Genomic DNA, 60,948 nt, shown 5'->3' on the forward strand with positions numbered 1-60,948 from the left:
CTCCAGAATTCTTCTACGGTATTTATTTATTTTTCTTTCTTCTTTCTTTGTCTCACATAAACTTTCTAAGGCAGGTGAGGATTTCTTCCAACCTGGGGAAATCTCCAGATGTGCTAACCCACAATTCCATCATCCCTAATGGCCCAAAACATCAGCAGGGTCCCAAATGTTGGGATCCTGGATTAAAGTAGATATGTGGAAACTCAGACTCAAAACCTTGACACAAACTTGTACTTTTACATAAACAATATATTTTGCATTTCTATTTAGAGCAAACAAGTTAGTCAGGCACATCACTGCTACATCCTGAGGTAAATTGTCAGGTAAATCACAGAGCAGCCTAAGGAGCACACAGAAGAAAAAGGCGGGAAAAAAGGGACCACCACCCCCTTTCTTCCCAGCAACCAATCCTCATGCAGGAGCCCGCATTCTCCAACCAATCAACTGTTATTATGTCTTCTGGCCCATTTATACCCTTTACTGTTCCAGCTCTTAAATTAAATATCTTAACCTTTCTGAATTGGATTTCATGAGAGAGATTACAATGTATGTCAACTTCACACAAAGGATGCCCAGATAATTGAAAGGGGTGGAAAATGGAGTACAAAAGTTTCTGGAAGCACATCAGTTTGAGGAGGCTGCTTTTGAAAATTTGGAGGAAGCTAAACTGGTGTGCACAACACCCATATATGCCACTGCATGTATGGATGTTGACATCATGGCGTAGTTGTTGTTATTCCCTCTTGGCAGATGCTCCTGTCCATTGTTACATTAGTTCCCAATGTCTATAGCTGAGGCGAATATTGTGAGCTGGTTGTGACACGTTCCTATGCATTACTATATTTGGAGTTGATGGCAGTTGTAACTACCTTTAGTCTAGGACAGAGTTTCTCAACATGAACAACTTTAAAATTGTAGACTTGTGGACTTGTCCAATTGTGTGGACTTCAACTCCCAGAATTCCACAGCTGGCCTTGCTGGCTGGGGAATTCTGGGAGTTGAAGTCCATAGATCTAAATATTGTTCAGGTTGAAACGGAATCTAGTGGAACTGAACTTCAAGAAAACACGTCTCAGTCAAGCTAGATTATCCATCCCTTGCTAAGGAACATATACATACTTTTATTTTATTTATTAAATTTATTTGCCACCCATCTCACTGATAAGGTGACTCTTTCCTAAAATGAACCAATGTCCTGCATTTACACAACTCTACTAACCAAAGAGGGTGGATCCATGCAACAGGCTAAGCCCACACAAGAAGCAGGCTCAACCTTTTCCCAGCTTAGCATTTTGCAGAGTGGGATTCAGGGATGCCTATAGGATACACTAAAAAAAAAAAAATCAAGATGGCAGCTCCAGGATGGTGGCTGTGTGGTTTCTTACAAACCCAAGCAAGATTGTTTTGTGAACACAACCCTATAGAACTGTGATGACGACCCTATGGCATGTGTGACACAGGTGGCACCTAGAGTCATTTGTGCTGGCACACAAGCCACAAGCAAACTTACCTCACTGGGCATGCGTGTGCCTCACAGCTGATTTTTGGCCAGTTTGAGGCCTTTTTCGGACTCTCAGAAGCTTGAGGAAGGCTTCTGCAGGTTTTGCAGGCCAAAAACTAGCCCCGTTTTGTCACTTCCTGTTTTTCCGAAAATACCGATAGTGACAAAACGGGGCAAGTTTTCGGCCTGCAAAGCCTGCAGAAACCTTTCTCAAGCCTTTGGGAGGCCGAAAAAGCCTCAAACCGGCCAAAAATCAGCTGTGAGACGCAGTGCAGGTGAGGGAGCAGCAGGGGTGGGCGGGGATTACGCACGTATGCGTAGGGCACTGGGGGGAGCGCATTGCCTTCTGGGTGTTGGCATGCAAGTGTGAGCATGCCAGCACGCACAATTTTTGGCACAGGAGCCCAAAAGGTTATCCACCACTGCTACAGAACAAACCTTTTGACTAAATGAACTCGGTGAGATTGTGTCAGACCAAGAATAACTGGAACGAATCAGCCGAAGTTCAGTTCTTTATTTACTTACATGCAGCAGACAGAATCTTGCCAGACTAAACCCTTACTACAAGTAGTCCTTGACTTACAACAGTCCACTGAGTTTACTAAAGTTACAACGGCACTAAAAAAGTGACTTGTGGCTGTTTTTCACACTTATGACCATTGCAGCTTCCCCAGGATCCAAATTCAGATGCTTTGACAACTGATTCATATTTATGATGGTTGCAATGTCCCATGTGATCCTCTCTTGCAACCTTAAGAATAAATTGAGGACTACCTGTACTCTCAGTTATAGCCTGGGAGATTCTAGGAAGCGGCTATCCAATCTCTCTTTTTGTGTCTTCTATTCAGCTGTGGGCTGTGCTGTCTCTTGTGTCACTCCCTTCCTCCAATGTGCTCCACTCAATATTTATACCACTTCAGGGGTGGTCTTCAGTAAGTTCTGACCAGTTCTGGAGAACCAGTAGAGGAAATTTTGAGTAGTTCGGAGAACCGGCAAATCCCACCTCTGACTGGCCCCGTCCCCATCTATTCTCTGCCTCCCAAGTCCCAGCTGATTGGCTGGGTCTCCTTTTGTTGCCCTGCACAGGAGAACAGAGCTGGAAAGCAGGTTAGTGGGGTCGGGAGGGAATGGGATTTTATAGTAACCTTCCCCCACCAAGCCACGCCCACCAAGCCACACCCACAGAACCGATAGTAAAAAAAAATATTTCAACCCCACCACTGGAACACTAGTGTGAAAGATGTAATGACAAACTGAGCTTTGATCATACTGACACAGCTACCACTTTGACTTATTTTATCATACGAACGAAAGTAAATAAATATATCTCCAAGGATAACGTTGCAAGATCCAATCCGAGTCGGTCACTGGGACCAAAGCTTTGTTCTTTTGGCGGGGGGTGGGGGCTCACACTGAAGCCCATCATCATTTTATCACATCATATAATTTTATCGACTCCCTTACCAGCATGTATTCGTGCCACAGGTGAATGCTCTTACATTTCCCCCCTGTGGAAAAATTCAGAAATACCAAGCAGAAGGAAATACGTTTATTGAAATATCCGTTTGGGCACCTGCTTTACAGTAAAGAACAACCTCGAACAACGGGGAAGTAAATATTCTAATAGGGTACTAAGGGCTCCAAAGTGGGAAATCCTAGGTCTCTGATTGGCCGGACAATTTGAGGAAGCTAGGCAGGTCCTTCTCAATGGATCTGGGCTTAGTTCTGTTCTTAGGCAAAAAAAATATATGTCTCTTTTGGGAGGGAAGCAGCGTTGAGAAAGCCCAATGGTAAAGCATGTTGAGACAATGAGGGGCGTGTCCTTCATTGAGGATGGAAGGTTGAGGTTCCTCACCTTGTTACTAGGTGGCAATTCCCTCCTTTAGGGCTACCTTTGAGTTGTATTGTAAGCAGGTAATGGGGCTGTTTCCCACCCCCCTTAGACTGGACTGCACAGGAGGAGGGGGGCTTGACCTGGGGCAGGGAGGGTCAGTTTGGGTCTTGAGAGGATTGGGCAGAGAGATATGAAACTGCCCACATGCCCAATGGAGGATATTTTGTACTTGCAGATCTATTCCCTCCCCCACCCCACCCCCTATAGACACCAAGTATCTTTCCTGGGCTCAGATGCTGAGCAGAGTGGGGCTGCTTATGACTTGGACGGGAGACCACCAAGAGCTCCAGGGGAAATAAGCCACAATTCCAGAAAGTGGCAAAGGCAAAACCATTTCTACATTGCTCCCAAGACAACCCTATGGACGCTGAGACAACTCAAAGGGTGACTTTAGGGTGGGTTCCCTTCGTCGCAGTTTATTTTTATACCTTCTCTTGCAATGATTTCCCGACAACACGGAGAGGGGACCACGAGGTGATCCTTCCCTTCTCCACTCCTTATTTTTTTTTATCATCGCCATAATTTTCTGAAGTAGGCTAGGCTGGGCTGGGCTGGGCTGGGCTGGGCAAGCCCCGAAATAGCTACCGGGTCAAGTGGGAACTCGATTTTGACCCTTCTTGGTCCTATCCCCTCGACTTCTCCGATAAAAGCCCTTGCGAGTGAGTTGGGTTCCTTCTCGAACCGCAAACAGAACCAGAACTTCCTTTGGAACGAGCTTCTCTCCTCCGCCTGCCTTTTACAATTCAAGCAACGCGGATCTGAAGCGGATTCCCGTGCCTCTTCGCGGGTAGATAAAGCAATTTAAATCAATTAAACGTCGGGGGTGCGAGAGGGAGAACCGATCTGCCGAAAGTCGTGTCCGCCTAGCTTGGAAGCGCCGGGGAAAACGCCGCGGCGCCCAAGATGAAATGAAACCGCGCATTTCTCGTTCACAGCAACCAGCGGTTCCTCGGTTGGACGGGCGGAGAGATCCCGTTAGCCCTCGATCTGTCGGATCCCTGGGACCGGAGGCTGCTCTAAGGAGAACCCAGAGGGAATTCGCGCCTGGAAACCAATTCGTAGCCCCAAAGTGGCTGATAATGCTTTAAGAAAGTTGGTCGCAGCGACGGAGATCCAAGTCCCAGTTAAGCCGGACCTGTGCCAAGCGCTCAAGCAGCCTCGTTTTCCCTCGTTTCCTTGGGAGCTGGGAGAAGGAGACCCGGCCTACATCGGCCTGAAGAGACGGCTGGCTGCTCCTTTCGGCTTCACGGGATCCGTTTCCACGGTGCGCAAAAGTGCCTCGGCCGCGGGCAGCCCCAGTGCTTCCCAATTAGCTGAATTTGCACTCCTTACCCGGCGGCATAGGAGAAGGTCCCAGTTTAGGGTCACCGGATCTGGGCTAGGAAAATCCGGGGAGTCACCAATCGGCAAGGAAAAAGTCGCTTCCCCACGACAACCTAATTCAGCGGATCTCTCTTGGTGACAAGGGGTGGAAATCGCCGACTAACCGATGGGCTGGGATTTCCGTAAAATACTATTTTAAAAAGCATTTCAAGTTAGCAGGAACGCAGCTTAGCCCATTGTGAGAATGCAGCCATTAAGCACACGTTACCTTATGCTAATTGGGCCAAGCTTGCTTCTTCTTAATACTGGCTAAATTCACACGACGCACAAACTCGCAATCCAACCAACCCCGCTTTCGCTTAGCTTAGCCTTGGTGTGATTTGGAAAATCAAAATCCTGCCGCCAATGTATGGTTTGGCTCCCCTTGGTAACTCAGAATAGGGGGTTAGCCGAGTAATCCCCGATCCGATTAAATGTCGGAAATTGTACACGTGTCTTGCCAATGGAGCTCCGGGGTTTGGTGGCCGCAACCTCTCTAAGACAAAACAGGTCAACCCATTCTTTCAAAACTCTTTTTAAAAGCGAAGTACACATTCAGAGGTGTTTCTCAACCGGTTCTGTTTCAATCGAAATCCGAAAACCTGTAGCTCTCTTTAAGAATCCGGCATTCATTCCATTTCTTTAACATTATTCCTGATAGAACCAATCCTCTCGAGAAGAAACTACTTATTTTAGTAAGTCGAAACAGACGTGCTGTCGGAGGGACTAATCCCACGGGTTATAAATCTCGTCTGAATCTATGAAGGCGGGGATATTTGTGCCGCAGTCCAGGGGCCACGTCCCGTGAACCTCAAGTTCTGTGGGATGTGACTCACTTGTTCGCGCCCAGCCCTTCCCCACGTTCCCTTGGCGGAAAGGTGTCCCTAAACCCCAGCGAAAGGGAGTGACTTACATGCAGTTCCTCGACTTCAGACCAACTATCCTGATTGTGAGGACCTACCCAGGCCCCAGTACAGCCATTGATGGCATTTTAGCTTCTGCGGTTAATTGTTGGTGGAGAGCATAGATCTCAAGTGTAACCCTCTGGGTTGATTGAATAAACTAGGATCGCCCTTACGCATGTTGCGCGAAAGCCAGTGTCCCCCGGAAGTTAGTCTGTGTAACAACTCCTATATCTGCACTTCGTTGGAAAGAGAGCGAGCACGAACCGGTGGTGTTGACCCAATTAAGTAGGGATGAGATCAAGTTAAAGATCTACCAGATTACAAGGGACCGAGTGAGCAGGAGTGGGTATAAGGTGAGGGGTGGCTATTTTTTTTTCTTCTGAAACGCGAACCTTCTTGGCTTGCCAGTTTGGTTTCGTGCGAACGAGACGGGCGAATTAAGCGGGTCGTGTGAAGGTGGACTTCGGGGAACACGGGACGGCTCGCTTGTCACGGCCCGAGATTAGCTCCGCTTGCTCGGAAAGAAAGCCAGCTGCTTTCTCCTATGTCGGCATTCATTTTCCCCCACGCATCCTTCCCCACGTGGAAAAGGTTCCACGGGAGCACTTTCGGCGCGCCGATCTCCACGGGACTTTCGCGCCGTCCAAAGGCGCTCTTGTTTAAAGCAAGCCGCAGCAGCCTCGCCCAGAGAACTACATCTCCCATGCTCCACTAGCAACGCCAAGGAAACTGAAGACTGTTTCAACCCGGATAAAGAGGAAATAAGGAATTTCTCCAGAAAGACACTTTTTCTTACTGGCAGGCAGCTCGGCCTTCCTCTCGGCCCAATCGGATGAGCAGCTTAAGAAGCAGGATCGATGCTTCTTAAGCAGATCCAAGGGTCTCCTTTGGCCAGGGTGGTGGGTGCAAAAGTCTGGGAGGGCGCGCGGGAAGCTACCGGGCCCTCTTCCTTTGGCGAGGAGGGTTTATTCCTCCGCGGAAAATACCGCCAAGCGTCTGGCTTCCTTATGCTCCGCGGGACTGGCAAGGCTAGATGCCTCTAAAAACCTGCAGTGGCCATTTTCAGGCGTGTATGATGAAGTTGCGCCCGAAGACCTCCTTTTGCATTAATAAAGAGTACATTAATTAAAAGAAGGGGCAATTCAATTGGGAACCAGACCCGCTCAGTCCTTGGCTGTGGTCGGTGAGATCTCGCCAATTAAATATATATATATTTATTATTTATATTTATTATAAATATATAAATATATATATATACATATACATATACATATACATACATACATACACACACACACACACACACATATATGTGTGTGTGTGTGTGTGTATGTGTATATATATATATATATATATATATATATATATATATATATATATATATGTGTGTGTGTGTGTATATATATGTATATATGTATATATATATATATATATTTCAGCGTAGGGTTACTTTCAGTTTAATTCCAGCAGGCTCAAGATAGTTCTCTCGTAGGATGGGGTCGGAAGCCTTGTATAGGCTCAGGCACGCCAGGGAATCACACAATGTGCTAAGCCAGGATAAAACCCAGGTTGGATCATTCGTGATTCAGGGTGTCTTGGGAACGTATGAATGGAGTCGCGTTGCTAGAATATATCCACGTGTTTTGTGAATTTGGCTTTAGGTTTCTTTATGTTAGGTGGAACTACCAGTTTTGGAGGGGTTTTCCTGGAGAATCCGGAAGATTCTGCCCAAGGATTCCAAGGTTTGATCGCCGGGCAAGGATTTAATTTTCCTTGCACACTTTGCCTAGGGAGATTCTCCGCTCGTGGTTGTCCCAAAGATGCTTTTTCCTAAAAGGCAACTGGATTTACTTTGTTTTTCCTTGAAGACGTTTTGCTTCTCATCTGAGAAGCTTCTTCAGTTCTGACTGAATGGTGGAGGAATACATCCTTCCATTCCCCACCATCCAGTCAGAGCTGAAGAAGCTTCTTGGATAAGAAGCAAAACGTCTTCAAGGAAAAACAAAGTAAACCCAGTTGCCTTTTAGGAAAAGCATCTATGGGACATCGTGCACACTTTCTTTCTAATACTTTCCAACTGGTCTGTAAATGTTCTCACCCTCATTTCTTCATCCGTTGTAATTAAGGAGTAGTGACTTTGCCTACTTTATATATCCTGGGCACCCATCAGACTCCGTTACCAGGGCTGGTCCAACAGTACTGGAGGACTCCAATTCACTTGTTGCCCATCGTGTGTTCTTAATTCCAGATTTATTCTTATTTTCGCGGAAGCAGAAATCAAGATCTATCCATAATATTTCAAGTCTTACATTTGGGAATCGGAGTGCCGGGCTCACAACCTTCCAATTTACTTGTGAATCTTGCTCTATGGGTATTTTACTGGAGGCTGCAAGTAAACCGGTCCTTGGCCTATTTCATCCTTAAGTAAACCTTGTTTTGGATTCAATCTCTACGATTTCTCTCTGAAAACAAGCTTTGGGTGCCATTTTCTGCAACTTTCTTTGAAAGGAACTTTTGAGCCACTGGTCTTGAAAGGCTAATAGCTGAGCTTGGGGTGGGGGGGGTGAAGTCGCAGGTTGTATGTGGATGTCAATATTTCTGGGTTTAAAAGAGATTGGGCCCTTTCTGACTGATTCTTTGAAAAAGGGGTCCATATGTCTGAATATTCAGATACAGTTCAAGTGATCAGCTCCGCTTGCTCTGGTTTAAGTCCAAAAACAAAACAAAAAACCAGGAGAAGATGGGCCTGATAGAGCATTTCTCAACCTTGGCAAATTTAAGATAGGTGGACTTCAACTCCCAGAATTCTATGCTGGCTGGGGAATTCTGGGAGTTGAAGTCCATCTCTCTTAAAGTTACCACCATTGAGAAGGACGCTCGAATGTATTTTCGGATGGGAGACCCCCAAGAAATGTCAACAAGGCATCTTTGAAGATGGCTTTACTAGGTCGAGAAAGGATCGGGCTGCAACCTTCCAGGCAACTGAGATGTCAATCATCCTTCCAACCTGGCAGAGCAAAGGGTTAAAGCGGTTAAAGGGTTAAAGGGACTGTAATCCAACAAAATCTGTGATTACTTGCAATCAATAACTAATCGATTGAAATAAGGATAAACGCGGCGGCAGAAGTGAAGTCTTTACACACATTCTAAATACTAAAATCAAATAGACCTTGAGAAAGCCATGGCTTGCTAGCTGTGTGCGTTGTAACTGTATGCATATATCTCTATGTGATAATATGCTAATTATATTCGCCACTAGATTTTTTTTTCCTTTTAATGTACAACCCATTACTATCTTGCAAACTGGGAGGTGGGGGGCGGGACGGGGCGGCGAGGGAACCGGAGAGCGAGAGAGCAAGTCAGTTTATACCTCCGTCCAACACGCATCTCCAAGTCACAGAAAGCTTAAGCGGTTGGTTTCACACGATAAGCCAGGGTAGAGTTTAACCTTGGTGAGTTTTGAGCTGGCTTAGATTGGCCAGGCTTGAGGGTTAGTTCCCCGTCCAACAATGACTGAATAGAAGGAATGGAATGGAATGGAATGGAATGGAATGGAATGGAATGGAATAGAATAGAATAGAATAGAATAGAATAGAATAGAATAGAATAGAATGGAATTCTTTTTATTGGCCAAGTGTGATTGGACACACAAGGAATTGGTCTTGGTGCAAATGCTCTCGGTGTACATAAAAGAAAAGATACATTCGTCAAGAGTCAAGAATCATAAGGTGCAACACTTAATAATAATCATAGGATACAATAAGCAATCAAATCATAATAGGAAACAATTAGTTGGGTCAACCCCGGATTCGGTGCGTTGTGTGAATGCAGTTCCGAGAAACGAAGCAGTATTTCGACAAGCCCCCAAGTTTTAGCCCTCGGGGAAGACGCAGCTCGCCCCCCTCGCCCTCACCCTGGATCGCCTCTTTTGGGTTCGGCGAGGTTTCTCTTCCTTCTCGCAGGAAGCGCGATTGGGGGGAGGGGGGGCGGTGACGTCACCGTGGCCACTGGGTGTCGTCCTTTCGGTCCGCCTCAGAGCCTGTGAGATAGAGAGAGAGAGAGAGAGAGAGAGAAAGAAAGAGCGAGAGAGCGAAGAAGCGCAGAGCGTGGAGATTCCCGACTCCTCCCGGCGCTAGCTCGCTTCCACCCCCTCGGCTGCCCAAGGCCGCTTCTGCTAATACCGCAACTCCTGCCTGGGCTCCGGATCCCAAGCCTGCGCCGCCACTTGGCGCCCGAAGATCCAGCGAGCGGGCTGGCGGTCCAAAGGCGGTCTGGATGCGTCCTCCTCGGAGGCTGGCGGACGCCCCCGCGAGCAGCAGCCGGACTTAGCAGAGGTAAAATCGGGGTTGCGCCCGTCCTTGGCGGGTGGTGTGTGTGTGTGTGTGTGTGTGTGTGTGTGTGTGAGAGAGAGAGAGAGAGAGAGACAGAGACGTTTGTCAACCCAGGCCAAAGAACTGCTTCAAGGGAGCGTCCACGTCTAGAGGCAGTTTATCGTCGAAGCTTGGACGGGGTTTCCTTAGAAAGACGCGATTTTTCAAAGCCCGCTTGGCAGGAATCCGGATTTAGCCTTCGACCTGGATTGACGACAAACCTGGATGATGGGATGCCTCTTCGTTCTTGGGAAGCCGCGTTTTATTCTAGAAGGGAGAGGAGAACAGCTGGGAAAACTGGGACTAGAAGCGGGGGCGGGGGGGGGAGGGAAACACTGGGACAAACGGAGCTTCTCGGTTTGTCTTGGCACAACCGCCGCCTTTCTAATCCGGTCCTCTCCCCTTCGCGAGTCTTTTAACCATCCTCTTTTTTATTCCTCCCTTCCCTTCTTCTTCTTCTTTCTCGATGAATTTCCCACCCTCCCCAAACCCTCCAAAAACAGCGCCCGGACTTCGCGTCTTCGCGAGCGAAGGGTACAAGTCGCCTTTTCTTCCACTTTTCCCCCATCGAGTCCAAGGGGCCCTTTCCCAACGAGCAACCCCAGCTGGAGAAGAGCCGTCGGAAAGGGGGGTCGCTTCTCAGACCCGGGATGGGGCGGTGGGCAAACCCCGCCACAGCGCAGGAAGGTGGAGGCGCGGGGAGGGGGATTTCTCTGGGTGGGAATCTAAATTCCCCCCCCCTCCCCTGTTTATTGTGCCGAGACTTGGAAGGCAAGTGAGTTTTCGGGGTGTGTGTGGAAATGGTGCTCTGGAGCGATGAGGATGAGAGGAAAGGCTTGATCCCAGCGCCTTTTGACCCAGCATCCTCTAACAGATACTTGGAGGAGCTGGGGAGATTCCCAGCCTTCCCCCCTTCTCCCCCCCTCAACCCGGGCTGGAAGGAAGAGGAAAGTACCAAGAAAGGAGAATATTTGGCCCAGGGTTGAAACGAGGGGTCCTTGGTGCTCTCCGCAGCTTGCTTGTTTCTTGCAGACGTTTCATGACCCAGACTAGGGATCGCCACCAGTGCTAGACTTAATTTAGCCCTGAGGATAGGATATGACCCAGTTTGGGTCACGAAAACGTCAGGATGAGAAAAGGTCAGGTCCCATCCATCCCCAGCGGCGGACTTCCCGCCTGTCCCGAAGGTTTACTGCGTTCTCCTTGCTGCCCCGCCGACACCAGCATCCCTCAAAGGGGCTTTTGCGTTCCCTTCTTCCAAATTGATCTTTCTGAATCCCCCGCGCGGACAAGCCGGATTCCTCGTCTCAGCTCCGGGCTCCGCCGTTGCCCAGCCGGCTAAGTCAGCAGACGCCCGTAGGCTCACAGCAGAATGCAAAAAAATTCCATTATGCCCAGACTGGTCCGGTTGCAAAAAAAAGTCTAGGGTGAAAGCAAGCAAAATGAAACGGAACATTTAAAAAGAAGGCAGCGCCAGAGCCAAGATTACACTTACACACACACACACACACACACACACACACACACACACACACAGAGCCCCAAAAGCCTGGGCTGAGTCTTTGGCACTTGGAGCAAGGACGTCCTCCTTCCTCCAGTTTAAAGCATCCTCACTCAAATGGGTTGTAATCTGGTGGGGCGAAAAGACAATTTGGTCCCTTCCCTGCTACCAAGCAGAGGATATTTATTGACAAATACCTTTCATTAAATAAGTTAAGAATCTTATCTTGGCTGGCTGATGCAACCCGACCAGATCTAGGCTTAAGTATTTGTGGACCGAGCTGCGGAATAATCCGGGTTGTTTTTTTTTAAATTTATCTGAATCCTGAAGGGTTGTTATTGTTATTTAGACCCTAACGGTGATACAATGGTGCAGTTTGCCTTGTGTGGTATGTGTGTGTGTTACATTCTGTGTTAGAATCTGTACAATTACAGACACACCAGTTTGCCTTATTCTTGTGATCTTTCTTCTCGGCTCGGCCCTGCCACATTTTTCTGCCTTCTCCTTCAGTTTCGGTCCTTAGTTGTGTGTTTGTGTATTGGTGTTCTTTTCTGAAAAAAAAGTCAAGTTGGAAATCTCAAGCCAGTCCATTGCTAGGGATTGGATTAGTTGCAAGAATGATTATTTAGTAATTAATAGTTCGATTATAAAGCAATAAATAATCTGTGACCAATGTTCCGAACATCTCTGGAATTAAACCCTGGCTATGTTGGCATTTTTGTCCAAATACTTTTTTTTAGCATTTCCATTGGAGTTTTGGCCCACTGAGATAAAAGACACCCCTTTTTAAAGGTATTTTAATATATGATGTGAGGAGGGGGGTTGGTTAATATAATGCTTACTGAGTAAACTGGAAAACGTTCCCATTTTAGTTGCTGTCTTTAATGGAATGGCTGGAGGAGGGAAAAATGGATATTTCACAAAAAGAAAAGAAAAATCGAGAGCATAGGCAAGATAAGTTTATTTTCTTGCGCATTCTTTTTCCAGAGGAATCGTTTATCCTCACAACACACACACACACACAACACATACTGTCAAACTCAGTGGGGGTTTATGAGACACCTTTATGCTACTTTGTGGTCTTCAGTTTATCAGAGATTCTGAGATCCAGAAATTAGGTGGAGAAAGAGCTTCCCGAATGCCTCAAATTTTTTTTGCAGCTTTCCAGTCCTGGATCCTGCAATGTTAAGAGAAACTGGACCGAAGGGTCCAACAGAACTGTGGGTTTGATGTAGCTGAAGTGGGAGGGTTGTGTATGAATGCAGTCCTGACTCCTGGCAAAGGAGCTGGAATGAACTTGGAATCAAGCGATAGAATCACTGACTGCTTCATCTGCAGAACTGAATGGGCAGCAACGATGCTTTTTCATCATCCTGTACTGGAAGTCGTTCCTTGATGAGACCACGATCCCATTCAGACAATCCTAACTACCTGAGACCCGGATCAGATCTTCCAAAGCACTGAAAACATCTTGCACTTCAGACTTAAGAGTCCATCCCATGCCTGAGTCCTGCAGCCTTTAGCTGTGATGGGAAGGAAATGGCTGTGTCTCAGATTTTGAAAGATTCGCACACAGAAACAAACAGGGACACAGAGAGAAAGAGAAAGAGAGAGAAAGAGAGGGAGAAAGAGAGGGAGGGAGAGGAGAGAGAGATAGTGAGACAGAGAGAGAGAGAAGGAGGGAAGGAGAGAAAGAGAAGGAAAGGGAGGGAGGGAGAGGGAGAGAGAGAGAGATAGTGAAACAGAGAAGGAGAGGGGGAGAGAGGGAGGGAAGGAGAGAGAGAAGGAGAGAGAAAAAGAGGGAGGGAGAGGAAGATAGTGAGACAGACAGAGAGAGGAGAGAGAGGAGGAGAGGGAGGGAGAGAGAGAGAGGAGAAAGAGAATGAGACAGAAAAAGGAGAGAGAGGGGGAGGGAAGAGAGAGAGGAGAGAGAGAAGGAAAGGGAGAGGGGGGAGGGGGAGAGAGAGAGGTGTGTGCCTTGTGGAAGAATATTTTCAGGAGGTAAAACTGGCCTCTGATGAAATCCTGCCTAACAGGGGCCTAGAAGACAGGGATAGCTTATTCTCCTTTTTTTTTCCTGTGAGAATCTAAGATAAAATAGAATTTCTCAGAGAATTCGTGCAGGTAAGCTAACCAACTTCAGATAACAGGAGCTGAACCTTTGTGAATAAAGGGAGTTGGTGTCAGAAGGAGCATTCCAGGGAATAGGAAGTACAGGCCTGGCTCTATTTAAATAGGCACAGTCTATTCTAGGCCAACAACCTAAGAAGTTTCTTTCTTCTTCCAAAAAGATAACCTTTTTGAATTGAATTGAATACTTTATTCGGCCAGCTGTGATTAGACACTCAAGGAATATCCCAATATCCATTTGAAATATAAGTCCCATCCTATTTTTTTTTTCGCCTTTTCTTTTTCTTCTTTGTCCTTTCCTTCCTTCCTCCCTCCTTCCCTCCCTCCCTTTTTATGTATTAAAAATGTAGCTGTTCAATTGATCTTACGTAACTCCTTTTCCCTTTGAATGACAGTTTAACTTTCCTATTTCAATTTTCTCAGCCGCCAGAGCAGTGAATCGAGATGTTTAATTGAATTTGCAGAGGGTTTTTTTTTTTTGCTTCTTCTTACCTCCATTGCTCTAGTTCTGTTCCTTTCTGTACTGGGATCTTTACCAAACAACCACAGCATAATTCCCATAAGAAAATGCAGGAGGCCTTGAAATGCCTCTTTGGTCCGAGTGTATTTGTTCACTGATTTATCAGAGAGGACAAAAATAGGTTTTTTTTTGCCTCAAGCGGATGTATCAGATTTGCAAGATACTGAACTATGGTTTGATTTAATCCTGAAGATCTTCCCTCTTTGAAATTATATTGAAACTCCCACAATGTTACCCTTTCTGTCTAATATGCTCGAATTAAGGATTCCTTTCTCTTTCTTTTTCTTTCTTTCTTCTTCCTTTCTTTTTTTCTCTTTTCTTTTTCTTTCTCCCTTCCTCTTCCTCTTTTTTCCTTTTCTTTCTTTCTTTTCCTCTTTTTTTCTTTCTTTCTCTTTCTTTCCTTCTCTCTCTCTCTCCTTCCTTCCTTCCTTCCTATCTTCAAATTGCCAAGATTAAGAAACACCGAATTAAGGTATTTTGATCCATTCTATCATTTCACGGGCAGCAAGCAGTGGAAAAGTATATTCTTTAAGGCTGACCCTGTTGAGTTGGGAAGTAGCTTGGTGGGTCTCCTTGCTCCAGCATCAGAGAATGGGCCTCCTCCTGTCCATTCAGGCTGGCAAGCAGGCTGAGCAACACAGCGGCCCCGTTGTATATTTATGAAAGTCTGGAGTTAGCAGGCCATATTAACTACACAGATGAGCATAACTGGCTGTGATTGGTTATTTCAGTTTGTCATGGGAGTGGGGGGGCGAAAGGGAGGGTAGAACAGACTTCCATCTTCCTGGGTTTTGGTTTTCCTTTATTTTTCCTTTTATTTTATTTGTTCTTTTGAGGTAGCTTTGATGCCTGGTGACTGCCAGGATTAGTCCCTGCATTTTTCTTGGCAACAGTTTTTTGGAAGAGGTTCATCCTAGCCTTCTTTGTAGGCCTGAAAGAGAGGGAGTGGCTATCCAGCTGGTGATATGCCTAAGGCAGAATTAGAACTTGTGGCCTCCTGGTTTTTAGCTCAGTGCCTTTAACTACTAGGCCATGCAGCTTCTTTGGTTTTCCTTAGCTCCTTCATATATATATATATATATATGATCCCTTCATTAAAAAACTATATATAGTTTTTTAATGAAGGGATCACAGGAGGAGATAGGGGGTTTCTTTGAGTGGAAAGGCATTTAACATTTGGAGACATAAATGTTTAATTGGTGCTCTGGTAAAGGCTACAAATACATAGCTGGCACTGGATGAAAGCTAATGTAGTGTAAGCCGGAGAAGCAATATTCTTTTCTGTATGCAGGTAGTCCTTGACTTATAACCACAATTGAGCCCAAAATTTCTATTGCTAAGCAAGGCAGTTATTCAGTGAATTTTGCCCCAATTCTTTCCTTCTTGTCACAGTTGTTAAGTGAATCACTGGAGTTGTTAAGTTAGTGATACAGTCATTAAGTGAATCTGTCTTCCTGATTGACTGCTTATCAGAAGAATCACAAAAAGGGATCACATGAACCTGGGACCCTGGAACTGTCATAAATATGTCAGTTGCTAAGTGTCTGGATTTTGATCATGTTCCATAAGAATGAAAAATGGCCATAAGTCATTTTTTCCCCTGTCATTGTAACTTCAAGCAGTTACTGAATGAAATGTTGTAAATCAAGGACTATCTGTATTCCATTTCATTCTTTTCCTTCTCTTCTCTGACCAGCGGCAGGCAGAAGTGCATGAATCCTCAAGGTTATTTTAATAACCTTTCCTTAAAATTTCCCCCCATTTTAGTGTATAGTTTTCTCTGAATGAACTGAGTATTTTGCCTACATGAGAACACAGACAGCTGAGTTCCCAGTTAGCATAAATGATAGCAAATCCAAGTACTTGAGCCATTATGTGTGAGCAGGAATTTGGTGTAACTACTGAGTGGGGAGTTTGCTATTGCATCAACCTCATCCGTGTTTCTTTACTGCCATTGGCTCAACAGTTGATGTCTTGCAACTGCTGAGTCTGGGAACGGACTGTGAAGGGTGTTGTTATCGGCATAGATATGAATTTTGATGAGGGAGTTTGGCTGGCGACATCTCATTCAGACATTCAGAGAACCAATTCTCAGTTTCCTGAAAATTAACAGCCTATCTGATATAGTGGTTAAGGTTTTAGCCACAAACCCAGGAAATTTGTGAGTTCTAGTCCCATTTTAGGCATAAAACCAAACTGATGACTTTGGGCCAGTCACCAGGAGACTGTGATTTCTAGTCCCACCTTAGGCACAAAAGTTGCTTGGGTGACTTTGGGCCAATCACCGGGAAATGATGAGTTCTACATCTCACCTTGGGTGAGGGTACAAAAGCCAGCTGGGTTATTTTGGGCCAGTCCCTCTCTCTCTCAATCCAACTCATCTCACAGGGTTGTTGTTCTGGAGAACGTAGGAGGAGGAGGAGGATGTATTTGGATATGTTCACCATTATTTACAAAGTAAGAAAGGCAGGACAAAAATCTAATCAGAATAAAATAAATAAATTTAGGAACAAATTTGATGAAATATCCAATATCTCTTATCAAGCCAGTCAGGTGTAGCAATAAGAGCATAAGCTTAGGTCCAATGTATAAATCCCTTATTTGACGTTGAATTTGAGCTAGTCCCCATCTTGAATAGTCAACCAGCAAAGGGGGTAGAGAGATACGGTGCTCAGGACCTTGGACAGAGCACACAAAAAGAGAGAATTGATATTTCAACAAAACGTAGAGACTTTCTATAAGTTAACGTTGGTCTTTTTCTTCATCTTTCTTCTTTTCTATCCTCAAAGAGCCGTCATGCATTTCCCTCTCCATCACTTGTTAAGGCACAGGATAGGGGTATTCCAAGTCAACAAAGCAAACTTCCTTGAGCCTCAAAGGTCTCGTGGCGGTTAAAAAATTGCAATCTGATGGAAGAGAGTATTTGTAGCTCAGAGCTGAATTGTGGGGACTTATAATTTATGACCAGTTTTTTCCCCCGCTTACAACCATTGCAGCATCCCCATGGACATGTGATCAAAATTTAAATTATTGGCAACTGACTCATATTTATGATGGCTGCACTGTCCCAAAGTCATGTGATTCCCTTTTGCAGCTTTCTGACAAGCAAAGTCAATGGAGGAAGATAGATTCACTTAACAACCGTGTTACTAATTTAACAACTATAGTGATTTACTTCACAAGAAAGGTTGAAAAAAAGGGGGGGAAACTCTTTTAACAACTGTCTTGCTTAGCAACGGAAATTTTGGGCTCAACTGTGGTCGAGGATTAGCTGCATTGACCTGACCCAAGACTGCAACGATTAGGGGAGATTTGCTTATGGCAGCATTCAAAACAAGGGAAATATTTCCCCAAGTGGGAACAGCCGGCGAGGCTAACTTTAATTCCACAGTCTTCAGTGGGGAAAAAAAAAAGATACTTGATTAGAAAACTTCAAAGAATTGGGGAACCAGTAGCTGTCACATTTGACAGTACTTAATTAAAGTGGAAGACACTTTCCCAGCTTCCAATCAAGAATGACTAGCTTGGATTTCAATCTACCTTCCCATCAAACTGACATTCTCTGGACTTGTGGCTGTACTGAATCTTAATTACTTAGCTGCTAAGAAAGTCCTTCACAAGTCCACGGAGAACTGAGATAGTGGGGGAATGCCCGCTGATTTTGGGGCGTGGTGGAGTGGGGTGATGCTTTGGTAAAGTCCTGTGGCTAATTAATTTTTTTGTTAAATTCCTGTTGCTAATTTTCGAAAAGAGGGATATTTTTATGCATGTAGTTCTCCCGGTTTGCTTTCTCGCTTGTTAGTATGCATCCTGGATAGCCATGCTAGTGCTGTTCCCTTGTGCAATTTCTGCCAGACAAATCTCTCTCAAAACTTGTTTTAATGTTGCAAAAGCGGCTTCTGTTTTACTACTTTATTCTCAGGGCACTTTAACATTTTTCTTGCGGTGGGAGAAGAGGCAACTGGTGGAGCTGTTGGTGTTATGTGAGACCTTTTTCAACATTTTTTTTTCCAGAAACATCCTTGCTGTCCAGCCAACCCAACTGAAAAGGGCCTCTGAGAATGAGCCCCCAACTGGAAACCTCTCCTATAATTTAATTTTAATTGTTTCATATGTTAAGAGTCTAGAAAAAGTGCAGAGAAGAGCAACAAAGATGATTAAGGGACTAAAGGCTAAAACGTATGAAGAACAGTTGCAGGAACTGGACACGGCTAGTCTAGTGAAGAGAAGGATCACGGGATACAGGATAGCGGTCTTCCAATATTTCAGGAGAAGTCAGTCTATTCTCTGCACTGAAGGCAGGACAAGAAACAATGGGTGGAAATTAATCAAGGAGAGAAGCAACCTAGAACTAAGGATGAATTTCCTGACAGAACAATTGATCAGTGGAACAACTTGCCACCAGAAATTGTGGGTGCTCCAGTACTGGAGGTTTTTCTTTAAGAGACTGGACAACCATTAGATGTTAGAAAGCAGAAGGTTGGACTAGAAGACCTCCAAGGTCCCTTGTAACTTGGTTATTCTGTTAACTGAGAAGCGGGGGAGGCTGTCAGCTCAATGCTGAGGCACTTGTTCAATGAGGAAAGCAGGATTTTGTATGTCTTGCCCACTTCCTTGTAACAAAATCATAACGCACCACCACCACGCCGTGAAAATTCTCCACTGAAGAAAATTGCAAATGCAAACTATGTCAGCAGACTGAGTGAGAAACTAGAAGAGGGGGGAACTCCTGTAGCTAAATTTTATTGCATGCTTCTGTGTTAAATAATCATTAACTAATGACTGACTCAATAGATAGGATCTATTTTGGTGAATCTTGGCACATCAGCCTTGGTTCTATTGGATGCAAAAAAAAAGTGGCCACAAGGGGTCAAAACGGGTGCAAATGGGATAAAAATAGCTTCTAGACTGAAGAAAGTTGCAAAACCGTAGTTTCATATCGGTTTGACCCCCGTGTCCAATTCTGGGGGACCAGAAGACAGATTCAGAGGTAGAAGGTGCAGAGAAGGGCAGTAAGGATGATCAGGGATGGGAAACTAAGCCTTACAAAAAGGAAGGGCATTGCTGGAAATTAAGCCTTGATAAGTGCTAATAATTAGCAGTTATTAAGGACTTGAGAATTCTTCCCTACTGATCCAATACGGAACCACAAAGGAAGGAATTGAAATGACAGGAAGGCAGATCTTGTTTGAATATTAGAGAAAGCTGCTTAACAACAAGGCACAAGCAGTAGCTAAGAGAAGCGGTGAAGATTTAGCAAAGATCGGTCAACATTTGTCAAAATGCTACCATTCATGGATCTTACGGCAATAACTCCCGAGTCTGTTTACAGAATAACAAAACAACAGAGTTGGAGGGACCTGGGTAGCCTTCTAGTCAAGGGGTCGCCAACCTTTTGGACCTCAGGGACCACCAAACTCATAATTTTAAATCCCGCGGACCACTAATATGAATTTTGACTGGCGGTGGCTTGCTGTCATTGGTGGGAAAGTCGGTCCCATATTCCAGAGCTGCAGTAGTCACAGGACTGGTCATCCTGGAGTAGCTGCTCCTCCAACTGGTGCACCGGCCTGCCATGGACTTGAGGAGCTGCTCTGGGATGACCAAAGGGCCAGTCCTGTGACTACTGAAGCTCTGGAATATGGGACTGGCTTTCCCACCAATGTCAGCAAGCCATCCCGGGATGGATTTCCCTCCCCCGCCGTTGGTCTTACCTTCCAGTTCCTGCTCGCGTGGCTCTACTCAAGGTAAGGTTTGTGCTTGGCCAAAGGGTGGGGGCCAGTGGGTGGGTGGGCCATGTGGGCAGTGCAGCCTTGTGTTCCCTCACAGCCTGGATTAACTGCTTTGGGGAGAGTGCTTTGAGGGGGACAGCTCTCTGCGGACCACCAAAATTTTCTCGCAGACCACCTGTGGTCCCCAGCCCACTGGTTGGCAACCACTGTTCTAGTCCAACCCCCTGCTTAGACAGGAAATCCTATTCCACTTTAGAGAAATGGTTGTCCAATGTCTTCTTAAAAACCTCCAGTGTCGCAGCATTCACAACTTCTGGAGACGAGTTGTTCCACTGATGAATTGTTCTCACCGTCAGGAAATTTCTGCTTAATTTTAGATTGCTTCTCTCCTCGATTGCTTTCCGCCCGTTGCTTCTTGTCTTGCCTTCAGGACTTTTACAACCTCAACTTACAACAATTCATTTAGTGACTTTCTGAAGTTAGAGTGCCCCTGAAAAAGTGATTTATGACCATTTTTCACACTTAACATTGCAGCATCTCCATGGTCACGTGATCAAAATTTGGATTCTTGGCAGCTGGCCTGTATTTATGATATTGCTGTGTCCCAGGGTCATGGGATCACCTTTTGTGACCTGCTGACAAGGAAACTCCATGGAGAGACCAGGTTCACTTAACAACCATGTTACTAACTTAACCACCTGGGTGATTCATTTAACAACTCTGGCAATGAAGTAAAATGGGGCAAAACTCACTTTACAACTGTCTTGCTTAGCAACAAACAATTGTGGTCATAAGTCGACTTTTATGTACATTGAGAGCATTTGCACCAAGACAAATTCCTTGTGTGTCCAATCACACTTGGCCAATAAAAGAATTCATTCTATCTATCTATCTATCTATCTATCTATCTATCTATCTATCTATCTATCTATCTATCTTTCTAATTATCTATCTATCTATCTATCTATCTATCTATCTATCATCTATCTATCTATCTATCTCTTTCTAATTATCTATCTATCTATCTATCTATCTATCTATCTATCTATCAACTTTCTAATTATCTATCTATCTAATCTATCTAATTATCTATCTATCTATCTATCTATCTATCTATCTATCTATTAATCTAATCTAATCTAATCTATCTATCTATCTGTCTACCTACCTACCTACCTGCCTACCTGTAGGAACTTCATGGGTCCACCTGTTCTGTGAAAGGTTTTAATCCATTACTTTGTAAAGAGACTGCACATGCACAATTTTAACTGAGTGACGTCAGGATCAGGAAGCTATAAGTTCTTCCAAATACATGGTCATTTCAGGGAACCCACATCCACTCAAGGATGAAGTTGGAGAGAGATTCTCCCTTGGAGCTTGTAAAAGAAGAGTCCCATTGGCTTATAGTGGCCGAAATAATGGCTCTGGCTAACCATTTTAATTAAACGGTTGGCACCATGGTGATGCAGTGGTTAGAATGCGGTATTGCAGGCTAATTCTGCCCACTGCCAGCTGTTCGATCCTGACCAGCTCAAAGTTGGCTCAGCCTTCCATCCTTCGGAAGTTGGTAAAATGAAGACCTAGATTGTTGGAGGCAATATGCTGATCTTGTAAACTGCTTAGAGAGGGCTGTAAAAGCACTATGAATAGCAGTAGCAATAGCATATACTGCTTTACAGTGCCTTTACAGGCCTCTCTAAGCGGTTTACAGAGTCAGCCTCTTGCCCCCAACAATCTGGGTCCTCATTTTACCCACCTCAGAAGGACGGAAGGCTGAGTCAACCTTGAGTTATTTCTGAATAAACAGGATCGTGTCCTAATAGGCCCAGCCCAGTTTTAATGCAGTAGGACGAGTGGTGAGATTCAAAATTTTTTACTACTGGTTCTGTGGGCGTGGCTTAGTGGACGTGGTGTGGCTTGGTGGGCGTGGCAGGAGAAGGATACTGCAAAATTACATTCCCTCCCGACCTGCTAACCTGCTTTCCAGCTCCATTCTCCTGTGCAGGGCAACCAAAGAAGACCCAGCCAATCAACTGGGACTCAGGAGGCAGAGAAGAGATGGGGGCGGGCCCAGTCAGAGGTGGGATTTGCCGGTTCTCCGAACTACTCAAAATTCCCGCTACCGGTTCTCCAGATCCAGTCAGACCCTGCTGATACTACCTGGTTGGAGGCTCTTTGAGGCTGGTAGCCTGTACCATGATGGGCTACTCGTAAATAAAAAATTTGTCTCCTAGTTAACAGAGCCGCCTATTGATGTTTGTTGAGTTTGTCATTTTTCTCAACATAGTTTGTTTAGTTCCCTCTCCAGCCTCTCTTCCAGAACTTCAAGGAAGTCATTCAGTCTCCAATTCTGTCTTTATAATGACAAGGTTGTGGCGGCTGTGGCAGAGAGACCAAAAAGGATCCATAGTTATCGATAAACGGATCTGGGGGTTTCTCTCTGCTTAATTCAGGATCCAGCAGTTAACTGATACACAAGACTGGCTCTTGCTCAGCAAAGGCAGCTTTAGGGAGCCGCTAATGAATCAAAGTCGGCCTTCCCAAGGCGCTAGTCCTCATGCAGCATTTTCTTTCTCTCTCTCTCTCTCTCTCTCCCCAGCGCTCAGCGAGGAACCCCCAAGGGGGCCACGACCATGGCCAGCAGTCCTTTGCCGGCCTCCACCGAACTCCTTCTGTCGGCCCCGTCCAACGCGTTCCCACCAGAACCGCTGAGCCAGCCCGCTCCCGCCTCCCGCGGCGGCTCCTCCTCGGTGGTCCCCTCGGCTTCGGGCGCCATGAAGCCCAACCAGGTGGGCCAAGTGATCCTGTACGGCATCCCCATCGTCTCGCTGGTGATCGACGGGCAGGAGCGCCTTTGCCTGGCTCAGATCTCCAACACGCTGCTCAAGAACTTCAGCTACAACGAGATCCACAACCGTCGGGTGGCGCTGGGCATCACCTGCGTGCAGTGCACGCCCGTCCAGCTGGAGATCCTGCGCCGGGCCGGCGCCATGCCCATCTCCTCCCGCCGCTGCGGCATGATCACCAAGCGGGAAGCCGAGCGCCTCTGCAAGTCCTTCCTGGGCGAGAACCGGCCGCCGAAGCTGCCCGATAACTTCGCCTTCGACGTGTCCCACGAGTGCGCCTGGGGCTGCCGGGGCAGCTTCATCCCGGCCCGCTACAACAGCTCCCGGGCCAAGTGCATCAAGTGCAGCTACTGCAGCCTCTACTTCTCGCCCAACAAGTTCATCTTCCACTCGCACCGCACGCCCGACGCCAAGTACCTGCAACCCGACGCCGCCAACTTCAACTCCTGGCGTCGCCACCTCAAGCTGACCGACAAAAGCCCGCAGGACGAGCTGGTCTTCGCCTGGGAGGACGTCAAAGCCATGTTCAACGGCGGCAGCCGCAAGCGGGCCTTGCCTTCCTCGGCCGGCCCGTCCAACCACCCGCACTCGCACCCGCAGCCGCCGCCGCCGCCGCCCCCGCCGCCTTGCCATCCTCTGGCCTCGGTCAGGGCCGGCGGGGTGGGCCTGGCGGGCGGAGGAGGAAGCGGAGGAGGAGGAGGCCTCTTGAGCCCGCACCTCCTCGCCGGGCCTCCGCCGCCTCCGCCTCCGCCGCCGGATCTGAGCCAGAAGCGGCCTCGCTTCGACGACGACAGCGAGCTCCAAGAAGCGGTAGCGGCGGCCGCGGCTGCGGCGGCGGCGGCTATGGCGCACGGCAAAGCCCCGCGGAACTATCCGGTCATCCCGGTGCCCAGCAAGGGAGCCTCCTTCGGGGGCGTCCTGCAGAAATTCCCCGGCTGCGGCGGGCTCTTCCCTCACCCTTACGGCTTCCCGGCTGCCGCCGCCGCCGCCGCCGCCTTCAGCCTCTGCCACAAAAAGGAGGAGGGCGACGGGCTGGGCGGGGCGGCTCCAAGCGGATCGGGGGCTCCCAAAGCGGCGTCGGGAGCCCCGTCGGCCGGCGGAGCGGGTCTCTCCGGTCTCTTCTGGCCCGGGAGCCGCAAAGACTCGACGGCGGCGGCGGCAGCGGCGGCCGCTGCTTTCTACCCGCCTTTCTGTATGTTCTGGCCGCCCCGGGCACCGGGAGGCCTGCCTGGGCTGCCCACCTACTTGCAGCCACCGCCGCCACCACCGCCTCCTCCTCCGCAACCGCCGGCCTGCTCGGCCCTGGGCGGGGAGAGCTCCAGCCTGCTTCGCCAAGCCTTCCTGGACCTGGCTGTGGAGCCCAGCGGCGACGGGGCGGCCGCCGGGCTGGGGGTGCCTACCACCGCCGCTGCCCCCCAAGCAAGTGGCACTGCGGGCGGGGGCAGCAGCCGGGAGCCCCGCGCTTTCGAGGGCGGCGGCGAGGGCGGTGGGTCCCCTCCCACCTCCGAGGGCCCGCTGCCCGCCGCTGCCCACCTGCTGGACGGCCAAGCGCGGCCCAAGGGGGGCTCTGCCTACCACCACTCCAGCGCCTTCCGCCCGGTGGGCGGCAAGGAGGACTCGGCGGAGAGCCTGGCCAAGCTCCATCAACACCATCAGCCGTCGGGCCGGTCTTCCTCGCCGCCGCCGCCGCTCCTGCTCCTGCCGTCCGACCGCGAGCCTGTCCTCCAGCCGGCCGGGCCCCGGCTTCCCTCCCCCGGCGGGACCAGTTGCAGCTTCCCCAGCGAGGACAGCAGCGAGGAGGAAGAAGAGGAAGAGGAGGAGGAGGAGGAGGAAGAGCCGGAGGTGGACGTGGAGAGCCACCGGCAGCCCGGCGAGGAAGAGGAGGAGGAGGAAGAGCGAAGGGAGGAGGAGGAAAGAGGAGGGGAGGCCGGCCACTTCCAGCAAGGCCGGGGACTGACGGACAAAGGGGGCTGCCGGGAGAGATCGAACTCTTCCAGCGCTGCCCCGTCGGGGTCTTTCGCTGGGCAGGAGAGCCCGGCTCACCCCGAGACCGAACAGCTGCCGCCACCGCCCCTGGCTGCGCCCCCCTGCCTCCCCAAAGGGCCCGGCAGCCCCGCCCTCCAGACAGCCCAGGAGATCCCAACGACGCCCTTCAAAGATGTAAATAGACCCCCTTCCCACCCTAGGAGAGGGGGGATGGGGTGGTGTGTGCTGGGATTTCCCCACTGAGTTGGGTGGGGGTGGGTGTGTTCAAATTTTTATTACTTTTTCAAAATATAATATATGTGCAAAATACGGAAGAAAACAATAAGAGCATAAAGGAAGAGAAAAGTGTAGAGCGAGAGGGAAAAGGAAAGGAAAGGAAAGGAAAGGAAAGGAAAGGAAAGGAAAGGAAAGGAAAACGGTTGACTTCCAACTCCTTTTGGTGCAAAGGGATAATAGCATCAAACCTCAACTTTTTACTTTTATATAATAATATCAGCCAGCCATTTTCTATAACAACAAAACCTAACTAATCGGCAAAACCCAAAATCGAAGTTTCACATTTCCACCCACCCCCTCAACCTCAAGCACAAAGTCCAGAAGTGGTTTCCAAGTACAGGTAGTCCTCGGCTTCGGACCACAATTGAGGCCAACATTTCGGTGGTTAAGTGAGACATTTGTTCAGGGAGTTTTGCCCCATTTTATGACTTTTCTTGCCACCGTTGTTAAGTGATTCCCTGCAGTTGATAAGTGAAGTGAATCAAGTTTCTCCACTGACTTTGCTTGCCAGAAGATTGCAAAAGGGGTTCACATGACCTTGGGAAAACAGCAACAATCCTAAATATGAACCCGTTGCCAATCACCTGAATTTTGATCATGTGACCATGAGGACACTGCAAAGGTCGTAACTGAAAAACGGCGATAAGTCACATTTTTTCAGTGTTGTAACTTTGAATGACCACTAAACAAACAGTTGTAAGTCGAGGACTATTGTGATGGCCCAGGATGGCAAAGACAACAAAGTCACAAAAGTAGATAAAGTCCCTTTAGTACCTCCAACTTGGCCCCCAATGTCCAGTTACCTTTGGCTGGAGAAAAAACTCCCAAGAACAGTTTTTAAAGGGAAGAAATTCAGTCCGAACCCAAAATTAAATTATAAATAAAAACCAACACAAACCACAAAGCTGCAGCAATTAACAAGACAGTGCAGGATAAGGAATTGCAGACTTCAAAAGATAACGAAACACATACAGTTGAGAGGATGCCAGAACCCAGATAAGACTTAACAAACAAAGATAATGCATGCTTTGCTTCCAGCAAGGTGCTGTGCGCAAACACCCTCTTTATCCTGTTTTTCCAGCTGCAGCTAATGAAGGGAATCAGGGCCTTTTTCTCCCCCGTAACCCACATTGCTCCCTTCTCCATTCCTCCCTGCGTGCCCTAGGATGAAGAGGAGTTGGGCCTGGGTCTTCTTCTGAATGCCCATCTGGATTCTGCCCTTCCCCAGTTTCCTCCACAGACACTGGAGCCACACCCCCACTCCTTGTCAGTTGCTCCACCACTCCCTCAGAATCAGATTCCAACAGGGGCATGACGACTACCTGTAGAAACAAAAGTAAAAGCTCAGCTTTGATTGGCTACTCTCTTCTGCAAAATCTTCTTGTCAGGAAGGAACAACTGAGAGTAACTTTAGAAAATCCTCACATATACCCCCTCCCCAATCTGAGATGGAACCACTGGTAACTTTGCTTCCAAAGCCAGATGGATTTACACAACCAGCTAAACTTAATCCCAGTGTGGTGGGAGTTGTGGAAGCCAGTTGTGTAAACCACACCTTCAGGGGAAGCAGTCTAGTTTATTCCTTGGGGAGACACAGTTTAAAAAGCAAGAGTGTCGCTTAGTGTGGCATTTGCTTAATTTATTGTGTGATATGAACCCAGTCAGGGAGCTGCTTCTCATTTAAATGGAACAGAATAGAATACTTTATTGGCCAAGTGTGACTGGACACAGAAGGAATTTGTCTTGGAATTTGTCTTGCAAATGCTCTCAGTGTACATAAAAGAAAAGATACATTCGTCGAGAGTCAAGAATCATGAGGTACAACACTTAATGACAGTCATAGGGTACAATAAGCAATCAAATCATACTAGGAAACGGTTAATATAAATTGTAAGGATACAAGCGACAAAGTAACAGTCATGCAGTCACAAGTGGGAGGGGATGGGTGATGAGGAGCGATGAGAAGATTAACAGTAATAGTAATGCTGACCTAGTAAATAGTTGGACAGTGTTGAGGGAATTATTTGTTTAGCAGAGTGATGGCGTTCAGGAACAAACTGTTCTTGTGTCTAATTGTTCTGCTGTGCAGGGCTCGATAGCATCGTTTTGAGGGTAGGAGTTGAAACAGTTTATGTCCAGGATGTGAGGGGTCTGTAAATATTTTCACAGGCTGGTGTTCTTAAATTATTTTCTCCTAATACAGGTTGTCCTACATTTGCAACCACTGTTGAGCCCCAAATTTCTGCTGCTAAGTGAAACAGTTGTTAAGTGAGTTTTGCCCCATTTTAGGACCTTTCCGGCTGCAATTGTTAAGGGTATCGCTGTAGTCGGTTAAATTAGTAACATGACGGTGAAATGAATCTGGCTTCCCCATTGACTTTGCTTGTCAGAAGATCACACACAGTGATCACAAAACCCTGGGATGCTGCAACCATCATCAACACATGCCCAAATTTGATCACGTGACCACAGAGATGCTGCTCAAAAAACAGCCATAAATTCCTTTTTCTCAGTTCCCCTTGTGACGTTGAGCAGTCACTAAAAAAAAGTGTTGCAAGTCGAGGACCACTTATTATCATTTCACTTCTGTTGCCTGCAAAATGCTGCTTTCCTTTCCAAATCGTATCTTTTTTCCTCCCCCAAAGTCATTGAAAAGCTGTTCTTCCTCCACCCCTGTCAAACCTCTGAGATTAAATTTGGGAGAAAAAAAATCCAAGCCAAGTGTTTCATCCACAAAGCAACTTACACGGGTTACCGGTTGAAGGTTCTTGGTTTTAATTTACCTGACCTTCAAAACGGACGGGACGAATAGCCATTTTAGTGGTTAGCCCCCAGTCCAGACTACATTTAAGTGGTAAAGCTGACTAGAAATGAAGTCCAACTCCTGGGGTCCCCATTGGGTCAATTGATGTTGGTTTTTTGGGAAGAAACATAGACAAGAATATTTATAACTCGGGGTTGAACTCGGGGTTGTTCCTGGTGCAGTGCTTGGTTATTTCTTGCAGTTGTTTCATTACTTGACAAGGTAACATCATCAGTGCTAGTGAGTGTGGGTTTGCTCCTGGTTTGTAGTTTGTAGTTTCTTGCAGTACAGGTAGTCCTCGGCTTACGACCACAATCAAGGCCAAAATTTATGTTCGGGCAGTTTTGCCTCATTTTACCATTTTTCTTGCCACACTTGTGACAAGCATCACTGCCGTTGTTAAATTAGTCACGCCGCTGTTAAGTAAATCTAGCTTTGTTTGAAAAAATGAGGTTACCTTAAAAGGGATCAAAGGTGACCCTGGGATACCGCAATAAATATATATGCCTAAATATGAACCAGTTGTCAAGCATCTAAATGTAAATCACGTGACCACGGGGAAGCTGCAACAGTCATAAGTCTGAAAAATGGTCATAGGTCACTTGTTCCAGTGCCGTTGTAACTTTGAATGGTCACTAAATGAACTGTTGTAAGTTGAGGACTGTCTGTAGTTTGCTGTGCCAATGCTGAGAAAACCCCACACTCACTAACACTGATGATGTTATTTAATTGGGTAATGAAATGTCTGCAAGAAAACAACCATGTCAGAGAGCACCAAAGACCCCATAAGCCAGGGGTCGCCAACCTTTTGTACCTCAGGAACCACCAGACTCATAATTTTAAATCCTGCGGGCCAGAGACCCTGGGAAAATCCCCCCCAAAAAAGTCTGTAGGAAAATTCCCCACCCTGTTTTCCTACCGATCGATCGTTCTTTATTTAGGACTGCAGGATACCGTCTCCAGCTCTGTCTCAGGGGGAGAGAGAGAAAAAGAGAGAGAAAGAGAGACTTTTGGCTTCATGCAAGGAAAGCAGCAGAAGCAGCAGAAGTCTTTCTTTCTCTCCCGCAAACTCTGCCAGAAATGAGTCTTTGCCGGTGCAGCCTCTTGGAGCAGGAGGCCTTGCAGGGTCCCAAAGACTCATCTCTGGCTGAGTTTGGGGGAGAGAAGGAAAGACTTTTGCTGCTTTCTTTGCGTGCAGCCAAAAGCAGAAGAAAGCAGCGGAAAGAAGCAGCTTGGTGGCCAGGCCAGGCGCGTGGAGCGAGTGGGTCAAGTTACCCCCCTCCGCCCTTTCCCGCCTCCCCTCACTACCTCGTGTTGTTCACAATGCAAGCGACGCAAACCTTGTGTTCCCGTGCAGCCTGGATTAATTCCTTTGGAGGGTGCTTTGAGGGTGACATTTCTCTGCGGACCATCAAAATTTTCTCTCAGACCACCAGTGGTCCCCGGCCCACTGGTTGGCAACCACTGCCATAAGCAACATAGAGGTAGTTTTACTATTGCGTTCTTTGGAATTTAACTGCCCAGAGATGAGTTGATAGTTTTCCATCCAATTCTTAATCAATCTCAACCTTGCTTAGCTCTCCAAACAGAGGTAAAATCTGAAAGTGATCACAAGCCAAGTGTGGGTTTCCACAGAATACGGTCAAAATTTTCAAGTTGCTCGTAGCCACACCCTGCAAATAGACATATTTAGAATTTGTGGCGTTTTCGTCTCCCTGGACTACTGTAGAAAGTCAGATAAACCCTGGAGGCAATAGGGAGAAATTAAAGTAGCTTTTTGTGTTGATATCCTAAAGCCAAGAAGTATGAATCCCATTGCTGAAAAATTGCATCAAACCAGAACAGTACTCTAAGCCAGCACCATCTAAAAATGAGCTTTATAGTTTTCCTGCAAATATATTCTTTTCTCTTTGGCAATCATTCGCATTGATTTTTAGAGCTAGAGTGCACTGTTTCAGGCTTCCAGGGTTAATAATCATAAAGATTATAATTTCACAATATGGAAGGAAAAGCAAAACAATTATGTTTTCCTCTTCAGTTATGTTAGGGATAAAGTCCCATATTTCTCCCAGATATGTGAGTGTTGTAATCCCAATTCACCTGGAGGGCAAAGCTCCTTGAAAAGGCCTACAATCTTCCTTTTTGTGAACCACAAGAATTTGATTGCATGAGAACCGGAGTCTCCAAACTTGACAACTTTAAGACTTACGGACTTCAACTTCCAGAATCCAGGCTGAGGAATTCTGGAGTTGGTCCAACAGTCTTAAAGTGGAGATCCTGCATTAGAATCAGAAAGATCCCACCAAAGGATCAATCAGCAAAGGGCATTTGGGTGCTAGAATAGATTCCAGGTGGGCAAGAAAGCGAAATATCACATTTGGAAGTCTAATAGAGGAATAGCTGCCTTGTAAAGACGACAGTTCTACTTTGAAGAGAGGTATTGGTTAGAACCAGTGGTGGGATTCAAAAACGTTTGCTAATGGTTCTGTGGGTGTGGTTTGGTGGCTGTGGCATGGCTTGGTGGGTGCCACTTGTTGGGCGTGGCAGGGGAAGGATACTGTAAAATCCCCATTCCTTCCCCACCCCGCTAACCTGCTTTCCAGCTCCGTCCTCCTATGCAGGGCAACAAAAGAAGACCCAGCTGATCAGCTGGGACTCAGGAGGCAGAGAAGAGATGGGGGCAGGGCAGTCAGAGGTGGTATTCCAAACTACTCAAAATTTCTGCTACTGGTTCTCCAGAACTGATCAGAATCTCCTGAATACCACCTCTGGTTAGAACCCACACAAATCTTTACAATTCATGTACATGGTCAAGAAATGACGTTTTCCTCCCTCTTAATATTAATAAATATTTAAGATTTCAAGTCTTCCAAGGATGCTAAATGGAAGATTTAAGTTGGGTGGGGGGCAGAGCCACCTTGAGAAATTGGTCTTTGGGACTCTCTCCCATGTTGTAGCATTTTGTATGAGGAAGAAGAGCTATAATAGCGGGAGGATTGTTAATGTTAATATTAATGAACAGGTCTAGAAGAACCAGGTGTGAGTTATTTTCTTTCCACTTCTGAATGTCTTGGGTTGGTCCAGTTCTTCTCTGTTAAGGCAGAGAACGTTCGCCTTGCCTTTGGAAAGCAAGGACAGAGGCCACCCAATTTGTGACATTAGTCGTACCAAAGAGGTTGCAGAGGTTTTGGGGGAACGGGGAAATTCCTTGCTAGGTAAGGTCTTATCCCATCCCTGAAGGAGAGATTTGGGCTGCAAAACTGGACCTTCCATGCTGTTCCCACTGAACTCAGAAGGATGTCTTTTGAAAAAGCTACTTGTCCAGAATGACATAGGGCAGTGGTGGCTAACCTTTTTGGGTTCCTGTGCCAAAAATTGTGCGCACACTGGCACGCTCACGTGCCAGCACCCAGAAAGCACTGCGCACACCCCATGCCTCCTACGTATGTGCGCAATCTCCACCCACCCACGCCACCCTCTTACCAGCACTGCACCTCACAGCTGATTTTGGGCCGGTTTGAGGCCTTTTTCAGCCTCCCAGAGGCTTAAGGAGGCTTCGGCAGGCTTTGCAGGCCGAAAACTAGCCCCGTTTTGTCACTTCCGCTATTTCGGAAAATACCAGAAGTGATGAAACAGGGCTAGTTTTCGGCCTGCAAAAGCCTTCCTCAAGCCTTTGGGAGGCCGAAAAAGGCCTCAAACTGGCAGGAAATCAGCTGTGAGGCATACGCATGCACAGTGAGGTAAGTTTGCCTACACCTCGCTTTCCGGCACAAATGGCTCTGTGTGCCACCTGTGGCATGTGTGCCATAGGTTCGCCATCATGGACATAGGGCCTCTTTCTTGAGTAAGGGGGTTGGACTAGATAATCTCCAAGATCCTTTCAAACCCTATTGTTCATTGTTCTAAAAAGGCCCATTTTGGCTCTTCCGGTTCAGTGCCTCGAGGTGGACAAGTTTTGAACGAAGCCCCTTTAAGATGTTTTCTGCAGTAGATCTTTGACTATTAAAAATGCCACTTGTTTTCCATCAGGGGTACCACACCGAGGATACCACTGGTGTTTTCCTCATGTTTTGGACTACAGCTCCCATAATGCTCAAGAAATAATGAATAGTTCCCAAGAAAAGGACTATCAAAGCCCTAACACTTAGCTAAAATGCAGAGAGGACACTGGGTAAACTTCCCTGAACTGGAACCCCTTCCTGGGATCTGTGTCAGTGGTGGTATGCTACTGGTTTGGACTGGTTTGGCCGAACCGGTAGTAAAAAAAAAAGCCTTCCACGATCAGCTGAGAGGAGAAAGAAGAGAAAAACTCAGGATCGGCCCTCCAACCCACCTCTGCACTTTTCTCTTCTCTCCTCTCAGCTAATTGGTGCTGCAGGCCTCAGCTGATGTGGGGAAAGCTGCATAGACATTAGGTACACATGCACCATCATCAAACTGGTAGTGGAAGAGATAGGATCCCACTGCTGATCTATGTCTTTTAGTTATGGATCTGATTGTTTACATAACACAGTGTTTCTCCATCTTGGCCACTTTAAGATGTGTGGGCCTGAGCAATTCTGGGGTGGGTGAAGTCCACACATCTTACAGTGGCCAAGATCAAGAAACATTGATTTAACCCCGACTTGCTTCCCAATAGATGCTTATCTTCCCAACAAGTTTCGGCTACAGGACATAAGCCCCCCTCCCCTTTTGAATCAGTACACTGGCAATTTGTGTAAGATGTAGCGTGCACATTCACAAAATGGCTGCTGCGAGAGACTTGCCCCTTCACAATATGCCTGCCGTGCTAAGCCTGGACCCTTGTAAGACACCCAGAGTCATTTCTGCAAATAAAGGGGATGTTAGAGGGAGATACTTTGCATTGCATGGATTTTATTCAAATAAGCCTAATGTTGTGGTTCACCAGCAGCCTGTGCAGACAACAGCAGAATTGGACAGTGGGGAAGAACAGGGACCAGTCCAGAAGTCTGGGGAGGACTTGGACGAGGGTCCTGCATCCGATGCAGAGATGGGGCCAGGACCATCTGGTAGTTATATGCTGACTCCAGAGCCCCAAGATTCTGGCAGAGCGAGGCTGAGGAACAAGCGGAGGCTGTTCCCAGTGTGTGTGTATGCGCAGACCTGCCAGAAAGCAAGAACAGTTAAGACAAAAGGGGCAACTTGGGAGTAAGGCTTGGAGGTGATTGGCCCTCCCATAAGACATAAAGGAGGAGCAAAGGGAGATGAGCCTTTGCAGGAAGCAATGTCATCATTCGCTCTGATGGGTTTGGACTCTGAAAGCTCCATGGTGAATTTGCTCTCTGTTTGGTTTTGAAAGACTAAATTGGGACTTTAGTCGTTGGCAACACTTCAAGTCAGATAAAGGTGCGTTCTTATCAGACGTCTCCCGAAGAACCTTGGCAGACATTCCTGGGACTAATTATAACTAGTTGAGACTCATTCCGGGCTGTGAATGATGATAATTCATAGCCATTGAACTAAAATAAAAGGGTTTTGGATTTTATGTGTGTTTGTTGGTGTCTCAGGAAGCCTTGGTCAGAGAACACCTAGGGTTGAAGTGTCAATGCTTGTCAACTTTAAGATATACAGTTGTCAAAGTCTGAAATGCTCTGCCTGATTCAGTTGTTTCAGCTACAAATTTTCAGTTTCAGTCACAAATTGACTTCCGTGGACCTTACATCATATATAAGTGGTTAGTAGAGGAGGTGTGCATAAGTCACTAACGTGCCTATCGTCCCTGTCGTTGTGTTTTTATTCTTTTACTCTTGTTCTCATTTTTGTTTGATAAATTCTAATAAATAAATAAATAAAATCTGTGGACTTCGACTCCCAGAATTCCTCAGCCAGACATGCTGGCTGGGGAATTCTGGGAGTTGAAGTCCACAAGTCTTGAAGTTGCCACGGTTGGATATCCCTGGCTTAGGGGAACAAGTTATGTGGACTAGAATCTGATAGGCACCAAGGGAGTTCTGGATGAGGCAGGGGATGTTTTGCAACAATATTTAATGCCTGGTAACCATCACATCGCCAATACTGGATCTAAGCCATTTTTTAAAATAGAGCCTTAAATACCATTGATTTTGGTGGGTCTCCTTTAGTTACGTCTGGAGCCAACTGTCTACCTCTCGATTGCCCAAAATAACTTTATAATTGACAGAAGGTGTCAACATCTAGACTGACTGATTTCAAAAAAGCTAAGTATATGAGATACAGATTAGAGTTACATAGGAGATCAGGGCAATTCAGGAAGGAAAACTAGATGGAGAAGTTGAAAAAGAATATAGTCCTTGCTTAGTGACTGTTTGCAGTTACGCTGGTGATGAAAAAGTAACTTCACAACCAATTCTTACCTTTATGGCTTTCACAGGTCTGTAAAGCAAAGGAAAGCCAAAGGAAGATCAGAGGCACAGTGGTGGTTTCACTTAGTGACTGCTTTGCTTAATAACTGAGTTGCCAGTCACCACTATGGTCACTAAACAAAGACTAGCTGTAATGGAAGAAAGAAAGAAAGAAAGAAAGAAAGAAAGAAAGAAAGAAAGAAAGAAAGAAAGAAAGAAAGAAAGAAAGAAAGAAAGAAAGAAAGGCTATTTCTATACAGTTGATAGAAAAATTACCTGTATGTGCACTGATATCATGAAAACATAAGTTTGACATATAAACTCTACTGCAATTCATCTCCCAAAATCTGGTGCCCAAATCCTACAAAGAAACCCTTGGCAATACAGCCTAGGTTGATTAACCAGGACCCTCAAATCCAAGAGAATTTGCAACTTTCTCCACTTGGAGGTCATACCCCTCCATCAACTCTGGCCACAGCAGAAGAGGGACTCGAGCGATCTCTAAAGAACCTCAGATTTTTCCTACTATGGTTACTCTTCTAAAATGCAATGACCTTCACCTCTTTTGAAGGACAGCTCTCAGCATCTCTGCATTCAGCGGAACCAATAGTTATGTCAGCTTATCAGACTTGGCCTGCAGACATCCACACAACCTCTTGATGCCAGCAAAGGCAAACAATGGCCATCTCTTTGCTGCCATCTGGTGGTAATCTGGAAGTTGGTGGACAACACCTTAAGAACCACCAGGTAGAAACATGCCAGGTGAACTAATTCTGTTGTAAGGATTAACATAATCTTGTAAGGCTGAAAGTACAAATCTCCTATCATTTCCATTGCAGACTGACAACTTCAGAATCCTTTCTGAATCTCTTCCTCTGCCCATTACGCAGTTGTCAGCTGTGTCTTCTCTTATCTGATTATCGCTGTACCTTCCCTTCCTTCTGTTTCCCAAGGTCATTCTCACACCCCGTTACAACATAAATCCTAGTACATTGGGAGGAAAAAAAAGATCTTGGAAGTGGATCTTTTTCAGTTCAAAACAAGGTTCCCATTGACATTAGTGAGATTGCTCAAACCCACAATCAGGATCCAACCCATTGTCACCTTTCATAGTTTTTGATTTGTATGTTAGGTTACAAGTTGAGTACTAGTTGGGTACTCAAGAAATGACCCTATCTCCCAATGAAAGCTACCACAAATCTTGATATGAGATTTACCCTGGGTGTGTAATTCTCTCCCTCCCCCCTCTCTCACACATACATAGTGTGTGAGACTGAGAGGGGGAGTGTGTGTGTGTGAGAGAGAGAGAGAGAGGGAGGGAGGGAGAGGGAGAGAGAGAGAGAAACAGCACTAATGTTCTCTAATCACTAATAATTGGGGGTGGGAGACTGTTTTCTTCCTTCCTTCCTTCCTTCCATCTAATTTTTGCTTGTTGTTTATTTCTTTCCATGTTGGCAGATTCCGAAAAGCAAGGAAGCCCATCCCGTCAGCCTCTCTTCTTCCAAGGAAGATAATTTCTCAGGCAAGGCAATGCAATGGATTCCTGTTGTGTTTCCATCCCTGGGGTGCAGTCAGGAGGGAGCAAAATGGACTTGCATCTCCTAAAATAGACCCCCAAACTGTTTTGGTCCTGCTGCGTAGTTCCTGAAAAGTTTTAGTGTCAAGATTCTGAACCTTAAACAACATGTGTTTGTGTGTGTTTGTGTATAGGTGTATGTATATGGGATGGGGATGAAGGATGTTAAGAGAAGAGACCTATTTCTCCATCTGTATCCATCTTTTAACATTTATTTTTTACAGCTAGGTACAGCTTTCCATCTCTTTTTTATTGATAGCTAGCTTCTCTCTTTATCTCTTTTATAGATAAATAGAGCTGTTCTGTCCTGATCTAATTTATATTTAATGAGAAAATGAGAAGGAGGAGGAGGAGAAATTCAGCATCATAATAGTTGCCTATACAAGATGCCTAACCAGATCACTGAATTAACCCATTTTCTGGGTTCGTGCGATATGAGCCACTCACTGACCAAATGACCTTCATTTGTGGTGCATTGTAAGTCAGTCGTACACAGGTAGTCCTCGAGTTACGAACACAATTGAGCCCAAAATTTATGTTACTAGGTGAGATATTTGTTAAGAGATTTTTGCCCCATTTTACGACTTTTCTTGCCACAGTTGTTAAGTGAATCAATGCATTTCTTAAAGTTAGTCACATGGTTGTTAAGTGAATCCGGCTTACCCCTTGACTTTGCTTGTCCAAAGATCACCAAAGGCGATCACGTGATGCCGGGACATTGCGACCGTCATAAAAATGAACCAGTGGTGAAGCATCTGAATTTTGATCCCATGGCCACGGGGATGCTGTGAGGGCTGTAAGTTTGGAGAAAGGGACATAAGTCACTTTTTTCCAGTGCCGCAACTTGGAACGTTTGCTAAAGGAACCGTTGTAAGTCGAGGACTACCTGCATAGCGTAGGTTTACAAGATTAACCAAGCTTAACCCTGGCCACACTTAGCAGGGTTATCCACAAGGCGTGGTCAAATAAAGTCAAGATACAAAATGCAGAAAAAGCAAGGATGGAAAGGAACCTTGGAGATATTCTTGTTCAAACCAGTGGTGGGATGCTACCGGTTCAGACTGGTTCATACGAACCGGTTGTTCTGATGGTCAGCTGGCCCATCCCGCCCGCTCATCTCAATCACGAGGCACAGCTGATTCCTCCTCTCTTGCTGTTCTGCTTACCTTTGCTGACTTGGAAAGGAAGCAGCCGAGCTTCTAAATGCCCCATTTTCAGCGCTGCGCACAAGCACCTTAGGTGAGCGAGCACGCGAAGCACGCTCTCACCAAACCGGTTGTCAAACCGGCAGCATCCCACCACTGGTTCAAATCCCTGATCAAACAGGAGACACTGTACCGTTCTGGTCAGACGGTTGTCCAATTTCTTCTTGAGGTGGGTGCTCCTCCACTAACGGAGCACCACTCACAACTTCCAGGGGCAGGATGACGATTGTAGCAGTGCTTTCATTGTACCATCGCAGCCGCCATCTTAACTTCCCTGGACAAACCTGTTCACCCTGGCTGTGCCAATATAACCTCTAGATTTCTAACTGATCTGAGTAAGGGTGTCGTATGAACATAATTAGTATGTGAAGGATAAGACATCAGCAATGAAACGCAGGTAGTTTTCGACTTACAACCACAATTGAGCCCAAAATTTCTGTGGCTAAGCCAGACAGTTTTTAAGTGACTTTTGTCACGGCAGGGGTCAAGTTACCAACACGGCTGTTAGATGAATCTGGTTTCCCTGTTGACTTTGCTTGTCAGAAAGTTGCAAAAGGGAATCGCATGACCCTGGGACACTGCAACCCTCATAAGTACATGCCAGTTGCCAAGCACCTGAGTTTTTGTTCACGTGATGCTGCAATGGTCGTAAGTGTGAAAAGCAGTCATAAGTCACTGTTTTCAGTGCTACTGTAACTTCTGATGGTCACTATTTTATTTATTTATTTTTTTCCAGATTTTGTTCTATTTTACTTTACTCATTTGATTATTTTTATTAGTTTTTATTGTTTTTTTATTTTAAATATGGTTTTACATTCTCTAAGCCGCCTCAAGTCACCGTGGGTGAATAGGCGGCAATATACATTCAATAAATAAATGAATAAATAAAAACATGTGAACCGTTGTAAGTCAAGGACTACCTGTATAACACCTCTCTCATTCTGAGTATCTCTTCTTTCAGTTTCAACAGAAATGTTAAGGAGATTTCTCTGTTTTGGCCAATACAAGTAATCCTCAAGTTACAACTACGACTGAGCCCAGAATTTATGATGCTCAGTGAGAAATTGGTTAAGTGAGTTTTGCCCCCATGTTACAACTTTTCATGCCGTGGTTGTTAAGTGAATCACTGCAATTGTTAAATTAGCAACACGGTTGTTAAATAAACCTGGCTTCCCCACGGACTTGGCTTGTCAAAAATTTTGGCCAAAGGGGATTAATGTGACCCCGGGACACCGCAACCGTCATAAAACTGGGTCAGTTGCCAAGCATCCAAATGTAAATCACGTGACCCTGGGGATGCTGTCACGGTCGTAAATGTGAAAAATGGTCATAAGTCACTTTTTTCAGTGTCGTCGTAACTTTGAATGGTCGCTAAGTGAACTGTTCTAAGTCAAGGACTGCCTGCATTTACTTTTTCTTCCTCCTTTTCTTTGTGCTTAGATAAGAACAAGGAACACAGTTTTTTCATCACAGACGCTGAACATCCAGGGGACTTTTGGAGAAATATAGCAGGTGGGTGTCGAAAGGAGCAGGAATCAAACCCAGAACACGTGTTTACTTCAAAGTAAGCCTACTGATTTCCACGGTGTCTCTTCCCTACTTGGCATGCACAGAAGCTCCTCTTGAAAATTCTTAATCAAACGACTGAATATTTCGTAGGGCTTGTTTTTGTCCCCTCCCCACAAAATAAAAATAGAACAACCCTTAATAGATGGAATAACTAAGGGGAGAATACAAATAAGCTGGGGTGGCACTGTGTTAATAGCAATAAGAATATTAATTGCGGGTCATATTTTAGCAAGAAATTTCAGAAATATATCAGGTTACACAATGGAGCAGGCTGGGAAGGGGGGGGGGGCTGGAAACGGCATAAAATGACAATAATTGAAATGTTCTCTTTGAAACCTTCCATTAAAAAGGATCACAGCTTATTGCTTTTAATATCTGTCAGAGAGACATTAAAGGTGTTTTATGAGATCTAAGGCAACATTTATATTATCTCCGTGATAATGATCTCTACACAAAATGTATAATACATTGACAAAAATTACATTATACAAATTAAATGGAACCACCTTTTACTGATTGCTAAATGTCTCTAAGGGTTTTGAGGAGGGGAAGGAGGGAGAGAAGAAAGGGGGGAAAACGTGATTAGAAGTTTTGATACTAAGTTGGGTATTGCCAGGGAGGTTTGTAAGGAAAGAGGTTTTGTTTCAGGGGAGACAGAAAAGACGAAACCGGGGGAGGGAGCGAATGTAATTTTCCATTTATGTAATGCAAACTGTCTCGGCTTTGACTATTCACGCTTAATTGACTGTCAAACGAGGTTGTTATCCTCGGGCTACGTCTGCAAATTTGCCTGTCAAATGAGACAGAGAAAGCAAGCAGAGAGAGAGAGAGAGAGGGAGGGAGGGAGGGAGGGAGGGAGGGGAGAGAGAGGGAGGGAGGGGGGGAGAGAGGAGGGGGAGAGAAATGGGATATAATGGAAAGCAGTTGCAAAAATTGGGTCTCAAATCTTGGGCATAAAAGCAGGAGGGAAACCTTTGCAAACTCGGAATTAAAAACACCAAACAAAGCAGCCTGTAGAAACCAGGGTTTGGCTGGTCAAGGAGTGCATCATAGGAAAGATTTCTCCTGATTTTTTTAAATTTTTTAAAAAAAGTCTGAAAGAAGAAAGGGAAAGAGGAAACAATAGACTTTTAAATAAAGTGAAAGGATTGTCAGAAGAGAAATCAACCTTAGAATGGGGTAAGGTGGAATGGAATAGAATAGAATATTGTTTATTAGCCAAAGTATTTTGTCTCTGGTACAAAAAGCTCTCAGTGTACATAAAAGTAACAAAGTCATAAATCATAAATCATAAGATGCAGAAATATTATGTATCAAAACTATTACACACAAATACAAAAATATTAAGTTTCAGAATATTATGGAGGGAATTATTAAGGTGATTGGAGGTGTTGCTTGATTTCTTATGTGCCATGTTATGATAAGCTAAAGACTGAATAAAAATAAAAATTGGTGCTCTCTGAGCTGGTTGTTTTCTTGCAGACATTTCATTTGCCAAATTAGGTGAACACTGATGACTTTACCTAGTTTGAGTAACGAAACATGTGCAAGAGAAAAACCAAGCTCAGAGAGCACCAAGGATCCCCATAGTTCAACTCTGGGCTGTGAATATTCTCCTTTGTTGAAATTAGAAACGCCGTTCTGGATATTTATCATCCATCTGTCTGCCCTATTTATTTGAGATCGGTTACATCGAGTCATACAGAAATATATCCGAGAGTTTGCAAAATCTTTAATTCTACTTAGGTGGTAGTAAGCTTTTAAGGACCAGGCACTACTGCAAGAGACACAACTGATGCTTTCAAAAGCTTATGGAGTCATAACATATTTTCTGTTTTCTCTTTTTCTGTTTGTCAAATCATCATCCCATTTTATTTCAAAGATGCTTTTTTTTCTTCTGTGCGATTTTTCCCTTGAGGTGGAAGAAGAAAATGTTTCACTTCTTATCCAAGAAGCTTCATCAGTTTATCTGCGAAACACTTTCCTCTTTTTCCTCAAAGGAAAAAAATAATAGTCCAGTTGCCTTTTGAAGATGAAAAAAACTATGACCTGGATGACTGAGAATCTCCACAGATATCCCAAATCATATTTTGTGCAGCCGGCATAGACTGAGATAGTCATTTGCTTTGGGGAGATTGAATGCATGTTCTGCCTGTTATCTCATTCCTGTTCTCCAACTCAACAGGACAAGTAATGTTAACTTGTAAATAGTCCGGTAGCACATGAACAACTACTGCATTTATTATGACATGATGAACTCTTATAAGGCAGAATCTACTGTGAGTTGCAAAACCAAAGCGCCATAGGATTGAGCTGCCCAGAGTTGCCAAAAACTGTGAGATGGACAGCATATAAATTTACTAAATAATTATAAGTAATAACAGCAATGTTCAAAGGCAATGTAGAAGGAGACATATAGTAGACCTCGACTATTCATTTAATGACAATTCGAAGCTACAACAACGATGAAAAAGCAGTCACACTTACAACCATTGCAACTTCCCCATGGCCGTGTGATCAAAATTCAGATGCTTGGCAACTGACTCATATTTATGACCGTTGCTTTGTCCCTGGGGGGGTCACGTGATCACCTTTTGAGACTTTCTGACAAGCATATTCAATGGGGAAGCCAGATTCACTTAACAACCATGTTGCTAACTTAACAACTGCAGTGATTCACTTAACTATTGTGGCAAGAAAGGTTGTAAAATGGAGCAAAACTCACTTAACAACTGTCTTGTTTAGCAATAGAAATGTTGGACTCAATTACCTGTATCACCTGAATGCTCTCACTACAGAGATATCCCGTTTGGGCTACAAATACCTTATGGCTGCTAGATGGCAGCCCAGATACGCGAGAGCCTTACTGTAATTATTTGCTGCCCTCTAGTGGTTGTGTATCTTTTTGCGGTTCAGATCTTAAATCCTTATTGGATTCCTAGTTTTTAGTCATGTTGGAAATCTGACAGAGACTCTAAGACTGAAGAAACCTCGAGTATGCAACATTAGGAATTGTGTGACCAATAAATCTGATTTGGTAGCATCTTAAATATTGCTTTATGTATCTAATGAGCTCACGTGACAAGAGACTCCACATTAATTAAAGCCAGTGGAAAACAGATAGTATGTACTTTATGACTTAGGAAGGGACACTGAATTGTTCAGCCCTTTGCAAAATTATAGTAAACACTATAGATATGGCTCTCCTTCTACGTATCTTAAATAACACGGAGTAAATTTATTTCTTTGTTATGTTCCCTACCTCTTTTCTCCATTCAAATGGTTTTTCTATTCCTAGGATCAAGCACTGGATTTCTTGGGACTGCGGATCCCAGAATTCCTAGCTATCATCACCAAAAGATAACTGGGAATTGGAGAATCAACCCCACAAAGTGTTGCTTAACTTTTAGACAGGTGGACTTCAACTCCATGGCTGCCTGAGGAATTCTGGGAACTGAAATCCACCAGTCTTAAAGTTGACAAGGTTGAAAAAACACTGGTCCCTGGGCTGGTAGGACCTGGCTGAGAACATCTAGTAGCAGCCACAACAACAATGTTTTGCTATTAGACTACAATACAGGCATAAGTCCTTGACTTAAGACCACAAATGAGCCCAAAATTTCAGTTGCTATGCAAGACAATTGATAAGTGAGTTTTGCCCCATTTTACAACCTTTCTTGGCACAGTTGTTAAGTGAATCATTGCATTTTCAAGACAGTACCACGGTTGTTAAGTGAATCTGGCTTCCCCATTGACTTCTCAAAGGTCACAAAAGGTGATCACATGACCCCAGGACATTGCAACTGTCATATATATTAGCCCCTTGCCAAGCGCCTGGAATTTGATCACATGACCATGGAGATGCTGCAATGGTCATAAGTATGAAAAATGGTTGAAAGACACTTTTTTTCAGTGCCATTATACTTTTGAACGGTCCCTGAACAAATGCTTGTATGTCCAGGAGTACTTTTACATTCAACCAAAGGGAAATTTTTGGAGAATGTACCTTGGACCAATTATTGTTTGGTGTGATAGACAGTTCCGTGCCGCTTCAAAAATTAGACAGTTGTATTTTTCTCCACGGTTATCCTTTGACGTGAGGTTCTTCTAACCCCTTGTGAATCTTTTCCACCTGAAAGAAGGAAGATGTTAATTGAGGCTTTGGGAGACAGGAAGGAAATTTCATATCTTTCATATTCATTGAAATATGAGCCACCAACCCATTAACAACTTCCAGTTGATTAAGCATCTTCCTTTTAATTACTCCATCAATTATATTTAAATATATATTACTGAACTTCAAGAGGAATGCCATCTCATACCATGAAGTGATGGAAACGTAAGATAATTTTAGAATTTAATAAACAAAGAAGGCATCCGTTATTAAAAAAAACAGAGCAATATAGAGTAATTGTTGATCATTTCCTTTCATTTATAATAGTAACTCATTAGAGATAGCTTCTGTTGATGAGCCAAAATATGTTTATGACTGACAGCAACAGTAACTAACATTGGCCTTCACCAGTTATTCAGACTCTAATGGATTAATCCACCAATTTAATTAATAAAAAACTCTAGTCTTAATGGTACTGAACTGTCTGCTTACATCTGCCAGAAGTCCTTGGCTTACAACCATTCATTTAGTGATTGTTCAAAGTTACAACAGCACTGAAAAAAACACTTAGAATCAGTCCTCATGCTTATGAACATCCCAGCATCCCTCAAAATTTGGTTACAGAAAACCAGGGTAAAATGGTTTCAATTTCTGGCCTTCCCAGCCAACATCCAACCAGCAAAGTCAATGGGGGAAGCCAGATACGCTTAATGACCACATTATTCACTTAATAACTGCAGGATTTGCTTAAGAACCATGGCAAAAAGATGTGAAATTGGCCACAAGTCACTTAAAAACTAGTTAAGGACTATCTTCCACATATCCAATATTATAACATTAGAAAGAAGAAACTACTGCAGATTATCTCAAACTAGGTTTCAGTCTTGTTTAGAATTAAGTCTCTATTCCATAATAGACAGACAAACAGACAGACAGATAGAAGAGAGATGATAGTTAATAGGTAGGGATAGATAGACAGATATTGATAGATGATAAAGAGAAATAGATAAGACGGACAGGTATCTGTCTCTCTGTCTGTCTACCTATCTATCAATCATCTATCTATCTATCTATCTATCTATCTATCTATCTATCTATCTATCTATCTATCTATCATCTCTTAATAAAATGGGAAAAATAGATAAGCAAATTATATTTAGCAAAAATTAAAATACCCAAAATAGCTGCAAAGGGAAAAAAAAGAAAAGAAAAGGAATTATTCGGTTTCTAATAATTTGCACAACCACTAATGTGCCCTATTTTAGACATTTAAGCCTAACCACTAGAACTTTGCTTGGAATTGTATTTGCCCTGCTGTGTGATGTTATTGTATGAAGAATAACCATCCTTGCTTACATTTTCAATTAAAATTTCTATTGTGTATTTATACTGTTAGTTTTTACATTGTTGTCTGTTCTTCAAGTATAGGTTCCCAGTAGAATATTAACTGAATCTTTCTTCCAATATTGACCAAAATTTATTTTTGCTACTACAAGCATAGATCTTATTAAATTGTTATATTTCTTGTTGGTTTTTTTTCCTGAAATTTCACCTAAGAATGTTTTGGTTTCTCTTTGAATGGTGTAAATCTTTTACCTATCCTGGCTGCCTCCGTGGCCATTTTGAAATTCCCCCTGTAGAGATCTTTGCCACTTAAGATGGAGTCTGCAATATATATATGTATATATATATATATGCATGATTTGCATGTTGCTCTCTGGAGTTATACAGAGTTGGATTAAACAGAACCAGCATTTCTGAACATGTTTTGCTATTTCACAAGAATGCAATATGATATATTGGGAGAAAAAGATCAGACGATTTAAGCCGGTGGTCACAATTGTGTGATCAAAATTTAGCCACTGTCTTAATTATTTTGAACCCTTCCCAAAGACTACTATGAACATTTTACCGGATCAAATGTAGCCTGATGCATGGTGCAAATAAATAAGAACAGAATAGATGGGATGGGATGGGATGGGATGGGATGGGATGGAATGGAATGGAATGGAATAGAAGAGAAGAGAAGAGAAGAGAAGAGAAGAGAAGAGAAGAGAAGAGAAGAGAGAATAGAATAGAATAGAATAGAATAGAATAGAATAGAATAGAATAGAATAGAATAGAATAGAATAGAATAGAATTCTTTATTGGCCAAGAGTGATTGGACACACAAGGAATTTGTCTCTGGTGCACAAGCTCTCACTGTACATACATGTACAAACAATAAAGTGATATATCAAAGATCATAGCTACAATCATTAATCATAAAATACAACAAGTGATAAATCATACCAATAGGAGATGGTAGTAAGAAAGATGAGAAGATGGGAAGGATAATAATAATACAGCCTACTGCCTTTGGGCCTAAGACAGTGCAAAGGGATTTAGATGTTTAGCAGGGCAATGGCATGCGGGAAAAAAAAAATCTTTGGGTCTAATTGTTTTGGTATGCAATACTCTATATAGCAGCATCCTGAGGGGAGAAATTGAAACAGTTTATGTCCAAGACATGAGGGGTCTGTAGATATTTTCTCAGCCCTTTTTCTGGTTCATTGCAGTGTACAGATCCTCAGTGGAAGGCAGGCTGTTTGCAGCTGTTTTTTTCTGCAGTCCTGACTCTCCTCTGAAGTCTGTGAATGTCCTGTTTGGCTGCTGTGCCAAACCAGACAGTTATAGAGGTGAAAATAATTCCTCTATAGTAATAATTCTCTTTTCATCCAGGTGACCCAATCCAGGAAACCAGCGCACCCCATTCTCTGAAAAAGGACATGGAAAACATGGGAAAAGGTAAAAAAGGTGGGGGATTTTTATAAAGATAAATAGATACAAATCTCCTAGTGAGGCTGACTTTTGTTTTAGCGGAATATCAAGACAATTAAGGGTAATATATGTTTTTTACTCCCAACCATATTTTAAGCTTGACAAGCAACATATGAATAATATATGGACCTTTTGTGTGGCTATAATTGAGATTAATGCATATGTATCAATCAATACACGACACTGGGCTATAATACTTTAAAATAATATATTGCATTGATTTGTATTCATGGATTTCTGCACAGAATCTATCCAAAGCTGCTCAAGGCATGGTACAGCCACCCTTAAGCTGCCAAAAATATTTTTCCTTTGTAATTGTGAACGTTCGGTCTTAAGAGTCAGTATGCTCACAAAATTCTTTTTTTTTTCTTTTTTCTTTTCCCTCTTTGGTCTAGAAGAACTTCAGAAGGTCTTGTTTGAACAGATCGATTGGCGCAGGAGGCTTGAACAGGAATTCCAAGTGCTCAAAGGAACCACCTCATTCCCAGTTTTCAGTAAGGTTTTGTCTTTTTAATTCATTTAACTTGAGATAATGCTGAACTACAACACCCAAAAGCCCCAGCCAATGAGACCAATAAAGGGGCGATCAGACATAGATCTCATATCATCAGACGCAGATCTAAACTAACCATTTTGAGTGCTGCAGTCACATTCTAGGAATATTCACACACGTCATGTGAAATCACTTGAAGTACTAGTACCGCTTTATGAAGCCTTAGTAAGACCATACTTGGAATACATCGTCCAGTTTTAGTCACCACATTACAAAATAAGATGTTGAGACTTTGGAAAAACTGCAGAGGAGAGCAACTAAGATGATTAGGGGACTGGACTGGAGACCAAAACATATAAAGAACAGTTGCAGGAATTGGGTGTGTCTAGTTTAATGAAAAGAAGGACTAGGGGAGACGGGATAGCAGTCTTCCAATATCTCAGGGGCTGCCACAAAGAAGAGGGAGTCAAGCTATTCTCCAAAGCCCCTAAAGGCAGGACAAGAAGCAATGGATGGAAACTAATCAAGGAGAGAAGCAACCTGGAATTAAGGAGAATCTTCCTAATAGTGAGGATAATTAACCGTTGTAATGGCTTGCCTTCAGACTTTGCGGGTGTTTCATCACTAGAGGTTTTTAAGAAGAGATAAGACAGCCACCTCTCTGAAATGGTATAGGATCTCCTGCTTAAACAAGGGGTTGGACTAGAAGACCTCCAAGGTCCCTTCCAGTTCTATTCTGAATGGATTGATTTTTTTTAAAAAAATATGTGTATTATTTCAAAAAGGGATACACTCAAACAGACTCTCCCTATAATAATTGGGAAAATATGACAGTGAATGTGAACTGGAGAAAATCATAATACAAAGATCTGCAAATAGAAGTAGAACAACTGTGGGGAAAAGAAAGCAAAGGTAGTACCAATAACGATAGGTGACTTGTGTACCATCCCAAAACACCTAGAAAACCACTTGAAAAACATTGGCATTGAGAAAAATCATCATTGGTCAATTTAAAAAGGTAGTTTTACTTGGAACAGCTTACATCCTCCAACAATATCTTTAATAATACCTTTACAGGGTTGTGTGTTGTCCCTTGCTTTATACTCTCTAGGTGCATGACTGCATTCCCACTCACTCTAGTAATACTATTACTAAATTTGCAGATGATACAACAGTGGTGGGACTCATCTATGGCGGGTGGGATGAGTCCGCCTATCGAGATGAGGTGGACCGGTTACTTTTGTGGTGTGGAGACAATAACTTGGTCCTCAATACCAATAAGACCAAGGAGCTTATAGTGGACTATAGGAGGAACAGATCAGACATCCAGCCCTTGCTTATTAATGGAGACTGAGTAGAGCAAGTGGCCAGTTTTAAGTTTCTGGGTGTTACCATAAAAGAGGACCTGACCTGGGGGGCTCACATTGCAGCCCTGGTCAAAAGGGCCCAGCAGAGATTATACTACCTGAGACTTCTCAGGAAACAACAACTGAATGAAAAATTGCTGGTGACCTTCTACCGCTGCACCATAGAGAGCATTTTAACATACTGCACCTCTGTATGGTTTGCCAGTTGCACAGGGGCAGATAGTACAGCACTCCAGAGGGTTAAAGTCATTGCCCAGAAGATCATTGGTTGCCTTCTCCCCTCTTTGGAAGAGCTTTATAACTCCCACTGCCTTAAGAAAGTTCAAAACAGTCTCAAAGATCCATCTCATCCTGGGAGCCCTTTTTTTTGAACTATTACCATCTGGCAGATGGTACAGGTTAATAAAAACAAGGACAAATAGGTTGAAAAATAGTTTCTATCCCAGGGCAGTAGCTCTTTTGAATTCTGCTGTATAGTGCAGTTCTGGTGTGGTGTCGGGGATTTTCGGTTCAATGTGTGGAGGGTGAAGGATGTGTGTTTGTGTTTATTTTCATGGTCATGATGTGCCCTGAAGATGGTGTTTGATTTCATTGTACGAGGTGCAATGACAAAAAACTAAACTAAACTAAACTAAATACCATCAAAGATACATGTTTCTCTGTCCCAGATCCTTGGAAAGGACTTGATAGGTAGATAAAAATGCCAAATCCGGTCTAAACATCTAGCTGACTGTGTGACAAACCATAATCCCTTAGGAACACAGGTTGTCCAGAGTATTAAAACATCCTATTTGAGATCACTGGAACCTCTAGCCAAGAGTAACAGAGTTGGAAGAGACCTTGGAGGTCTTCTAGTCCAACTCCCTGCTAAAAGCAGGAGATAAATAAAGCATCACAAGTTCTGAAGGCAAGCCACTGATTAATTGTTCTCACTGTCAGGAAATTTCTCCTTAATTTTAAGTGAGTGCTCTCCTTGATTAGTTTCCACCCATTGTTTCTGGTGCTGCCTTCAAGTGCTTTGGAGAATAGGTTATGGCAGCCCCTGAGATATTGGAACACTGCTATCATGTCATCCCTAGTCCTTCTTTTCATTAAACTAGGCATATTGAATTCCTGCCACTGTTCTTCATATGTTTTAGCCTCCAGTCCCCTAATCATCTCGGTTGCTCTTATCTGCACTCTTTTCAAAGTCTCAACATCTTTTTGGAAGAGTTTCTCTTCTATGTTCTTGTTTTGTTGTTGATTAGAAGCAATCTTCTCCCCAGCTTAAGTGAAGCACAAAGGGAATTCTGTTCCTCACCACAATGTCACAAAAGCCACGGTGCTCAATCTTTGCCAAGGTAAGAGAAATCCAACCAGGATCTCCCACTAGTTAATCTGGAAGAGCTAAGCAGATACAAAACACCTCCCAAAGCTTTTTTTTTCATTGTTGTCGAGGGAGGAAACATTTATTATCAGAAACCCAAGGACACGAAGAAAGCAGAAGACAATGGATCATTTGAAAAAAAGCCAAGGAACTAATTTATAGGCTCCCATTTGCTGAGTCAAGAGCCTTAAAGAGACAGCGCACCACACAGGTCAACACAAAGATACTTAAAAAAAAAAAAAGACAAGATACACAAGGTTGTTGTAAAGGTTAGGACGAGTAATGCATGTTAACCACTTTAAATACGGTATACCACATCTTTGTAGAGATAGTTGTATACACATATATGCCTGTCATATATGTCTCCTTCCAGGGAAAGGAATGTGATGCAGGAGTGCAGGAAAGAAGAGAAAGCCAAAGAAAGATAAGACATGAAAAAAGAAAATAAAACTTTTTTCAACCCCGCCCCCAAGATAAGAGCATTCATTGTATTTCTCCCTAGCTTTCTATTCTTGCAAAACATCCTGGCTCTAGATTCATCTACCATAGGGGTGGTCCAGCTTTAAAACTTGTGGACTTCAACTCCCAGAATTCCCTAGACAACATGGCTGGCTGGGGAATTCTGGGAGCTGATGTCCACAAGCCTTTAAGAGACCAAAGTTGGACACCCCTGATCTACCACTTCATGCGGTTGCTTTTTTTCCTTTAATCTTCCCATCTTTTCGCGTCTGAGGATCTCCTCAACCTCATCTTAGTGTGATTTCTCTCCCTCTCAACTCTTTCACTCTTCCTCTGCGTAATGGTGCTGCAATTCAACCCTCATTCTCTCCATATGACCAAAACACATCAGCCTGTTGATTCCATCCCGGGAATTCATTTTTATATACAGTCCACTTTCATGCTGAACTCAGTCATCCTGCTTGGGCGGGGAAGGGGGTTGGACTAGATGACCTATAAGGTGCCTTCCAACTCTGTTAATCTGTAATCTGTAATCCTTGGTCCTTGTATTATTACACACACTTATTAATCCAGATAGCCCTTGACTTAACAACCACTATTCAATCAGAACTTTCTTTGCTCAACCTGTTGACTGCTTTTTCTTCTTTTTTCTTTTATATATATATATAAATTTATACATACATACACACACACACACACACACACACACACACACATATATAAATTTGTAAAAGGGGAGGAACATTCATTGCTTTTTCTCTTCTTTCAGCACTCAGCCAAGTTGGACTCTACATGTTAGATGTTAAATTTAATTTACCACTTTTTCCTCCTTTTTTGTACACTATTTGTTGTCGTTGTTATGGTTGAATGGGTTTTTTTTTTGCTAATTTTGTTTTACTGTCCTGTATTTTATTCTCTATGATAAAACAATACATTTATATATATAAAAAACAAACTTCCTTTGCTAAGCATGGAGGTTATTCAATGAGGTAGGCCTGATTTTACAACTTTTTTGCCATGGTTGTTAAGTGAATCACTGCAGCTGTTAAGTGAATCAGGTGGCCATTAAGCGAATCTAGCTGCCCCCCCCCTTGACTTTGCTTGTCAGAAGCTCCCTAGGAAGGTTGCAAATGACAATCCCATCGTAAATTGTTAATGTTTTTAAATTTAGCAGCTGGAGCTGTGCGGTTGTACAATGAGCCAGAACACACAGTTATAGTTGATTGACTGGAGAGGGGTGGCTCCTGCGGGAGGCAACCTGCACTATGATTGGTTGCTGTGGGTGTGGAGGGGGAGGTTCCCTTTTTTCCCGCCTTTTTTCTTCTGGGTTCTCTGCGGGCACTGAGATTTACCTCATGATGCTCCTGTTTCCTTAACTATCTAGTTTGATGCAAAATATATTTCTTTATTTAAAGCTACAAGTGTCGAACTTCATTTGAATACCTGCTGCCCGATTTCCTGACATAAATGGCTGTTTCCCAAACACGCACATTTTGATTAGATAACTGTGAGGCTGATGCAAGAGTCATAAGTGTGAAAACTGATCATAACTTGCTTTTTGTAACTGTGAACGGTCATTAAACAAATGGGCATAACTCGAGGACTACCGATGTGTGTCATCGAAGCGCCAATTTCTAGCAATCACATTTCCAGATCAGTGATGGCTAACCTTTTCAGCACCAAGCCAAAGCACGCACATGTGCACCCCCAAAATGCAGTGTGCATGCATCCCCTGTGCATGTGCCCGGCGCATGCTCACAAGTCCTCACGCATGCGCTCATGTCTTCCGGGCATGCACACACATCCTCCACGCATGCACCCTGCCCCGTGCATGCACCCTACCCCCACACATGCGTTTCCCGCATGCACGGCAGAGACCTGAAGACCAGCTGGCCGATGGGAGGCACGCAGCAGAGTTGAGGTGATGGCTCGTGTGCCCACAGAGGGGGCGGTGTGTGCCATCTCTGGTATGCGTGCTATAGGCTTGCCATCACAGACATAGATAGTTCCTTTCCATAAAGATTTATCCTTAAAACTATCCCTTCAAGTCTTCCAGTGATGTAATTTAGTATCAGCTGGCTGTCAGGACTCCAACAAATCCACCCCCATTCAAATCATAAGTCTCTAACCGCATCAGAGAAAAGAAAATTGATTTATTAGAAGTGGATATATTGGTGTTGGCTGGATGCAGCCGATGCTAAATTACATCATTCATTTCCCCCTTGACCCTGGTCTCCCCCTAAACATCCCCTGGATGTGTATTCTCCAATGGGATACATCCATCCCCAAGAGTCTGGGTGATTATCTAGGCACTTAAGGAATGCACTGTTTTCCCCCACTCCCTTTTTCTGGCAGCTAAAAAGACCAAAGGAGTATCTTTTTAGTCGACAGGTGCCTTCATCACCTCTGTAATTGAGTTCATCCACCTCACTATTGGTCCTCCTCTTCTTCTCCTTCCTTCCACCTTTCCCAGCAGGAGAGCCTTCCCAGTCATCTAAGTCATGTTGTCCCAAAGGTGCTTTTTCAAAAGGCACCTGGATTTTGTTTCTCCATGAAGGTGTTTTGCTTCTCACCCAAGACACTTCTTCACTACTTCAGAACTGTTCTTCAGAACTGAAGGAAGCTTCTTGGATGAGAAGTGAAACCATTTCAAGGAAAAACAAAGTCATGTTGCCTTTTGGAAAATGGTTTGAGCCTAGATGTTTGTGCCTTGAAGCGAGAACTCTAGGTTGACATGGGATTATCTTATATTATCTTATAATATAAGATACATGAAAAGCAGATTTAAAAAATGTTCTTTCACATATCTGCTGCCTCCAACTTGATTAGGCTACCAAGTCAGCTGCAAATATCTGGATAACTACCAGAACACAGCTAGAAATGATATATCATAATCAACTTGAATTTTGAAGGCCACATCTGGTAGCTTTAGATGTGGTGCCTCCAAGAGATGGAATTATAATTCCTGTTATTCCTAAATTACAGTACAATACTGCAAATATAAAACAGATAGTCCTCACTCGTTCAGCGACCATTCAAAATTGCTGAGCAAGTGGTACTTATGACTGGTCCTCAAACATGCCACCATTACAACACCCCTGTGTTCACATGATCATGATCCACATTATTGGCACTTGCAACAGTTGCAGCTTCCCTTGATCTTGTTATTGGCATTTGCGATCTTTCCTCCCGGCTTCCAGCAAGCAAAATCAATGGAGAAGCCAGCAGGAAATGTTGTAAGTCACTCAGATAAGTCTTCCCCACATGGTGGAAACCGCTGCAGGTCCAAAATCGTTCACCATGCCACTGCAGCCACCCGTGTGCCTTCCGCCACCCAGCAGCACTTATCTCTCTGTGGAACGGCTTGTGAACCTGCTGGGACTTACAACTTCCTGCTGGCTTCCCCAGTGACTTTGCTTGTTAGAAAGTGGCAGAAAGTTTCAAGGAGGGCCTTTGTTTAAGTAATCATGATTCACTCTTAATAATGGCAATGCGGAGTGCCTGGATTGCTACTGTTAAGCAATGCAGTCATGTGACATCATGCTTTATCACCACATCGCTTAGTGACAGAATTTCCACTCCCAATTACCATCATTAACTGAGGACCACCTGTATACAGACTGAGGATAATTGCTTAAATATTTTATTTCATGTAAGATAACAGACTTCCTACAATCTAACGCCACTGCACATCCAGATCTGCTCTTTTTTTCAGCCATCTTTTTTTTTCCAGTGCAAAATTATCAGAGAGTAACAAACTGCAGTGTTTTGGAGGGTGAATTGGTAGTGTCTAACAAGAAAATTTTTCATGTACTTTTTTGTTTTTGTCCTTTTCTTTTTGCACAGATAATTTTCAAGATCAGATGAAGCGGGAGTTGGCCTACAGAGAAGAAATGGTTCAACAATTACAGATTGTAAGATTCTCCTCTGCTGAGTGGCTTTGGATTAAAAATTCCCTCGTCTGAGAGCTTAGCCCAGATGTCTGTGAATATTTGCCCTGGTTGGAACAAAGGAATTTGGGATTTTCTTTTCATGCAGAGCATTAGGGTTTCTTTGATTATTTTCTGTCTTTGAGATGATCTTGACTCTCGGCAACTGCCTGCAATTTTTCTTGGCCATCTTGTCAGAAGTAGTTTGCCATTGTCTGCTTTTTAGGGCAGAGAAAATGGGATCGTGCCAAGGTCATCCAGCATAAAGTGCACAGAGTGGAACTAGAACTCACTGTCTCCCAATTTGTATCTTGGTGCCGTAACCGCTATATTTAGCCCTCAACCTAGGACCTTAATGCGGTCCAGAATTTCTATTGTATGTCATAGAATGTTTTACCAGTTACTAAGATTTCAGGGCAGTTTCTGCAAAAAAAAAAAAAATCCCCATAGGAATGTATAGACTCACTTTACGACTGCCATGTTCGCTTTACAACTGCCCCATTTGTTTAAATGACCACCACAAATAAATGGTCATAAAATTGAATTGAGTCACTCGAGTAAGTCGAGTCACTCACGTGACCAATTTTAGATATATTTTTTTGTGATGATCATTAAGTAATTGAGGCAGTTGTAACGTGAACGTGATAAAAGCAAGTTCATACATTTCTATGGGGATTCTTTATGGAGAAACTGCCCAAAAATCCTGGAAATTGGTAAAACATTCCATCACTTTTCCTTTCATGAATCAAGGGAGAGTTAGTTTGGTCTAGTGATTAAAGCAGCAGGCTAAAAACTAGGAGACTGTGAGTTCTAGTACTACCTCAGGCATAAAAGGTAGCTGAATGACTTTGGGTCAATCACCAGGAGACGGTGAGTTCTAGTCCCACCTTAGACACCAAAGTTGGCAAGGTGACTTTGGGCCAATCACCAGGAGATGGTGAGTTCTAGTCTCACCTTAGACACCAAAGTTGGCAAGGTGACTTTGGGCTAATCACCAGGAGATGGTGAGTCCAACCTTAGGTATGAAAGTTGGCTGGGTGGCTTTGGGACGGTCCTTCTCTCTCAGCCCAGCCCACCTCACAGGGTTGTTGTTGTGGACAAAATAGGAGAAGTAAGGAGTATGAGGTATGTTTGCCATCTTGAGTTACCTATAGATGTAATCAGGGTGGGATAAAAAAAAAATCCAGGATAAATAAAGAAGACTTTCAGCTGATGGTTTGGCCAGCTTACTGTCAAAGATCCAAAAAACAGCTGAGCTTTTCTGTAGTCATCAGACAAAGAAGCAGTAGATCTGTTTGGCCAACCATGGGAGATGCCTCCTGCCCCATCAGCTTTCTTCAGTTTCTGTGTAGTGCTGTGAGTGTCCACAGAAACCTAACAAGACAAAATTTCCTTTAAGAGGAGCTTGATTGCACACCCACACACATACACATCTCCCTGTACTTTTCTTGCCAAGGTGATAGAAGGGTTTCAAGCTAGAATAGGCTTTTTAAGGCAACCCAATCTCCCAGTGCCCTCTGCTGCTTCCTTTTAGTATTGCACCCACCCAGCAGCTCGGTAGGGGACCCCATTACTATCTACAATTACAATAAACCTCAATTAGGAGAATCTTTTTTCCATTTTTCTTCTGGGTTTGTAAAGAAACTTATTTTACTGCTTTCTGGTGGAATGATCTCCTTGACTTACATACACGCTACTATTTCTTCCTCCTATTTTCCCAAGAGCAGCACCCTTGTGACATAGGTTGGCTGAGAGAGAGTTATTGGCCCAAAGTAACACAGATGGTGTTTATGCCTAGCGGGGGACTAGAACTCAGAGTCTCCTGGTGATTGGCCCAAAGTCACCTTGCCAACTTTCGTGCCTAAGTTAAGACTAGAATTCACCGTCTCCATCCAGTTTTCCTGCCAAGTTGGGACTAGAATTCCCAGTCTTCTAATTTCTAGCCTGGTGCACTAACCACTAGACCAGTGGTGGCTAACCTTTTGGGCTCCAGAATGCAATGCGTGCCCCCCCCTTTCCACATCCCCTGTGCATGCATGCGCAATTCCCACCCCCACCACCCTTACCTGCACTGCGCCTCACAGCTGATTTTTTGGCTGGTTTGAGGCCTTTTTCGGCCCCCAGAGGCTTAAGGAAAGCCTCTGCAAGGCTTTTCAGGATGAATTATAGGCCCGTTTCATCACTTCCGGTATTACAGGAAGTGACGAAACGGGCTTATAATTCATCCTGAAAAGTCTTGCAGAGGCTTTCCCCAAGCCTCTGGGAGGCCGAAAAAGGCCTCAAACCAACTGAAAAAAAATCAGCTGTGAGGTGCGTGCATGTGCAGTGAGGTATGTTTGCCTGCGGCTCACGTGCCAGCACAAATGGCTCTGCGTGCCACTTGTGGCACGCGTGCCATGGGTTCGCCATCACGGCACTAGACCAAACTGTCTCTCATTGACATCCCAAAACATCCCCTTTCCTAGGTCAATGGGAAATGAGTCACTGGGCCTTTCTCCTTGACTGCTCTTCCCTTGCCAACAGAGAATCAAGATCTGTCAGCTGGGGCTGCAAAGAATGATGTGCGCACAGGGTGTGAGAAAATACGTTAATAGAACATCTTTTTGCCTGCTGCTGTATGTTAGCCTTTCACCGTCTCCACTAAGAGACCATTATGTTTTATTCCTGCCTGCATAGGTTGCTGTATCCCTAGGAGTTCAAACTGGCACAGATGGTGCTTGTCATGTTTTTATCCTCACAACAAAGACTTGCCATGTTGAAGCGGCGCTTTGTTCAATGACCCTTTGTAGCCATGGCGCATATATTTGCTTTTTCAATGAAGAGAGCTAGGCACAGAACCTGGCCATCTCTGTGACATTCTCACCGGTTAAGTTAGCTTAACTTCGTGCATGACTAGGCCTGTTTGGGGCTGAGTACAACAACATCCTGAGAATTAATTGATTGGGCCAGCTGATCTTATCAGGGTTCTCCCGGCACATGAACCCTCTCATTAAACCAGTTAGGCAGATTGTAGGGACAAAGTCAATTGGTTGTAAAAAGGTGGAAGAGTGATTGCAATTTGTTTCCTCTCGGATCTAGTGGAAAGTATCAGAACCGGGCTGACAAAATCCAAACAGTGGTTACAGTAGATGGCAACAAAAATTGGGAATTCAGATGTGCTGCTGCCATCTAGTGGCTGTACAGAATCTTGCAGACTAGATTTAGTTGCTCTCTCTGTGTGTGTGTGTGTGTGTGTGTGTGTGTGTGTGTGTGTGGAGTGCAACGGTATTGGTAGCTTTTATGATGTGGACTTCAATTCCCAGATATGTACCAACTCCCAGATATGGACTTCAACTCCCTGAATTCCCCAGCCAGCATACTGGCTGGGGAATTCTGGGAGTTGAAATCCACACTCCTTAAACTTACTGAGGTGGAAAAACACTGGTATATAGTGTGTTATCTGAACTTTGAGATTGGCAGAAGAGACGAGGACACAGTGGTGGGCTGCAACCAGTTTAACAACTGGTTCGGTGAGTGCGCACTTTGCAGGCATGTGCAGCATTCAAAAAATACCCATTTTAAGTTTCAAAATTATCTTCTATGTCAGCGCTGGTGAGTAAAAGAGCTAAGGTCCAGCAATCCGCTGTGCCGCGCTAATCAGCTGAGCTAAAAAGCAGGGAAATACAGGACAGGAAAGGGCAGGGGTGGGTGGGCAGGGCCAACTGCTCACCAGAACTGCCGGTTCGTGAGAACCGGTGCGAACCAGTATTAGCCGACCACTGAGAGGACCATAAGTCATCTTTAACCTGATTTGTGAGGGGTGGAGAGAGAAAACACAATGTGAAAAGGTTCTTGATACCCTCCAGAATCATCTAGAAATTAAAACTTGGATTGAAGTACTATATTATACTACAGGGGTGAGCGTCTATGGCCCCTTTGCACCCTCAACTCCCTGAGAGACCATGGTACCCAACATGACTGGCTCAGGAATTCTTGGAGTTGAAGTCCACAGGGTGTAAAGTTGCCCACACTGTGGTACAATATTGGAACCCAGGCATTCAATGGCATTTTGCCCCCTGCAAATGCCATTTTACTTTAATAGAGGAACCTTTTCTGTAGGAACCATCCCTTTTGTTCGATTATATATTTACTCATTTCAAATGAAATATGCACACATTATATCTGCATCCATCTTATGGTCTGCAAAATAGATACGATTGCTTTCCTACCAGGAATTTTAGATTTGTGGGCTTAAAAGGTGCCTTCTTTCTTGTCTCTTCTTTCTTCGCTAACTCATTGCTGCTGAGTGAGATGTTTCTCTGTTTTCTTTCAGATCCCCTATGCAGCAAGCTTGATCAGGAAAGAAAAACTTGGCACACATCTCAGCAAAAGCTAAAAGGTGAGCTCGCACGAATAGGGGATGGGCCCCAAATATTTTTTGCCAATGTGGCTATTCGGTTTTTGCTATATGTCCTTCAGGGAGATCTCTGAGGACGTGAATTTGACAATCTTGCTGCACCGTAATAAAACAAAACAGGGATCACATGATCCCCTTTTGTGACTTTTTGGCAAGCGAAGTCAATGGGGAAGCCAGATTCACTTAACGACCATGTTACTAACTGAACAACTACAGTGTTTTAGTTACTTGGATGAGTTATGAAACAAATTAACAAACTTTGGTCCAGTTGCCATGATTTAACCTTTTAAAAATACTTTTGGCTTGAACGTTGAACTATGTCTTCAATGACATACTGCAACATTTGTTTTAAGCAGAGTCAAGAAAAGAAAAGTTGCTTCAAATGTTGACACGACTGTATTTCCCTCTTATTGCCTGCAGTTTAGGACAGTGAGGAATGGGGTGAATAAATTCACTGTTTTGAGAGGCACTGCTGAACAGTCACAATGAAGTGATGAAGCCCATCGCTCGTGTTCCCGAGAGCTGAAATTAAAGGCACTGTCACAATTCTGTGATTTTCAACCCTCAATCTCTCCAGAAACATTTGAATTTGACCTGCAGTCACTTTTTGTTTTGCTGACTCAGAAATGCTGAGAACAAATAGCAAAGAAAGCCATTCACTCACTGTCCTGTCCCTGGAGGGTTTTTTTTTTTTTTTAAAGCCCTTCACTAGCTGGACTAAACGAAGATTTTGTCAGGTCAGACTTGATTCTTGATTATGCACCTTGGATATATCCATGCATCTTTCATTGCTGTAATATGGAATTCGATTGTCATTGCCACATTCTCAAGTTTCGCTTAAGCCCCACTGATCTATGACCTTAGGATCTTCTGGTAGCTTCATGTCTAAGTACTATCTTGATATAATCCCACTTAGTGTATAATCCCTCTTGGAATACTGCATTCAGTTTTGATCACCATGATATAAAAAAGATGTCTGAGACTCGAGAAAGAGTGCAGAGAAAAGCAACAAAGATTATTAGGGGACTGGGGGCTAAAACATATGAAGAACCATTGGAGGAAGTGGGTAACTCTAGTCTAACACAGTGCTTTACAGAACCTCTAAGTGGTTCACAGAGTCAGCCTATTGCCCCCATCAGTCAGGGTCTTCATTTTACTAACCTAGGAAGGATGGAAGCAGGGGCGGGGGTGGGAATTCAACCGGTGTAACAACTGATTCAGTTAGCGCATGTGCAGCATTTGCAACTCACCTTTTGCTGCAACCACTGTGCATAAAACAGCCGACGCATGGCAATACGCTGCGCCACACGAATCAGCTGAGCTGGAAAACCCAGAAATAAAGCGCAGTCTAGAGCAGGGGTGCGTGGGAGGGCCCAACAGCTGATTGTCAGAGCGAACTGGTTTGCTCCCAGCTGATCTTCGGAGCTACCGGTTCCCTTGAACCGGGTCGAACCGGTAGGATCTTAGCCCTGGATGGAAGGCTGAGTCAACCTTGAACCGGTGAGAATGGAACTGCCAAACTGCAGGCAGCCAGCAGTCAGCAGAAGTAGCCTGCAAGGACCAGGGGTGACATGATAGCAGTCTTCCAGTCTATGAGCAACTGTTGTAAGGAAGAGGGAGTCAAGCTATTCTCCAAAGCACCAGAGGGCAGGACAAGAAGCAATGGATGAAAACTAATCAAAGAGAGAAGCAACCTAGAAATTTCCTGACAGTGAGAACAATTAATTAGCTGAACATCTTGCTTCAGAAGTTGTGGGTGCTCCATCACTGGAGGTGTTTGAGAAGAGATTGGGTGGCTATTTGTCCAGAATGGCATAGAGTCTCCTTCTTAGGCAGAGGGCTAAACTAGAAGGCCTCCAAGTTCTCTTCCAACTCTGTTATTCAGCATTCAGTTTTGAAGACCAATCAAGGTTGGCTAACCTAGATGCCCTTTAGCTATATAGTGAGCTCCATTTGGTGGGCTCAAACCTTTCTGACGTTTCCTTTTCTCTGTCTTTCCAGCAAGACCACAAGACCCTCTTGTAAGATACCACTCATCACTCTGAGTTTGGATGTATCTAGAGACTGAAGATGGAAGGACTTGGGGCATTTCAGAAAAACAATACGGAAGAAATAAAAACGGCGCTTCTAATGTCAAGCGGCCTCAAAGCTTTACGGACAGCCATAAACATTAGAAAGTAGCAGCCATTTATTAAGAACCAAAAGGGAAATTAAAGGGAGGGTGGGGAAAAACTGGAAATACACCTTGGATTTTGTTTGATGGTACCAAAGGTTTGTTCGGTGATTTTTTTAGAAGGACTCCGGGATGTGATAGAAACTGTGGAAAGGCTGTGGCCATCCTGACTGATCCACGGGCATAGGATCTCATGGTGCTTTCAATTCCAATGCTATGAAACTCATTTGGGATGTTGGCTCTTCTCCTTCGGCAGAACAATTCTTCTACAGAATGAGATCTAAACAGACCTGGGAGAGCGTCATCCCTGGACGTATTGATGGAAACGCATTAGCCATATCCGGCTCTTTGTGAAAGGGAGACCACATTACACAACAGCGCTCACAACTTCCTTCTTCTTTTTCCAAGTTCTCCCATGGTACTTTGCTTGCTGTACAAATGAAGATGATAATCCTTCCGGAAATATTTTACAATGTACGATTGAGTGTAATTTAAAAGGAAAAAAAATTATAACCACTCAGACTAAAACAAAAACAAAACAAAGGTATTTAACTCTGTTGTAGTTTCTTTAACATTCATGTGGATTAAAACAAAGTCTATAATAAAAAAACTGAAAACTATACGAGGTGACAGCTTGTCCTTTCTCACGCTTCAGTTCCTGTCTTGTTTAACGAACTTCTTGCTGTCTTGTGTGTCTCGCAACTAAGGGAAATTTTGTTGGTTGCAATACTGAATACATTAGAAATGTGGGAATTTAATTCTGCCCCAAGCTCAGTAATTCGATTAACTGGCTGACCTTTGAACTGAATACAGGTAGTTCTGGACTTGCAACGGTTCATTTAGTGACCCTCCAAAGTTGCAACGGTACTGACAAAAAGCGACCCGGACATTTTTCACACTTTGAACCGTTGCAGCATCCCCATGCAAAATTCAGACACTTGGCAACTGATTCATATTTATGACGGTCGCAGTGTCCCGGGGTCACCTGGTCACTATTTGCAACCTTCTGATAAGCAAAGCCAATGGGGAAGCCAGATTCACTTAACAGCCGCGTTACTAACTTATCTGCAATGATTCGCTTAAGAACCATGGCCCCAAAAAAAAGGTTTTAAAATGGGGCAAAACTCAATTTAAAACTGTCTCACTTATCAACATAAATTTTGAGCTCAGCTGTGGTTGTAAGTCAAGGACTAGTTGTAAATCACTTTCCAACTCTGGGAGATAAAGATCACCAAAACTCACAGTCTTTTTTTCCATGAAAAATCAGGCTTGTTCCATAGTGGCAATATCCCCACATATGTTGCTGGAGGCTGT

The 60,948-nt window shown here is 44.3% G+C and overlaps 1 protein-coding gene across 2 annotated transcripts; it reads left to right on the forward strand.

The window, feature by feature from the left end:
* The first annotated feature begins 9,848 nt into the window (after nt 1–9,848).
* Nucleotides 9,849–60,180, forward strand: SKOR2 (SKI family transcriptional corepressor 2). 2 transcript variants are annotated; one of them, XM_087927508.1, is made up of 9 exons: nt 9,849–9,996; nt 22,515–24,921; nt 35,626–35,689; nt 38,389–38,460; nt 45,353–45,418; nt 45,847–45,945; nt 52,983–53,050; nt 57,378–57,443; nt 59,463–60,180. In XM_087927508.1, exons 2-8 carry the CDS (start codon nt 22,549–22,551, stop codon nt 57,438–57,440), a joined length of 2,805 nt encoding a protein of 934 aa, XP_087783634.1. In that variant the 5' UTR covers nt 9,849–9,996; nt 22,515–22,548; the 3' UTR covers nt 57,441–57,443; nt 59,463–60,180. The 2 variants fall into 2 exon arrangements, with proteins under 2 accessions (XP_087783634.1, XP_087783635.1); XM_087927509.1 differs by having other exon boundaries at nt 45,850–45,945.
* The last annotated feature ends 768 nt before the right edge of the window (nt 60,181–60,948 follow it).

The sequence above is a fragment of the Pseudonaja textilis genome, chromosome 2, assembly GCF_049901715.1.
Source record: "Pseudonaja textilis isolate UNSWEBS1 chromosome 2, rPseTex1.2, whole genome shotgun sequence".
NCBI classification, from domain to species: Eukaryota; Metazoa; Chordata; class Lepidosauria; order Squamata; family Elapidae; genus Pseudonaja; species Pseudonaja textilis.

Coding starts and splice junctions, on each gene's coding strand:
- SKOR2 (XM_087927508.1), top strand. CDS start 22,549: ATGGCCAGCAGTCCTTTGCCGGCCTCCACCGAACTCCTTCTGTCGGCC. Junction 45,946..52,982: donor CACCTCATTCCCAGTTTTCA/GTAAGGTTTTGT, acceptor CTTTTTGCACAG/ATAATTTTCAAGATCAGATG. Junction 53,051..57,377: donor TGGTTCAACAATTACAGATT/GTAAGATTCTCC, acceptor GTTTTCTTTCAG/ATCCCCTATGCAGCAAGCTT.